The sequence below is a fragment of the Pelobates fuscus genome, chromosome 9 (assembly GCF_036172605.1).
Source record: "Pelobates fuscus isolate aPelFus1 chromosome 9, aPelFus1.pri, whole genome shotgun sequence".
In the NCBI taxonomy this organism is placed as follows: domain Eukaryota; kingdom Metazoa; phylum Chordata; class Amphibia; order Anura; family Pelobatidae; genus Pelobates; species Pelobates fuscus.
The window spans coordinates 63,346,458-63,411,590 of NC_086325.1; the positions used below are offsets into that span (position 1 = coordinate 63,346,458).

Genomic DNA, 65,133 nt, shown 5'->3' on the forward strand with positions numbered 1-65,133 from the left:
CCTTCCAGCGCTGACATGGTTAAAAAAACTTCATGCTGGCTCTCTCCTTGCCTTCTGTGAGACGCGAGGGGGGAGAGGGAGGGGTGACATTCCTGGTTTTTCAGTTCTGCGTTCAGTAAAATTATTCAGAAACTAATAAGATTTAGCAATGGAACAAAGTATTTTCTCCAAGACTGTTGTATAAGATAAGGAGTCAGGGATGTAGCTCAATGTTTATTACGAAGGTTAGGAAAGTGAATCTGATGCAGGAATAGAGAATTATTTGGACGAGTTAAAAATGTAAAGGCAAGTGTGATTTGTTGCATTGCTATGCAATGTGGATAGAGGGAATATGCAAAGTTGTTAAGCTAGATTGTGAAGAGGAAAAGTGATTAATGGCTGTAGGTATATTGTTTGCATTCCGTGAGTTTATTTATTTTATTTATTTATTTATTTATTTTTATTTATTTTTTTATTTTTGCACCATGTTATTTCAAAGCTTCACGGGCTGTTACATGTATATTGCTTTCATTTGTCAGCTGAAATGCCCTAAAAGAAAATGGCCCCTAGAACAAAAGAAGGTTGTCCTTAGTACCCACGCCTCCTCCTGCCCTCACTCTGCCCTTACCATATCAGTGAGGTCATATGCCCGTGTATTGTGTCATGCTCATCCTATCTTAAAGACATGCTGTCTTCCTTAATTCCCATATATTATGAACAAAAAGGTTACGGTTACTAGAATTATCCTACTATTAGTTTCCCTATATCAGGAAAGTGTCTGTGACAAGTAATGGTTAATATGTAGATAGAATATATATGTCTATCGTTTCACGTATAAGTAACAAGTGTGTTTTAGCTTTGTGTACAAAGATTGATAACATGCTGAAAGAAGGGTTATCTTAAAGAACATTTACTAAAAGAAAGTTCTAATAAACCAAGATTTCTTGAACAAATGGTAATACAATTAGGGATTGGTTTCAAAATGTTTTTACTGGATAATGTTTGCCTCCAGATTAAAAGACTGACTAATATAATTTTTTTGTTGTAAACCCAGATATTTTATTATTGCATATGCATAGGAATTGAGACTTTGGGCATTATAGTATATTAATTCTAGATCTGTTACTAGCAGCAAGTGCTTAGCCTTATGCCTATCCCACGCATGCTTAAACACTTCTACTGAGTTAACCTCTACCACTACAGTTGGAAGGCTATTCCATGTATCCACTACCCTCTCAGTAATGTAATGCTTCCTGATATCATTTTTAAACCTTTGTCCCTCTATTTTTGAGACTATGCCCTCTTGTTATGGTAGTTTTCCTTCTTTTAAATATAGTCTCCACTTTTACTGTGTTGTTTCCCTTTATGTATTTAAAAATGCTTTTATCATATTTCCCCTGTCTCGTCTTTTCACCAAGCTATACCTGTCAAGATCCTTTAACCTTTCCTGGTGAATTTTACCCTGCAATCCATGAACCAGTTTAGTAGCCCTTCTTTGAACTCTCTCTAAGGTATCCATATCCTTCTGAAGAATATGGTCTCCAGTACTGTATCCAGTACTCTAAGTGAGGTCCCACCAGTGTTCTGTACAATGGCATGAGCATTTCCCTCTTCCTACTGCTAATACCTCTCCCTATGCAACCAAGCATTCTGCTAGCATTCCCTGCTGCTCTATTACATTGTACATTGTCATTAACAGCCAGAAACTGGAGTACAAGAAATGTGAATTAATGTATAGCCATTTATAAGCTTAACAAAATCTCCATTATCTTTTCCATTTATTTTGCAGAAGGCAATGTTATTTGTCTATTTTGTATGTTTTAAAAATACATTATCAGTAAAGAGTAGAATAAATTTTATCCCATTTACGAGACATAAAATTGTGATAATGTATATTTGTGATATAAGTAGAAATTACATTTTGAGATGTTAGATTATAAATTATTAAATTAAGAACGAGAGTCAGGGATAGCGTCTGTCTCCGCGGGCACAAGACCCCGTGTGGAGAAGTGGTGGGCAAGCCATCATGGGCCACCCATGGGAGTGAAACGTTCGAGGCTTGTGGAGACAAGATGAGCATGTTAGCCTTTTATTATTTTTCTCTAGGGAAAGCATAGGGCCAGTTAATAGTTGTTGTACATGGGCTATTTGCAGCCTCCATTGCATTTCTACCTAGTCTTGATTTCTGATGTATCCTCCATTGCTACATCACCTGTCTGCTCCCTTACCTGCCCACCCCCGCTTATTCCTCCCACCGATCCCTCCCCTTCATCTGCAGTCCCCCACTTTCCCCTACTGCCCCTCCCTCTACTCCACCTTCTCCTCCTCCTACTCCTCCTTCCTGCTCTTACTCCTCCCCCTCTTCCTACTCCTCCCTCTACTCCACTTTCTCCTCCTACCCCTTCCTCTACTCCACCTTCTCCTCTCTCCTCCTACTTCTCCTCTTCTCCTCCTCCTACTCCTCCCTCTACTCCACCTTCTCCTCTCTCCTCCTACTTCCCCTCTACTCCTCCTTCTTCTTCCTACTCCTCCCCCTACTCCACTTTCTCCTCCTACTCCTCCCTCTACTCCACCTTCTCCTCTCTCCTCCTACTTCCCCTCTACTCCTCCTCCTACTCCTCCCTCTACTCCACTTTCTCCTTCCACTCCACCTTCTCCTCTCTCCTCCTACTTCTCCTCTACTCCTCCTTCTCCTCCTCCTACTCCACCTTCTTCCCTCTCACTCTATCCGCTACTCATTCTTCCATCTCCCCACCACCATATCTGTATCCTTTATATGCTTCCTCCCTTCTTATTCCTTACCAATTTCCTCCACTCATAGACGACTCTGCCTCTACCTGACAACATTATATTTTGAAGAAAAGTTGCTCTGGCCACTCTTCCGCCACTTCCCAGGGGGGAATACCACACTAACGAAAAATTAAAATTATTCAGACATGAAAGAACTGTTTTGGGCACTCTCAAGGAAATAGTGCGGTCCTGACCCAGATTCCCATGGAAGTAAGACACCTGTAAGGGAGGTGGCTGTCCCTCATGTTTTTTCTACACTAAGTCCCCAGAAATCTCATGAAAGGAACCTGACTCATTAGAACAAAACATGAACATTCAACTTACAGATCTCTACAGAGGGGGGTCAGCAAGAGAACTGTGAATAGAAAGACAAATACCCCCCAATCTCACACAGAAATAGGTGAGGAAACCTCTTCTACTGCTCCTCATGGTTGCTTTGAACAGATGAAAGAAGAAACAAGACACCTTTCAACAGAGCATGCAGTAGCTTTACCAGATCCTGACTCCACTCTGTTTGCGGATAAAGAGGAAAGGTACCATACTGGATTTGCTGTTGCTACAGAAGATCAGGTACGTCAAGCACCTTCACTTTCCTCACTCACATCTGCTCAAGACGCTGAATTGACAGCCTTCTCAGTGGCATACAAAATGCCTGAAGGAAGACATGCCAATATCTACACTGACTCAAGACATGCCCTGGGTGCAGCACATTATTTTGGATCAATCTGGAAGATAAGAAGCACCACTCAGCTGACTAAAAGCTGCCAACCAAGCCACAAGTGCACCAAGGGAAGTGGACAGAATGGTGTCCGCTAAAGAAACTTCTATACTCACCATGTAGATCCTACCTACAGATCTCAAGCTTCTAAGAGAATGACAAAGCAGCTACTGACCCTGAAGAAATACAAAGCTGGAAAAACAGAAAGGGGCAACCCTTGAAGACGGGCTGTACTCCAACGCTCTTAAGCTCTGTTTACCCAAAAACATGTACTGGGCAGTGAGCCCATGGAACTTTATACCTATCCAAGACCCTCATGAACTCTTTGATCTCTAAAATACTCCTAAGCACCTAGCTAACTCTCAATATCCCTTTCAAGAATCCAGATGACAAAGAGCTACTGGGTCAAATATGCACTAGTTATCATAGACATTTTGTCAGGATGGCCAGAAGTCTAGCCGGTCATCAATGTGACATCCAAGACCATATACCCAGTAGTGCATTGTGAAAGTTGCAGAGATCACTCAGTGGATTCATTGTTCCAGATTCAAGACTCTCTCTGCAACATGAGAAGTGACATTTGTTGATTTTGACACACTTTTGACTCTAAAGAAAAAATGACTTGTTAAATAAAAAGATACCAGCAAGTAGGTGTTTGATGGCCATAATAATGCCTGACCACCTGCCATCGATGGAAAGCCGAGGACCCCAAAAGGAGACCTCGTGAAGCTAAAAAGATCCAAACGCCAAGCTCCCTCAGGATTATTTGCCCATCCTGAGTTTGTGGTGATATTAATATTGACTAAATGATCCGAGTCCACCTACGCTGATGTAGCGTGGGACAGGTTTAATACTACAATGCATAAGCAAATGCGCCCTAGCCAAGGTTATTATGTCCATACACATAATACATGACAAGGTACTCTTGACACACCACATTCATGCTTCAGAACATAAAGAGGAGCACCCCTCTAAAGGGAAAGTTTGATTGATATATATATATTGATGCCATAGGTGTGCCAAGGGGGGTACCAGATGATTTTGCAGTAAAAGGAAAGTTTGAGTCCATTTTCCCAACCGTCACTGCTAATAATAATAATAATATTTTGATTTGCATTTATTATATCTATTGCAACCAACAACGTTTACCTGTCACCATGACTACTTGTGCCTATATTCCAGATAACACAAGTCCATATGGTAATGTAAGCTTGTCTATTTATGATGTCCCTCTGAAGAACTAAGAAGACTTTGAGAACCGTTACTCCAGTCATTTCTGTGCCTTGGGTTAACACGTCTTCCTGATACTAACTTAATAAAGTTTTTATCTCTTAGAATATTAACATTTCATAGGGGGGACTGATGTAGAATTATTAAAAATCTTTATTGAACTTGTATTGAATTATTGTACTAACTCCATTTTAACTGCATACTGTGAATCCTCCATTTTGTCCTCCTAACCTGACTTCTTCAATCCTCCATTTTGTCCTCATAACCTAACTTGTTCATTTTAAAACTACATTACATGACAGAATTTCCCAGCACATCTAATACAATAGACAAAGACTGTATTCTCTATAAAGACATGATTAACTCAGGAACTGCTGACTTTACTGACTTTCCCCTAACTTGCAACATAGTATAATTTGAAGGCCACGAGAACACAGTAGTAATGAAATGTTCTATTCATAAGAGACCTTGCACCTGGACATGAGGCCCGATATCACTGACTGTGTAAAATGACGCTCAAGCCCCCCTTTCCACCGAGTAAACCTCATGCTGGGAAAGATGGCGCCTGAGCCTTCTGTCCACACCCTTGTCCAGAACAATACCACCTCCCGGTGGGAGGACACCTAGCTGGTCACTCAAATCCCTGAGCCAATTAATAATATTGATGGGTGGACACTGATATAGTCACATAACGTTTAATCCAATTAATGATGTTTATTTGTTATTATCTGATATTCAATGATGATGTCATTTTGCCTTTAAAAAGATCTACACAACTGTTTTCCAACCAGATTGTATTAAATTTTCTGAAGTGCTTTTAACCTGAACTCCATGTGTCAGTGTGAGCTTACTTCTGCGTATACGCAATTTAATCATCTCAGATTTGGACAGGAACAGATAGACATTTAAACATATTTGTTTATTTCTAAATTAATCTACATCACTGACATATTTCTCTTGTGACTGCGGCTATCAACAAGTCATCTACATATTGTAATAATACACACTCTCCTGGGATGGACTTGAAATCCAGTAAGTCTTGACTTAAAGCTGAACCAAATAGGGTAGGTGAATTTTTAAACCCTTGGGGCAGTCTTGTCCAAGTCATCTGGCGTTTCGAGCCCGTTACAGCATTTTCCCATTGGAAAGCAAAGATACATTGGCTTTCTGCGGCAATTCGGAGACAAAAGAAGGCATCTTTGAGGTCTAAGACTGTAAAATAGGTAGCCCCGCCCGGAATTAAAGCAAGCAGGCTATACGGATTGGGCACAACTGGGTGTATACTTACAACCGCATCATTGACTGCTCTCAAGTCCTGCACAGGGCGATACTCATCTGTACCGGGCTTTTGAACAGGCAGCAATGTTCCAGGTGTTCCAGGGGGAAGTACAGAATTTTAGGATACCATACCGTATGAACTTATCCAGATAAGATTGAATATTCTTCTTAGCCTTCTGCGGGATATGATATTGCCGTAGGCTCACTGGATAGACCCCAAGTTTTAGTTCAATTCGAATAGGTGGAATATTGCGGGCCAGTCCTGGTGGGTTGTTCTCTGCCCAAACTCCTGGTATGTTGAATAAGGATTCATCACTCTTAGGGTTTTGGCTAGTCAACGCTGTATAAAGTCGCCACTCTTCTTCCTTTGGAACGGATAATATCATAATACCTGAAGGTCCTTTAAACTTTAAGGATGTTGTTCCATTTGGTAGGAACGTTATCTGCGCTTGTAGTTTGGATAGCAAATCACGTCCCAGCAATTGGACTGGACATTCAGGCATATAAAGGAATTGATGTTTTACTACGTGGCCTCCCAATGTACAGAGTCGACTTTTAAGAACCGGTTTTGCAGCACTCCTTCCAGTTGCTCCTATTACGGTGATAGTTCTTCCAGATGGAGGAGCAACTAGGTCAGTCACCACCGAATGTTCAGCACCAGTATCAATCATGAATGCACTCCTTTTTCCCCCTATTGATACATCGACCATAGGCTCCGCTCGGCCAAGGAGGATGGAGCCCCGTCGGTATTAGTAGTCCTCCATGACCGTGTCAGACAATCCTACAAAGTCCCTATCTTCTCTATCGCGGGACCTTTGCGCTGCGGGATAATATCTGTCTTCCCTAACACTACCTCTGTTATTACTATTACTCCCTCCGGGACCTCCTCTACCTCTCGCTCTACCTCTAAAGTTTCCATATCCTGCCCTGGGTTGGTCTCTCTCATACTGCTCTCTTTTTGGACACTCGCTTCTCCAATGCCCTTCTTCTCTACATTATGCGCACTGATTCCTACTCAGGGGTTCCCTATTCCACTTGCTATCGCCTCTATCCGGGCCCCGTCTATCTATGCCTGCGATCGCTACCGCTAGCATATCCGCCTTTTTACGCATCTTGCGTTCTTCCTCTTTCTTACTCTCCGATTCCCTATTCATGTAAACCTTATTAGCTACCTCCATTAGTTGGGTGATGGACATTCCTACGAACCCTTCTAACTTTTGTAGCTTGCGCTTAATATCTCCGTAGGCTTGGCTGACAAAGGCAGAGTTTATCATTCGGGAATTCTCAGGGGCTTCCGGATTAAAGGGGGTATACAAGCGGTATGCCTCCAATAATCGGTCATAAAAGACACTGGGCGCTTCATCACTCTTCTGTATCACCTCAGCCGTCTTAGACATATTTATGGCTTTCTTCCCTCCGGCTTTCATGCCAGCAATTATAGCGTCTCTATAGGCTTTTAAATGAACCATATCTGCGCCATTAACATTCCATTCGGGATCAGCGTTAGGATAATGGGCTGTGGCCCATGCTGCTGGATTAGCTTGGTTTAATGTACGGGCTTCTTCTTCCAGCGCTTTAATGGCCGCTTGGTTTATCCTAGTCCTCTCCTCGTTGTTAAACAATGTCATTAGTAATTGCTGGCAATCAGCCCAAGTAGGATTATGCGTCTGGACTATCGAGGTGAACAGGTCGGTCATGGCTTGTGGTTTGTCAGTGTACGAGGACTTATGGGTTTTCCAATTTAAGAGATCGGTAGTTGTGAATGGGACATATACGAAGACTGAGTCAGCATACACCATTTGACCTTCATCATTAAGGTATGCTGACCCGGGAGTCAAACGAAGTGGCATTTGATAATGTTTAGGTTTTTGGGTACCGGTCAGTTGTCGGGTTAGTACAGGGCTTCGTTGAGGGGCGTCGGTTAGGGGTTCCAGTCGAGGGGTAGTAAGGCATGGGGATGTGGAAGCTTTATTGTGGGGAAGGTCGGTGAATAGAATATTCCGAGCCGGGCTAGAGGAAGCCTGACCGGAAGCTTGAAATGGCGCCAAATCAGGATATGTGGGTTTAACGGGGGTTGGTACCGGAAGGGGAGGTTTAGTAATGAGGGGGATGGACTCTGAGCTAGAGGAGGAAGCAGATGGGGACAACGGGGAAAGGGGTGTAGAACTTCCTGTATCACTTCCCCTTGAGGAGAAATAAGGGGGCGGCATAGGGATCTCGGACTCAGGGGGCGTGTCCAAAATGGGCGTAACCATAGCCCTAGTGGACAAACGAGTCCTGGCCACCATGAGGCGACATTGCTCCTCGTGGCATATTCGGACCCATCTTGGCGAGTCGTTTACAGCCTGCCTCCAACAATCAATGTATGGAAACTGTCCGTAAAGTTCAGGCCTACCTGATACAGCCACGTGTACACGCTGTACCAGATTAGGATCTAAACTGCCACGTGGCAACCAAAGTAGGCCATTCCCTAGTACACAAAGTGATCAAACGTGCAGGAGACATTTTAACCCCAAAATCACATTTTGTAAATCCTTTTTTAAAATTCTTTATCATACAACCTAAGGGATCCAAAATCGTCGAGTCCGACGCGCCCATACTTATCAATGGAGCGTCATTTCCAACGAATACTACACACGCACTCTATTCAACGGTCACACCCGTTCCCTCGGCAACAGCACCACGTGGTACAGTTACCAAGTGAAACGTACACAATAAAAACACTCAGGGAATTCCCGTACACACACAGCTGTTACACCAGTCACTAAGTAATCGATATTATGCCCTTTGGCGAAACTATACAGTCACCCACGCTATAATTCCCTATATATGAATTACACGTCTATAACATACCCCAGTAACATCGTCTTTACAAACAGCAGTTACAGTACGGTTAGCATAGGTCAAAGTACAATTTAAGGTCACAATACAATTATTAGTGGTTATGGTGTTAGACATGCAATAGACGACAATTATTAGTACTTATATACAGTGTCAGTAAATATACAGGGTTATGGTACCGTGCACTATAATACAGCTACACACTATTAACACTCTCGCTAGACGGCAGAGCTCACGCTATCTAGCAAGATATACACGCTACTAAACAATCTTTAACACATATACAATTCCCAACTAATCTATTGATGGACTACCTAAAACTATCTACATCCGTTTTGGTTAGCCACACTGCCCAAGCACCACATATAGCGAACTAGAGGGCGGAATTTACAACAGAACCCTCTTAGTCTATCTACTCTATCAAAAGTCTAGTGGGTTCCAAATTTACACGCCTTCCCACTTAGCCAAGATAGGTTGAGAGCTAGCGGACCGAATTTACACAGACGCCGCTTAGTCTACCGGTCCCTCCGACCTAGCGAACGTAATATACACCCTAGAACGCTAGTCTAGACAAGACACCGGTGTCCGGCTAGGGCTATTTACACAGAACCCCGCCTGACTCCAAACCAAATGAAACGGTCTTACTAAAGAGCGTTCAATTGAGCGGTGCGCCTTCGCTCCTTCCCTCCGCTAGAGGGGGCAGATTCCGTACACAAATAACCCCTTATGGGCCTACCGCACAATCGGTATACCCCTAGTGGGTCCGCCGTCTAAAACAGCGGTCGTCTTACCTCCTCGTTCCTGAACCTGAGTTCACACTCATCGATGGGGACACCCCAGCACTTACTACGTAGAGGCCGATGATCTCCTGGACAACAGACCAGTGGCGCCGAGACGAAGGGAGGTCCACGCAGAAGTTCAGGGGTGCAGCCGTAGAGAACGTGGGCAAAGATAGACCGTCTCACGCCTCTGCTTCTCAGCTACCGTTGAACGATGAGCTTCCCCAATGCACCAAATGATACCGGAGAAACTGACGGAAGCCAAGCACAGAGAGATGGACACAGGTTTCTTCAGGAAGGAAGAGATTCTTTATTCGGTTCACCGATCGGGACTCAGAGGGACTAATGTCACCAAAATACAACAAGTTCTGAGCCCCGGACAATAGTGCAGGCTCTTTATATAAGCACATAACTCCTCCCATATTAAGCTCCACCCGCACATTCTCTTAACCAATCAATACAAATAAGAATTAACTTCCTGCTTGACCGCATGGCTTGTCCAGCACAATGGAGGAGGGGAATACTACATCCGGTATTCTTGCACATGCTCCGTACACTACTGATCGTATCTTGCCTCGTGCAACCAACCGATCGATACGTCAGCATATGCACGTACACATGCCACGTGGTAATCTCGGCCTACTAAATTTATTTTTACAGAGATTCCACGACACTACCTCTCACAGCGCTCTTTCATTTTTTCTTTCTCTGGCTCTGCTTCTTCTCCCCAACCCCTGTCTGTTGGTGTTCCCCAAGGTTCAGTCCTTGGTCCCCTACTGTTCTCCATCTATACTGCCTCCCTTGGTAAACTCATTAGCTCCTTTGGCTTCCAATATAATTTCTATGCGGATGACACGCAAATCTACCTGTCCTCTCCTGATCTCTCCCCGTCCCTCTTGACTAGTGTCTCTGACTGCCTCTCTGCTATTTCTAACTGGATGGCTGCCCACTTCCTTAAACTAAACTTGACCAAAACTGAAATTCTGGTCTTTCCTCCCTCAAGTGTTGTTACTCCTATGTCTGTCTCCCACCAAGTCAACGGTGCTACCATCAGCTCCACCACGCAGGCTCGTTGCTTAGGTGTTCTCTTTGACAACGACCTCTCCTTCAAGCCTCATGTTCAATTTATCGCCAAATCCTGTCATTTCCATCTCAAAAACATTGCGCGCATCCGCCCCTACTTAACGCCAGCTGCGACTAAGGTGTTGGTCCATTCCACTGTGCTTTCTCACCTCGACTACTGTAATCCGCTTCTCAGTGGTCCTACGTGCTCCCAACTTGTGCCGTTACAGTCCATAATGAATGCGGCAGCGAGGCTCATCTTCCTGTCCACCTGCACCTCCCATGCCTCACCCTTCTGTCAGTCCCTACATTGGCTACCTATAAAATATAGAGCTCAATTTAAAATTCTGGTTCTTGCTTTCAAATCTCTACATAATGCTGCTCCCACCTATCTATCCTCCCTTATACACAAGTATGTCCCGTCTAGGCCCTTACGATCTGCTGAAGACTTACGTTTATCTTCGGTCTGTACTCCCACCTCTGATGCTCGCCTTCAAGATTTCTCAAGGGCTGCACTGTTCCTGTGGAACTCGCTTCCCTCCTCCATTAGATGCTCACCAAGTCTCCACTCCTTCAAAAAATCGTTAAAAACCCACTTCTTCATAAAAGCGTATCAATTAAACTGTTAATAGCTCCTGACTGATTCCTATTCTGTAACTGTCACTAGTCTAATACTATCCTTACCTTTTTGTGTCATTTTACCCCACTCCCTCTAGCATGTAAGCTCATTGAGCAGGGCCCTCAACCCCTCTGTTCCTGTGTGTCCAACTTGTCTGGTTACAACTACATGTCTGTTCATCCACCCATTGTAAAGCGCTGCGGAATTTGATGGCGCTATATAAATATCCTAATAATAACAGTCCCTGGCAGGTCATGTGAAGTAACAGGACCTGCCAGGGAGTGTTACAAAAGTTAATTTATAAAAGTGCCAATTTCTATTGAAATGTACAATTTTTGTAAAATTTAAAATAAAATCGTGCACACTCTTCACATAAAGAATTTCGGCAAACTAAAGTGATTTAGGGACTCGGAGTGTCCCTTTAACTGTGCGTATATATCAGAAGAAAATGTTGTGCAGGAAATTTTTCAGAGCTCTTGATATCTCATTGGGCTGCATTGGGAGGCCTGTGATAGGACAGCCACAGAAAGTCTGCGCAGGGTTAGAGGGGGAGGGCCTGCAAAGACTGCAGACAAGAGAACTGCAGCTTTTCCAAGCTGCTTTTAGATTTCCGAATTGAAATTGAAAGCACTGGGAGATATGTGTCCAAAGCTACTTGAGATTGATGGTAGTCACACTTCTGGGCTGCAGCCAAGTTTCAGGACTGCTGCTTTTGATTCTGTCTCTCTTTCCACACTGATATGGTGGGAGAGAGAGGTGCCATGTCTTACTTTTTCTCACAGTGTTACCCACACTGACACACATACAGAGAAATTGCATAGACATGCACTATGTGTACACACACTTTTTATGTGTCTATGTATAATAAATTAGGGCTACTGCCCCATAATGTATGACCAAGCGGCATCCAGGGGGTAAGAGCTTCTGACAGAACACTGTATGTGAAGGGAGCTGAAACATGATGGAACACAGCAGCTACCTATTTCCTATATTTTAGTGCTTCCCTATGAAACCACTTCCTCTTTCTGCTGTGTACAACTCGGAAACTTTAGAACAGGTGTTAAATACTCTTGTACTGAATGAATTAACATGACTGTAATTTACATGGTTACTCCAACCTCCACGGCCACTTTTGCTTTTAAAAGTGGTCATGCTGCAAGCAATCGGCATGTGCAGAATTTCTGCTTGGATCACTGTCTATATAGAACAATGTAAACTTTTGTGTCCGGGTCTAGTTTTACCACTGGCACACATGACCTAATGTTAATTTGGTGAAATAATTGTCTGTCGTCCGCATACATTGCAGGCTGGAAACAGATGTAAGCATTTCCTACCCTAGCACTGTAATTGCTGTGACAAAGTATAACTTGTTCAGTAGATTTAAGTGCATTAAAGGACCACTGTAGGCACCCAGACCACTTCAGCTCAAAAAAGTGGTCTGGGTGCCAGGTCCATCTAGGGTTAACCCTGCAGCTGTAAACAGCAGTTTCAGAGAAACTGCTATGTTTACATTAGGGTTAATCCAGCCTCTCACAGCCTTTCACAGCGAGAAGACGCCAGCATCCATAGGAAAGCATTGAGAAATTCTTTCCTATGGACTGATTGAATGCGCCCGCGACTCTTGCCGCGCATGCGCATTTGGCGGATGATGGAAGAGGGAGGAGAGTCCCCAGCAATGACGGAGCCCGGCGCTGGAGAAAGGTAAGCGTTTAACCCCTTCCCCCCTCTAGAGCCATGAGGGTGGGGGGGACCTATTAACACTCTAGTGCCAGGAAAACGAGTTTGTTTTCCTGGCACTATAGTGGTCCCTTAAGACATACAATTGTACAATGAGAGGTATTGATGTGCAATCGGGGGTGGGAAGGTCTAGCCCAAGCATGTCAAACTCAAAGTCTAGCATGGGCCAATTAAACAAGGTTTAAGTTTTTGTGGGCTGCAAAAAAGTTTTTTTACATTTTCATAGAAACGTAGGTTTATTTTGAAAAGTACAGTATAAACAAAAACCCCAACACCCCCCTCTACTAAACCACAGCACCCCCTCTACTAAATCCCAGTCTTCCCACTATACTAAATCCCAGCACCCCCCCTCTTGCCAACAAGCAGACTCCACTCACATTGTGCAACTCCGGAGTCCGGCCTCTGGTATAACCCAAACAGCCCCATCCGCACCCAGTGCCAAAGCGCATCCTCCCGCTACTTCTTGAAACCCTATGAAGGTGGAGCACGTCAACGTCACGTCGGAATGTGATGTGGCGTTGCGTGCTTCCGCGCACTTTCAGGTACTCCAATGTCCAGCCGTGGCCATCGCAACACTGACCGACACACTCTCACTGACACACACACACACTGACTGACAAACACACACAGACAGACTCACTGGCAAACACACTCACAGACAGACAGACATACACACACACTGACTGACAAACACACTCACTGACAAGCAGACAGACACACTGACTGACAAACACACACAAACAATGACTGACAGATACACACTGAGAACAGACAGACACACACACACATTTACACATTCTTGCACACACACTCACATCATTCCCTGAAATCCAGTGGGGATCTTCTATCTGGAGCTCAGTCTTCCTGCTCCTCACTGCTCCTTCGCGTGCAATTTAGTGATGCCGGGTGCTGGAATATGACATCATATTCCAGCACCCGGCATCACTTCAGACGGCGCACGCGAGGGAGCAGTGAGGAGCAGGAAGACTGAGCTCCAGATAGAAGATCCAGCCAGTGACCTCTCCTCCCCGGCCGGGTAAGGTTTAGTAGAGTAGGCATCTGCAATGTGGGGAAAGCAGGTGCCTACTCTGCTTTAACACAAAGCATGTACTCGTGACTCACCAGGCCGCAAAGAGATCCATTGTGGGCTGCATGCGGCCCGTGAGTTTGACATGCTTTGTCTAGCCTGCCTGGAAAAGAGGGGAGGTTATTTAAAAAGAGGCTGTGTCAGCTTGGTATTTGTTCATCTTCTGTACCATTCAGGATCAAACTGCTAACACTAACCTACAAAGCCCTCACTAACTTTCCTCAATACATGTTATCTTCACTCAACTCAACACTCCTTCTCCTGACATCTGTTCGTTCACCACACTGCCAACTCTGATCTGCAGAATTTTTCAAGAGCTGCTAGGTTCTTTTAAAATTCCCTACCCATGCCATCAGATTGTCACCTAGCCTCCAGTCCTTTAAAGGACCACTTTAGTGCCAGGAAAACAAACTCGTTTCCTGGCACTATGTAGTCCTTAGGTTCCCCCCACCCTCATGGCCCCCCTCCCACTTACCTTTCTCCAGCGCCGGGCTCCCTCAGTGCTGGGGAACTCTCCTACTCCTGCGAAGTCAGCGCCAAAAGCGCATGCGCGGCAAGAGCCGCGCGCGCATACAAACAGTCCATAGGAAACCATTTCTCAATGCTTTCCTATGCACGTCCAGCATCCTCTCACTATTTTCACAGTGAGAATCGCGGATGTTCCTCTAGTGGCTGTGTGGTGGAATCTCGGTAAAAATAAATTTAGTAGGCCGAGATTACCACGTGGCATGTGTACGTGCATATGCTGACGTATCGGTCGGTTGGTTGCACGTGGCAAGATACGATCAGTAGTGTACGGAGCATGTGCGAGAATACAGGATGTAGTATTCCCCTCCTCCATTGTGCTGGACAAGCCATGCGGTCAAGCAGGAAGTTAATTCTTATTTGTTTTGATTGGTCAAGAGAATGTGCGGGTGGAGCTTAATATGGGAGGAGTTATATGCCTATATAAGGAGCCTGCACTATTGTCCGGGGCTCAGAACCTGTTGTATTTTGGTGACATTAATCCCTCTGATTCCCGATCGGTAAACTGAATAAAGAATCTCTTCCTTCCTGAAGAAACCTGTGTCCATCTCTCTGTGCTTGGCTTCCGTCAGTTTCTCCGGTATCATTTGGTGCATTGGCCGGGAAGCTCATCGTTCAACGGTAGCTGAGAAGCAGAGGCGTGAGACGGTCTATCTTTGCCCACGTTCTCTACGGCTGCACCCCTGAACTTCTGCGTGGACCTCCCTTCGTCTCGGCGCCACTGGTCTGTTGTCCAGGAGATCATCGGCCTCTACGTAGTAAGTGCTGGGGTGTCCCCGTCGATGAGTGTGAACTCAGGTTCAGGAACGAGGAGGTAAGACGACCGCTGTTTTAGACGGCGGACCCACTAGGGGTATACCGATTGTGCGGTAGGCCCATAAGGGGTTAATCTGTGTATGGAATCTGCCCCCTCTGTCGGAGGGAAGGAGCGAAGGCGCACCGCTCAATCGAACGCTCTTTAGTAAGACCCTTTGATTTGGTTTGGAGTCAGGCGGGGTTCTGTGTAAATAGCCCTAGCCGGACACCGGTGTCTTGTCTAGACTAGCGTTCTAGGGTGTACAATTTGTTCGCTAGGTCGGAGGGACCGGGAGACTAAGCGGCGTCTGTGTAAATTCGGTCCGCTAGCTCTCAACCTATCTTGGCTAAGTGGGAAGGCGTGTAAATTTGGAACCCACTAGACTATTGATAGAGTAGAAAGACTAAAAGGGTTCTGTTGTAAATTCCGCCCTCTAGTTCGCTATATGTGGTGCTTGGGCAGTGTGGCTAACCAAAACGGATGTAGATAGTTTTAGGTAGTCCATCAAGGTACTGGCCAATAGATTAGTTGGGATTGTATATGTGATAAAGATTGTTTAGTAACGTGTATATCTTGTTAGATAGCGTGAGCTCTGCCGTCTAGCGAGAGTGTTAATAGTGTGTTGCTGTATTATAGTGCACGGTACCATAACCCTGTATATTTACTGATACTGTATATAAGTACTAATAATTGTCGTCTATTGCATGTCTAACACCATAACCACTAATAATTGTATTGTGACCTTAAATTGTACTTTGACCTATGCTAACCGTACTGTAACTGCTGTTTGTAAAAGACAATGTTACTGGGGTGTGTTATAGATGGGTAATTCATATATAGAGAATTATAGCGTGGGTGACGGTATAGTTTCGCCAAAGGGCATAATTTCGATTACTTAGTGACTGGTGTAACAGCTGTGTGTGTACGGGAATTCCCTGAGTGTTTTTATTGTGTTACTGTGTACGTTTCACTTGGTAACTGTACCACGTGGTGCTGTTGCCGAAGGAACGGGTGTGACTGTTGCATAGAGTGTGTGTATAGCATTCGTTGTCAACGACGCTCCATTGATAAGTATGGGCGCGTCGGAGTCGACGATTTTGGATCCCTTAGGATGTATGGTAAAGAATTTTAAAAAGGGATTCACAGTATGTGATTTTGGGATTAAAATGTCTCCTGCCCGTTTGATCACTTTGTGCACTAGGGAATGGCCTACTTTGTTTGCGGCATGGCCGCCACGTGGCAGTTTAGATCCAAGTCTGGTACAGCGTGTACACGTGGCTGTATCAGGTAGGCCTGAACTTTACGGACAGTTTCCATACATTGATTGTTGGAGGCAGGCCGTAAACGACTTGCCAGGATGGGTCCGAATATGCCACGAGGAGCAATGTCGCCTCATGGTGGCCAGGACTTGTTTGTCCACTAGGACCATGGTTAAGCCCATTTTGGACACGCCCCCTGAGTCCGAGATCCCTATGCCGCCCCCTTATTTCCCTGTAGGGCGAGGTGATACAAGTACAGGAAGTTCTACACCCCCTCACCCGTTGTCCCCATCTACTTCCACTTCCTCCTCCAGTTCAGAATCCACCCCACGCCATAATAAACCTCCCCTTCCGACACCAGCCCCCGTTAAGTCCATCTATTCCGATTTGGCGCCATTTCAAGCTTCCGGTCAGGCTTCTTCTAGCCCGGCCCGGAATATTTTATTCACTGGCCTTCCCCATGATAAAGCTTCCCTATCCGCACGTCTTATTACCCCCCGACCGGAACCTCTAACCGACGCCCCTCCACGAAGCCCTATACTAACCCGACAACTGACTGGAACCCAAAAACCTAAACATTACCAGATGCCTCTTCGTTTGAATCCTGGGTCAGCCTACCTTAATGATTTGGGTCAAATGGTGTATGCTGACCCAGTCTTCGTATATGTCCCGTTCACGACTACCGATCTCTTGAATTGGAAGACCCACAATTCCTCGTATACTGAAAAGCCACAAGCCATGACCGACCTGTTTACCTCGATAGTCCAGACGCATAATCCTACTTGGGCTGATTGCCAGCAATTATTAATGACATTGTTTAACAACGAGTAGAGGACTAGGATAAATCAAGCGGCTATTAAAGCACTGGAGGAAGAAGCCCGTACTTTAAACCAAGCAAATCCAGGAGCATGGGCCGCAACTCATTATCCTAATGCTGATCCCGAATGGGATGTTAATGGCGCAGATATGGTTCAACTAAAAGCCTATAGAGACGCTATAATTGCTGGCATGAAAGCCGGAGGGAAGAAAGCCATAAATATGTCAAAGACGGTTGAGGTGATTCAGAAAAGTGATGAAGCGCCTAGTGTCTTTTATGACCGATTATTGGAGGCATACCGTTTGTATACCCCCTTTAATCCGGAAGACACTGAGAATTCCCGAATGGTAAACTCTGCCTTTGTCAGCCAAGCTTACGGAGATATTAAGCGCAAGCTACAGAAGTTAGAAGGGTTTGCAGGAATGTCCATCACCCAACTAATGGAGGTAGCAAATAAGGTGTACATGAATAGGGAATCAGAAAGTAAGAAAGAGGAAGAGCGCAAGATGCGTAAAAAGGCGGATATGCTAGCGGTAGCGATCGCAGGCGTAGATAGACGGGGCCCAGATAGAGGCGATAGTAGGTGGAATAGGGAACCCCTGAGTAGGAATCAGTGCGCGTATTGTAGAGAAGAAGGGCATTGGAGAAGCGAGTGTCCAAAAAGAGAGCAATACGAGAGAGACCCACCCAGGGCAGGTTATGGAAACTTTAGAGGCAGAGCGAGAGGTAGAGGAGGTCCCGGAGGGAGTAATAGTGGTAACAGAGGAAGTGTAAGAGAAGATAGATACTATCCCGCAGCGCAAAGGTCCCGCGATAGAGAAGATAGGGACTTTGTAGGATTGGCTGACACGGTCATGGAGAGCTATTGATACCAACCGGGCTACATCCCCCTTGGTCGAGCGGAGCCTATGGTCGATGTATCAATAGGGGGAAAAAGGAGTGCATTCATGATCGACACTGGTGCTGAACATTCGGTGGTGACTGACCTAGTTGCTCCTCCATCTGGAAGAACTATTACCGTAATAGGAGCAACTGGAAGGAGTGCTGCAAAACCGGTTCTTAAAAGTCGACTCTGTACATTGGGAGGCCACGTAGTAAAACATCAATTCCTTTACATGCCTGAATGTCCAGGACTGGCCCGCAATATTCCACCCATTCGAATTGAACTAAAGCTTGGGGTTTATCCAGTGAGCCTACGGCAATATCACATCCCGCAGAAGGCTAAGAAAAATATTCAATCTTATCTGGATAAGTTCATACGGTATGGTATCCTAAAATTCTGTACTTCCCCCTGGAACACCCCATTGCTGCCTGTTCAAAAGCCCGGTACAGATGAGTATCGTCCTGTGCAGGACTTGAGAGCAGTCAATGATGCGGTTGTTAGTATACACCCAGTGGTGCCCAATCCGTATAACCTGCTTACTTTAATTCCGGGCGGGGCTACCTATTTTACAGTCTTAGACCTCAAAGATGCCTTCGAATTGCCGCAGAAAGCCAATGTATCTTCGCTTTCCAATGGGAAAATGCTGTAACGGGCTCGAAACGCCAGATGACTTGGACAAGACTACCCCAAGGGTTTAAAAACTCACCGACCCTATTTGGTTCAGCTCTGAGTCAAGATCTACTGGATTTCAAGTCCATCCCAGGAGAGTGTGTATTATTACAATATGTAGACGACTTGTTGATAGCAGCAGTTACAAGAGAAATATGTCAGCAAGCAACACACGATCTACTACACATTCTCTGGAAGGCAGGATACAAGGTGTCTAGGAAGAAGGCTCAGTTGTGTCTGCCAACTGTCAAATATCTGGGATTCCATATCTCTGAAGGTCAAAGAATAATGGGGCCAGAGAGAAAAGAAGCTGTGTGCCAAATACCAACACCCAAGAATAGAAGACAAGTGCGAGAGTTCTTGGGGGCAGCAGGCTTCTGTAGGATATGGATTCCCAGTTATGCGATATTGGCGAAACCTCTGTATGCAGCTATTAAGGGTACAGAACACGACCCCTTCCTATGGACTCAAGAACAGCAAACGGCATTCGAAGATGTGAAGAGGGCTTTAAAGAGTGCCCCAGCATTAGCTCTACCTGATCACACACGACCATTCTACCTGTATGTACACGAGCAAAGAAGAATGGCTGTGGGAGTATTGACACAGTATTTGGGATCATGGCAAAGACCTGTTGCCTACATGTCTAAGCAACTGGACGCAGTGGCCAGCGGTCTTCCACCTTGTCTAAGAGCCGTAGCTGCAGCCGCCCTGCTGGTAGCTGAAGCCGATAAACTCACTCTGGGTCAAGAACTTTATGTACGAGTTCCACATGCAGTACAGACGTTGTTGGATTACAAAGGAAATCATTGGTTTAGTAACAGCCGTATGACCAAGTATCAAGCAATGTTGTGTGAAAACCCAAGAGTGCATTTAGAGACTGTAAATACCTTAAATCCAGCTACCCTTCTGCCGCAACCTACTGAAAGTCAACACGATTGTTTGGAAGTGATGGATGAAGTATTTTCAAGTAGACCAGATCTTCGTGATTTTCCCATCCAGAACCCCGATGTTCAATATTACACAGATGGCAGTAGTTATGTAAAAGAAGGGATTCGCTATGCAGGATATGCAGTAACAACGATAGATAAGGTGATAGAAGCTCGGCCACTGTCAAAAGGAACATCAGCACAAAAGGCAGAATTGATAGCACTGACACAAGCGTTACAATTGGCTGAAGGTTTAAGAGTGTACATCTACACGGACTCCAAGTATGCGTTTTTAACCACTCATGCCCACGGAGCTTTGTATAAAGAAAGAGGACTATTGAATTCAGAGGGCAAAGAAATCAAGTATGCACCTGAAATACTACAACTATTGGAAGCAGTATGGGAACTGAAAGAAGTCGGTATTATACATTGTCGAGCGCATCTGAGAGGAGATGGTGATGTAACCAAAGGAAATCGGATGGCAGATAGTGCAGCTAAGCGTGCCGCTGAATCAGGAAGACAGGAATATGTGGAACATATAGCTGCTCTTATTCCAACTCCACTGTCTCAATGGACTCCGGTTTATACAGCTCAAGAAGAGGAGTGGTTAAAGACTGAACCTGGAAAGTATTTGGAGAGCATCACTAGCGGTAGAAATCGTCCAAAACTATCACAACGGGACGCATTCTGGAAGAGATAGTACAGAAGAATCTCTCAGAAAACATTTCTACATACCAAGATTGTCCAACTTAACTCAAGCCATTGTACGAAGATGTGTAACGTGTGCTAGAAATAATGCAAGACAAGGACCAGTAAAGCCACCAGGAGTTCAGTATATGGGGGGACTCCCTATGTCCGATCTACAAATTGACTATACAGTAATGCCTAAATCTGGTGGACATCGCTACCTACTAGTAGTTGTGTGCACCTATTCAGGCTGGGTAGAAGCATGTCCTACTCGTACAGAGAAAGCAGGAGAAGTTGTGAGATTCCTGCTACGAGAAATAATACCCCGATATGGACTACCCTGCTCTATAGGATCGGACAATGGTCCAGCTTTTGTTCATCAGTGCCTACAACAACTGACTCATATGCTTGGTATAAAGTGGAGACTTCATACGGCATATAGACCTCAGAGTTCTGGTAAAGTAGAGAGAATGAATAGAACTATTAAGAATCAGTTGGCAAAGATGTGTCAGGAAACCCAACTTAAGTGGAACGTCCTTTTGCCTATAGCTCTGTTGCGAATTCGCAGTACACCTACCAGAAGGATGGGTCTCTCTCCTTTTGAAATCATGTATGGGCGTCCACCTCCCGTACTTGGTAACTTAAGGGGGGATTTGAGTCAGTTGGGAGAAGGAATTACCCGGCAGCAGGTTGTAGAGTTGGGTAAGACTATGGAGGAGGTACATAAATGGGTACAAGATAGATTACCTGTGAATATTTATCCCCCTGTTCATAGTTACCACCCAGGAGACCAAGTGTGGATTAAAGAGTGGAATAATGTACCGTTAGGGCCCAGGTGGAGAGGTCCTTATGTTGTTCTTTCGTCTACCCCTACAGCGATAAAAGTGGCTGAAGTGACTCCGTGGATTCATCACTCCAGGGTTAAACCAGCAGCGGTAGATTCTTGGCAAGCTACACCAGATCCAGAGAATCCCTGCAAGATCCGATTAAAACGCACGACTCAGTCGGAGTAACGAGGAAACTTGTGGATTACAAATTTTATTGTTTCAGAGATTGGTAAGTGAGTATTTAGACGGCCATAATAAAGCCTGTCTGCTCACCAACGTGTAATTAAAAAGCCAGGAAAGTCTCGAAGGGACCCCTGTGAAGACGAGCAGAACTCCATTCCCTGCAGCCCTTACATCCTGGAAGCTGAGGTGCCATCGCACGGACGAAGACTGAGGATGCAGCCGACGAAAGATGTATTTGTGATAATGTTTATTTATATGTATTTTTATATTCAGGAAGGTAGAGGTACCGACACTCCTAGCTGTGAGGTATGCATTAAGACTACAAGAACAGGTAACCATATTTCCCAGACCCTAATTTGGCATTCGCAATATGAATGTAAAGGTGATGTGTCCAGGTGTAGATACTTAAATGTAGAGTATAGTGTATGCCATTTAGGGATAGGAGAACCTAAGTGCTTCAATCCAGAGTATCATCCCGTACAATTTGGTTGACTCTCAGGAATGGAGATCCTCAGGGGACCCTAATAAACAAAACAGTGTTAGAATCCGTACATTCTTCGGGTGTTCTGCTATTTGATGCATGTAAAGCAATATCAAGTGGTAGAAAGCCGTGGAATGTATGTGGGGATCTTAGATGGGAGAGAACGTATGGGTCTAATGATAAATATATTTGTCCCAGTAGTAAAAATAAGTATGTGAGTCCTAGATGCCCAAATAGGGATTATAATTTTTGCCCATATTGGTCTTGTGTGGGGTGGGCAACTTGGGGACAGACAGCAGACAAGGACATGATTGTGACTAAGTTGCCTACCAATACATACTGTAAGCCTATGGAATGCAATCCAGTCCATATTCTTATAAATAATCCTGACCAATTCTTGGATAGATATGGTAACTTATTTGGGTTTCAAATATACGGGACGGGTTTAGACCCTGGGACAGTATTGTTTATAGGGTTAGAGACCGATACGGTAACCTCCCAAACTCATCAGGTATTCCATTCGTTTTATGAAGAGATGAGTATAGATAATAAGATCCCCCATAACGCTAAAAACCTGTTCATAGATTTAGCTGAAAGTATTGCCGGTAGTCTTAATGTAACCAACTGCTATGTGTGTGGAGGTACTAACATGGGAGACCAATGGCCTTGGGAAGCAAAGGAGGTAATGTCCGGTTCTGAGGCAGTTGAACAATTAATATCCTCACAAGCCGATTATCAGATGAGTGTTAGAGGTAAATCTGAGTGGAGATTAAAGACCTCCATCATAGGTTATGTTTGCATAGCAAGGAAAGGAATGCTGTTTAATACTTCTGTAGGAGAGTTAACTTGTCTAGGGCAAAAAGCTTATGATGATGATACAAAGAATACAACTTGGTGGTCGGCTTCAAATGTCTCAGAACCATCTAACCCGTTTGCAAGATATGCCAATTTAAAGGACGTATGGTTTGATTTATCTATCACATCTAGTTGGAAAGCCCCAGCAAATTTGTACTGGATCTGTGGCAAGAAGGCCTATTCGGAGTTGCCACAGGACTGGGAAGGGGCATGTGTGTTAGGTATGCTCAAACCATCCTTCTTCTTGTTACCTATTGAAACAGGTGAGACTTTGGGTGTTAAAGTGTATGATGTGAATCATAGGAAGAAAAGGGGACCCATAGAGATAGGCGCCTGGGAAGATGATGAATGGCCTCCCCAGCGTATTATAGACTATTATGGGCCAGCCACGTGGGCAGAGGATGGTACCTTCGGATATAGAACCCCAATTTATATGCTCAACCGCATTATAAGGTTACAGGCGGTGGTTGAGATAATTACTAATGAGACCTCACAAGCGCTCAATCTTCTAGCGAAGCATAATACCAGGATGAGGACAGCAGTGTACCAAAATAGATTAGCCTTGGATTACCTATTGGCAGTAGAGGGAGGTGTATGTGGGAAGTTTAACCTGAGCAATTGCTGTCTTCAAATAGATGACGAAGGGCAAGCAATAGCTGAGCTTACTAGCCATATGGTTAAACTAGCGCATGTGCCTACTCAGGTATGGAAAGGGTATAATCCAAGTAGTTGGTTTGGTAACTGGTATGAGCAGTTGGAGGGCTTAAGGCATTGGTAGGCGGAGTCATACTGATTTTAATGTTGTGTCTACTCCTGCCATGTCTTATCCCCTTAGTAGTTAGGTCTGTGCAAAGCCTGATAGAAAATATAGCAGAAAGGAAGGCTGCAGCACAGATAATGGCCATATATAAATATGAGGCTCTAAATCAGGGAGAACCAATGAAGGAAGAGGAGTGTTGAGGGATTCACATCATAGAAAAGTCTGGTCTGGTTCATGGTAACCTGAGGTGTATGCAAACCAAGGTTAAGTGATGCCTCAAGTAATTGTGAAATATCAAGAGGCATCAAAGGGGGGAATGTGGTGGAATCTCGGTAAAAATAAATTTAGTAGGCCGAGATTACCACGTGGCATGTGTACGTGCATATGCTGACGTATCGGTCGGTTGGTTGCACGTGGCAAGATACGATCAGTAGTGTACGGAGCATGTGCAAGAATACAGGATGTAGTATTCCCCTCCTCCATTGTGCTGGACAAGCCATGCGGTCAAGCAGGAAGTTAATTCTTATTTGTTTTGATTGGTCAAGAGAATGTGTGGGTGGAGCTTAATATGGGAGGAGTTATATGCCTATATAAGGAGCCTGCACTATTGTCCGGGGCTCAGAACCTGTTGTATTTTGGTGACATTAGTCCCTCTGAGTCCCGATCGGTGAACCGAATAAAGAATCTCTTCCTTCCTGAAGAAACCTGTGTCCATCTCTCTGTGCTTGGCTTCCGTCAGTTTCCGTCGGTATCAGCTGTCAGTGAGACAGCCACTAGAGCAGTGATAGGCAACCTTCGGCATTGCAGATGTTGTGGACTACATGCCCTATAATGCTCTTACAACCATAATGCTGACAAAGCATCATGGGAGGTGTAGTCCAAAATATCTGGAGTGCCAAAGGTTGCCTTTACCTGTACTAGAGGCCGGATTAACCCTCAGTCTAAACATAGCAGTTTCTCTGAAACAGCTATGTTTACAGCTGCAGGGTTAAAACCTGGGGGGACCTGGCACCCAGACCTCTTCATTGAGCTGAAGTGGTCTGGGTGCCTATAGTGGTCCTTTAAGTAGTCATTGAAAATTCATCTCTTTAGAAAAAAATCATCTTTCTGTGTGATGCTTCTCTCATAACAATTGTTCTTGTCAGTTCCCTTGCCTCCATAGCCCAACTCGTTCTCTGTCCTTACACTGTTCGGTTCTTCCAAACATTACTTGTACTAGCTTATTGAGACAGAGGCATGTTATCCATTAATCATACCTCACCTCTGATATGCTGTTATTTGCCTTGTAATTCTTTACCCCTTCCTTCTTCAGCTCTTGCCTTTGTTAATTTGTGTATGTCAATGTCAATTTCTTGTCAAATATCTCCTTTCTATAACATTAAAGCACTGAAGAATGTCAGGTGATTATTTGTGAAAACTATCCACAAGGCTATACCAGTTTATCAATACGTGATTCAGATTTATTTCTTAACAAGAGTATCTTGGTGCTAAATACATGCCAATAATAATAGAATGTCAGTGTCCCTTGCTCCTACCTACTGTGCTAAACCATAATAAATTGTTAAATATTAAATAATAGCGCACTCCCTGTGTACTGCACGTGATAAAGCATTTGCTATGAAAGCAATAATCAGTGGCGATTGGCTAAGAGTGTGAACTCATCACTTACAGACTATCACAGCTGCCAGATGCTATTATGAATTGGTATAGCTAAGAAAGAGTGTAATCTCTGCCTTACCCATGCCTCCAGTGTGAGGGCTGTGGTTGGCCAGGGACCCTCATTCAGTATAAAAGTTTTCGAAACTGGCTTAACATTGAATTGAGGAGCAGCGCCATGAGACTGCAGGCTCCATAACCAGGTAAATTAGATGAAATGGTTATTAGTGCCTATAGTGTCCCTTTTAATGATAACACAATTCAGTATATACATTTGGCGGCAAATTGCCTGGGCAGTCAACATCATTTGAGAGTAAGGGGATAAGAATTGAGGAAAGGCCAGCTCTTGAATTTGCTCAAAGGCCTGAAGCTTCTTTGCAAAGTGTGTGCTTATGTGGATGTCCAACAACAGATTTCCCAATGTAGCTCAACAATGAGTATTTGCAAGGACAACCAGAGAGCTAAACAACCAGGTTTATTAATAAAAATGTGTCAGGGTACTTTATGTGTTGGCACAGGCTATGCCACACACTAAATTCATCCTGCAGGAGGTTGGGGACCTTTCCAGTAGTCCCTCTCGTATTTCCAGCGGTTATCACGCTGGCCGCGATAGCCCCACCCCTCTTTATGACGAGGCGCAAGCACGCCGACGTCATGACGCTAATGATGTCACAGCCTGCTAAACCGTTTGAATTCAACCATATTGGAGGCGTGGTTACAAATGAAAGGAACCCAGTATATAAGGGGAGTTCAGGACATGTCTCATTACTCTGTTGTGGTTCTATATAGACCCAATAGCGCATTTATACTGTGTATTTCTCTTGGTTCTGACTTTGGCTATGTTTGACTATTCTATCTTCTGTATTCCTTTGACTCTGTCCTTGTAGTCTCTCTATTCCGGATTTCTGGCTCCCCTGACCTCGGCTCATTCCGGATTACTCTCTGTCCTTGTGACGTTACCCAGCCATTCTAAGGTCCCCATATATTCCTGACAGTTTGATACAGAAAAAGTTAGGGATCCTGCTGGTGTACCTAAACACAAAGGTATAACAATGCAATTATGCCTGATATAGACAAAAAACGCAGATATGCAATTGCACTCACAAGTTAGAGATGATAAAAGCGCCTTATGGTTGCCACCCACGATTTCAATACAGGACTTGTCTCTAGATGGGGCTCTTGTATTTTTCAGCTCACCAAACAATCTAGAGATTCCTTCAAATGGATATTTATTGGCAAATAAAGTAGATTGCACAAATGTGCTAAAAATGCTGGTCCTACGCGTTTCGTTCTCAAGTGAGAACTTCCTCAGGGACATATACACTGCTCAAAAAAATAAAGTGAACACCAAAATAACACATCCTAGAGCTGAATGAATTAAATATTCTTCTGAAATACTTTGTCCTTTACATAGTTGAATGTGCGGACAACAAAATCACAAAAATAAAAAAATGGAAATCAAATTCTTCAACCCATGGAGGTCTGGATTTGGAGTAACACACGAAATTAAAGTGGAACAAACACACTACAGGCTGATCCAACTTTGATGTAATGTCTTTAAAACAAGTGAAAATGAGACTCATTAGTGTGTGTGGCCTCCACGTGCCTGTATGACCTCCCTACAACGCCTGTGCATTCTCCTGATGAGGTAGTGGATGGTCTCCTGAGGGATCTCCTCCCAGACCTGGATTAAAGCATCTGCCAACTCCTGGACAGTCTGTGGTGCAACGTAACGTTGGTGGATGGAGCGAGACATGATGTCCCAGATGTGCTCAATTGGATTCAGGTCTGGGGAACTGCCGGGTGTAGCGTTATTTACCTTATCCAGGGGCTGGCCGCGGTCCTCTCTTCGAGCCGCGCGCGTTCCTGCTGCTGCACGAGCCGCGCGTGGCTCATCTGACGGCTGCAACAGGAAGGCGGACAGTGACCGCGAGAAGCGGTCACGTGTCCCGCCTGAATCTAAGAGCGCGCCGCGGGTTTCGGGCGCACTCTTAAAGAAACAGTGGGAGCCTAAATTGGCAAAAGGCTCCCATTGGCCCCTGTCATGCCACACTCCCCATACACTTACCTTTTGGGGGTGTGGATATGACAGGAGCCAATCACATTAAGTTAGAAGGTACTTATACTCACCTTTTTCCCTTAGTCCTTGCCCTATCGTGGTTTCTGTTGCAGTTCCCTTTAGCGCTTGTTGTGTTCAGTTGTGTTCCTTCGTATTGACCTTGGCTTTGTTTCTGAATACGTTATCTCTTTATCCTTATCTGTTCTGTTTACCGGCTTGCTGTTTACTGTGTACCAGACCCCGGCTAGTCCTAGTTTACGCTGTCTCTTTGTGCCCTTGATCTCGGATCGTTCCTGACTCTGTCTCCTCTCATATACGTCGAGTCCGGCCATTCTAAGGTCCGGTAGACGTATCTCTCCTCTGTGTTGTCTTTTGTTGAGTTGAATCCTGCAAGTTGGGGTATATTTTCGTTACATTACGATAGGGCCATGGACCCCGCAGATTTAGCTCAGCAAATGGCTTCTCATGAGGCTAGGTTTGTAGAGCAGGACCACCGTATGGATCAGATAGCTCAGGCTCTCCAGACGCTCTTGTCTAGAACTATTCCTGCAACCGCACCTAACCCTCCTACACCTCTTCTTCCCGAAGTATCCACTATGCCTAATACTTTGCCCCATTTAACACCCCCTCCCAGGTATGGAGGGGAAGCTAAGACATGCAGAGGTTTCATTAATCAAATAGAATTCCACTTTGAGATGTATCCACGTTCCTTTCCCACTGATAGGTCTAAAGTGGGGTTTTTGATGCATCAACTTACTGACAAAGCACTTGAGTGGGCAAATCCTATTTGGGAAGCCAATGGACCTATGGTGCATAATTTCAATAGTTTCCTTACGGCTTTCCGTAGAACTTTTGACACCACTAAAAGGTCAAAGAATGCCGCCAGAACATTAATGAGAATCAAACAGGGCTCTAGATCTGTGGCTGACTATGCCATTCAGTTTCGTACCCTTGCTTCACAGGTAGATTGGACCAACAATGGGTTAACTACTGCATTTATGGAAGGTTTATCTGACACTATATTGGATGAGGTAGCAGCTATGGAGCTTCCTATTGCATTAGAGGACCTTATTGACTACCTCATTGATATAAATAACAGAATTCGTGACAGGCTCCATACCAAGAACAGGAATAGACGTTTAGTTACACCTAATAACCCCAAAGTTGATAAACCTGAGAGTTTCAGAGTATCTGAGGAGGAACCCATGTAATTAGGGGTTGCCAAACTCTCTGATACTGAAAAATTGCATAGAAGAAGGGACGGACTCTGCCTATACCGTGGTAGGAGAGACCATACGATAAAGGAATGTCCTGAGCTTCCGGGAAACTCTCGCACCTAAGACCTTATAGGGGACTGGCCTTGGGTGTGATATCTAAGTCTCCTAAATTGCCTCCTAACCGTTTGCTTCTCCCTGTTTCTCTTCATATGGGAGAGAGTTGTATAGCTGAAAGCATACTAGCCTTGGTTGATTCCGGGGCTGCTGAGAACTTCATAGACTATGGTTTTGCTACGAAACACAACATTCCCATCAGAGAGAGGGAGATACCTTTGGCCATTGAGGCCATAGATGGTAGACCTTTAAGTACTCCAATCGTTACCCATGAAACTGTACCATTATTCATGTACACAGGGGTTTTACACTTTGAGACTGTTCAGTTCCAGGTTATCACCTCTCCCTCTTCTCATATTGTGTTAGGGTACCCATGGTTACGTTCTCACAACCCCATTTTCGACTGGGAGTCGGGACAATTAAAATCATGGAGCAAAGCCTGCCACGAATCTTGTATGATTAAAGTCACCCCTTTAAATTCTATTAATGTTCCTATTACTCCTCCTTTGTCTACTGTTATACCTCCTCAGTACTTGTTTCTCAAGTTTTATTAGGGCCCCCACCCACCGCGCAGGTGTGGGGGCCAGGGGGGGAGGACAGTAAGCCGCGCAGGGTTTTTTTTTACTACTGCTTACTACACATGCCCCTACTCGCGATATAGCGAGTAGGGGCATATTATTTACTAATACTGAGTAATCTTTACTTAGTATTAGTAAATTTGGCTGAAAGACTAATTTAGGTCTTTCAGCCTTTTTAGTAGATAGCTCCCTGATACCGTGGGAATTAGGGAGTTATCTACTAAGCGGCTGCAAGATGCAGCCACAGCAATGAATAGGATCGGAGTTTCATTCATTAGAATGAAATTCCGATACAAACAAAGTACCGAATTGCATCCTAACACGAATGGAGAAACTCTTCTCATTCTGTTAGGATGCAATTCGGCAGTTTTGCCGGCGTTCTGTCTAAGTGACAGGACGTTCGGCAATACTGACAGGAAGCATTGTGGGAACAGGGAGGAAAGCTAGGGATCATGGGAAAATTGCTCTGACCAGTGGAAATTAAGCACACTTTGCTCCTACGCTGGTCAGAGCTGGTAAAGCAGAGGAATCCTCCATAAGGCAAAGAGTCCCTACTTTGTCTTATGATTTAAAAGAAAACTAAAGAAGACAGGAAGAAAAGAATAACAGATCCCGAGAGAGGTGGAGAAGAGGAAGAGGTTGAGGAAAGGTAAGTTCGGCATGACAGTGCCGCTTTAATGACATCTTAAGAGACTTTATTCACACATTTGTAATCGTGTACTTGGACGACATACTCATATATTCTACAGATTTACACACTCATCACAGACATGTTACAACAGTCCTGAAGACCCTTCTTGCTAATGGTCTTTATTGTAAACTAGAAAAATGTTTATTTGACAAATCCGAAGTCCAGTTTTTGGGGTATTTGATTTCCGCTAAAGGTTTTCGTATGGATCCCCAGAAGCTTTCTGCTGTCATAGAGTGGCCTCTACCACAAGGTTTGAAAGCCATTCAGCGTTTTCTTGGTTTCTCTAACTATTATAGACGCTTTATTAAGGGTTTTTCTTCTATGGTAGCGCCTATCACCCGTATGACAAAAAAGGGTGGTAATACTCGTGTCTGCTCTCCCGAAGCACTTCAGGCTTTTGAATTTCTTAAAACTACATTTGCCTCTGCACCTATTTTACAGCATCCTATCCCCTCACTACCTTATATTCTTGAAGTTGATGCTTCTGATATCGGGGTAGGTGCTGTTTTGTCCCAAAGAGAGTCGCCTGAAAAGCCATTGCATCCTTGTGGCTTCTTTTCTAGACAAATGTCCAAAGCTGAAAAGAATTATGATGTGGGTAATCGTGAACTCCTTGCTATTATCTTAGGTCTTGGAATGGAGACACTTGTTAGAAGGAACTAAGGATCCTATCCTCATTTTTACGGATCACAAGAACCTATCCTACCTTGGTGAAGCTAAAAGATTATCTTCTAGGCAGGCTAGGTGGTCACTGTTTTTGTCCCGTTTCAATTATATTATCACCTATAGACCAGGTGATCGTAACATTAAAGCAGACGCTCTGTCCAGACAGTTCGAAACTGCTGACAAACAGGAGATTGATGTTACTCCTGTCACTCACCCAGACAGGATAATAGCTACTACTATGTTGTCTATTTCTTCATCCCTCTTGCAGGCCATACAGGCGAAACAAAGCATGGCACCTAGCGAGAGGCCTATTGATAAATTGTTTGTTGATGTTCCCGAGAGACGGGATATTCTGTCGTTATATCATGATACTAAGACTGCTGGACATCCTGGTATTTCCAAAACGATGTCAGCTGTTTCTCTGTATTTTTGGTGGGATTCCTCACGCAAGGATGTCACTAACTATATAGGTGCTTGTACTACTTGTGCCTGTATGAAATCTTCTCGTAGAGTTCCTTGTGGGCTTCTGCATCCGTTACCCGTTCCCGAGAGACCTAGGTCTAACCTATCCATGGATTTTATTGTTGAATTACCCCCCTTTGAATGGTTACACAGTTATCCTGATGATAGTAGATCGGTTTTCCAAAATGGCTCACTTTGTGCCTCTTCACAAGTTGCCCACATCCAGGGAACTAGCTCTTATCTTTGCTAGAGAGGTATTCCGGTTACATGGGATTCCCGTATCTATTGTGTCCGATAGGGGTAGCCAATTTATTTCCAGGTTCTGGAAAGCCTTTTGTTCAGAAATGGGTATTTCTCTCTCATTTTCTTCCGCTTACCATCCCCAGTCTAATGGAGCTGCAGAGCGTGCCAACCAGTCTCTGGAGCAGTACCTTCGTTGTTTTGTGTCCCACCATCAGAACAATTGGTCTGACCTTCTTCCTTAGGCTGAGTTTGCTCGGAATAACGCCACTCATGATTCTTCCGGCAAAAGCCCTTTTTACGTTGTCTATGGCCAGCATCCCGTTGTTCTTCCGGCTGCATTCTCCTCACAGGGCATGCCAGTTCTGGATGAGCATTTGGCTGGTTTGCGTAATACTTGGGAGCAGGTTCAGCGTTCTTTGGTGGATTCCGCTGCTCGCCAGAAGGCTCAGGCTGACAAGCATCGCAGAGCGGCTCCTTCTTATGTTGTGGGGGACAGGGTTTTGCTTTCCACGCGGAATATTCGCCTCCGGGTGCCTTCTATGAAATTGGCTCCCCGCTTCATTGGTCCTTATTGGAAAGCACTATAAATACTACAGTGTAGAGGTTTATGGTGGCTGGAACACCAGGTTCAAAAAGCACAGTTTGAACAGCAATAACACCTGGCCCTATTGAAGCGAGAAACGTGGGACCGGCGTAAATCATGTGAAGTTTTGTTTACTGTGTGTAAAAAGTAATGTATACATATAGATTATCAGATATTACTATTTGGCCCCGTATTATTATTTTTTATTTATAATGCACCAACAAATTCCACAGCGCTGCACAATTATAACGCCGTCCTTTGCCGTGTTACCGAATACTATCAGGGTTATTCACTAAAGTGAGAATTGCAGGGAATTCAAAGTGGATATAAAGTTAAAATCAATCAATGCACACAGTCAGCTCTGCTTTCAGTCTGGCTACTGTGACCTTTAATTTGAAATTCACTTCGAACTTTCTCCCTGCGGTGAATAACACTGTATAGCTTTATATATATAGTCACTTTACAAGTCACTTCGACCTGCATCAAAATGGCGGCGCTGGTGGTGGCCCCACCCCCAACCGAGGACCATTGGCAGGAAATAGGAAGGAACACATGTGATTGCCTATAGGAAGCTGAGCCCCAGGGGCGGGAAAAGCTCACGTGACCCGAGCAAGCAAGGCGTTCTCTCTCGCGCCCCTCCCACCCGCCCGCATTACAGCCTCGTCCTGGTGTGGTAACGTCAGAGCTATTTAAAGCGTTCGCAGTCTTTTGTCTGCGTTCATTCCTGTCGCGAGTCGGTGTGATCCGGTCTGTGTGGTGAGTACTGTTTGGTGGTGTTCGAGCCATTACATGAATTGCATCCCTGTATTGTGCATATCGCGGTCGGTGGTGCAGGCCCGGCGGTAGGTGGGTCGGCGCCCTGTGTGCGGGGACTATCCCTCCCCTGTGTGCGGCCATCTCCAGCTCGCTCTCTCAGAAGGCGGCCGGCGCCATTTTGAGAGGAGCGCGGTGTGCAGTGAGACTCGATGTCTAGCGCGGGGGGGACTCAATGTGACGGGGTGTTAGGGCTCCAGGCCGCTAGCTCGGCGCTGAATTTGATATAATTTATTAATGCGGGTTATAGGGGGCTGTGACTGACTGTAGCGGCCGGTGATCTAATCTACTGCAGCCTATCACCGGGTCCAGCGCTGTAAGGGGCTCCATGTATCGCTCTATTACCGGGTCCAGCTCTGTAAGGGGCTCCATGTATCGCTCTATTACCGGGTCCAGCGCTATAAGGGGCTCTATTACCGGGTCCAGCGCTGTAAGGGGCTCTGTGTCGCTTTATAACCGGGTCCGGCACTGTAAGGGGCTCTATGTATCGCTGTTTTACCGGGTCCAGCGCTGTAAGGGGCTCTATGTATCGCTTTATAACCGGGTCCAGCGCTGTAAGGGGCTCTATGTATCGCTTTATAACCGGGTCCAGCGCTGTAAGGGGCTCTATGTATCGCTTTATAACCGGGTCCAGCGCTGTAAGGGGCTCTATGTATCGCTTTATAACCGGGTCCGGCGCTGTAAGGGGTTCTATGTACCGCTTTAGTATCGGGTTACAGACATTCTGTCATCCTGCGGGATCCGGGCGGTTTGTACAGAGCTCAATGCACGGAGTCTGCAGACTGAGCCGCCATTTTGTGCGAGGGAGCTCCATGTCGGCTATGGGGGAGGGGAGGGAGGAGGTCCTCGTGTCCGGGCTCCATGTTGGCTATGGGGGGGCAACATGTGGTTACAAGTACAGCCATTGCTTGCACAAGGACTGTTTATTTGACGCAATGCTTCCTACGTTAGTCCACACACAAAATCGCAATTTGGGTATTCCAATTCTGTTCCAGTGGAGTTAATGACAAATGTTTAGGTTCTGACAAACCTGGTGTAGAAACCCAGTGGTGCTTGTCTGTGGTCACTCAGGTGCGTTGTAGCATGTGTCCAATCTAAGGACTTTACCCACTGGGAAATAAATTGCACAGATGAATGCTTTAAAGCCTGAATATCTTTTTAATATCTTGTGGGCAATTAATTATTCTGTGCCTTGTACAAAGTTCGGAAAAGTGAGTTGTCCTCCAGGATATCTGCATTTATGATGACTCAATAACTTCCTTCTACAGCAGTCGATGAAATGATTTTTCCATTTATCTTTGTAGTCTCTGATCCATCTATCTGCTTCTAGGATACAATTTGACCCATATTCGGGAGTTTGTGCAATTGGTGGCTTGTTTGGCTGCGTGTATCCTGGTTGCAAATAAACTAATTGCGTTCCTATGACTTCAATCTGCTTGTAAAATATACTCTCAAACATTCAGCAGTTTGTTACTTTAGTGCAGGGGTTCCCAATAATTTTTCCTGTGGAACTCTTTGACATAGTGTATCAAGCCGATACTGCTGATGTGTAACTTGTCTGTTAGCAGTTTAGTTATTATGCACAGCAATTTTTTTAATTTTATTTTTTAAGTCTTAAAATCAATTGCTGCTACTAATAACTGCTTTTTGTTACAGACTAATTCTATCAAAATGGTGGAAGCAGATCGTCCAGGCAAACTTTTTATTGGTGGCTTAAACACTGAAACAAATGAGAAGGCATTGGAGGGCGTGTTTTGTAAATATGGCCGTGTTATAGAAGGTGAATATCAAATTAATTTGAACCTAACATTTCATAACAAGCAGTGATGAACTCTTGGCATTGATCAATTTATGAACTGATAAAGCCTACCTGTCCTCTAAGAAGTTCTGAGCTTTATCTTTGGATTTTGTGCAGTCCTCTAATATTTAATTTAAATTATAATCACAAGTTATTTGAATGACAGTGTTGTATAGCTGAATATTTGTTTAATTTCCTCCTAGTTCTTCTAATGAAAGATCGTGAAACGAACAAATCCAGAGGGTTTGCATTTGTCACATTTGAGAGTCCTGGCGATGCAAAGGATGCAGTAAGAGAACTGAATGGAAAGGTAAGCTTTCACTGCAAAGGTTACATTAACTTCTATGTTGCAGCCCTGTGCTAGTCAGCCTTTGCAAGACCTTTCCTTAACCCAGGCTTTGTCTGCAAGTGAAAACGCCAATCAGAGGATCTTTGTTGAGAAGCCTCTATGCTGAAGTTGTGAGCGTAGCTTTCCTTTTGCGTAACACTGAGTTGTAATGCAGGTCTTTGTGAAGGGAACAGGCAGACAAGTGCATCTGTACTTTGCTCTGTTGAAGAAAACAGCTGATGAGGTGTTTATAAAGTGCTGGTTTCTGTTAAAATCTGTACTTAAGTGTCACAAAGCTGAAGTGCAATGTGTCTTGAGTGTTTCTTTAACCCCTTAAGGACCAAACTTCTGGAATAAAAGGGAATCATGACATGTCACACGTCATGTGTCCTTAAGGGGTTAAGGAAGCATTTGCCTGGGTACACTTTTTCATTAAATGGCTGTATGAGCCTGCTTACAGAAATGTTAGGTTCAAGGATAGTTTAAACTTGTGGCACTTAGCCATTCAAACGATAGCTCACTTCTTGTGAAGGGGAAGGGAATCTGCATATTTTATGTTCATTATGACAGTTTGACTGTTTCTCATGTGTAGGCTTTGGATGGAAAACCAATCAAAGTTGAACAAGCGACAAAACCGTTATTTGGGGCAGGAAGCAGACGTCCACCTTCTTCACCTAGAAGCCGTGGTCCCCCAAGAGGTCTTCGAGGATCAAGAGGAGGTATTGTGTTATGTGCAAAACAGCTGAAATACATTTTAAACATTAATTGCAAACTCTGGCATTTGGCTAGACATACAAAAGGACATTCCAGGCTCACTTGTTTATTTGTCACTGCCTACTGGCATCAGTGGGAGTTAGTGGTGTGTGGTTTTTTTTATTTTTTTTTTAGGTCATGCAGGTGACCTGTATGTGTATCTATTTTTCTATCTCTCTTGGCAATCGACGTTTAAGAGTTTGGCTCACTTTCCCTGGTGTTTCAAAATGTGGATAAAATTGACTTGACCCCGAATAAAATTTCAGCCCAAGAGGCAACATTACACACAAAGAAAATATTAAGACTCTAGTGTGGTAGTTTCATGTGGAGACTGTTTGTTTCTGCACACATTTGTTTAACACTATAGTGTTGGGAATACTTTTTTGTATTACAGACTTTCCTTTATGTTAATCTACCATTTAAGATAAAAAGATATTGGCATCTGACTCATCTTTTTTTTTTATTTTCTCTAGGTGGCTCTTCAAGAGGTCAAATGCCTCTAAAAAGGGGTCCCCCTCCTAGAAGTGGTGGCCCACCACCTAAAAGGTCTGCTCCGTCTGGTCCCATTCGCAGTAGTGGAATGAGTGGGAGAGGTAAGATGTGGAACAATAGGGGGAGGGTATAATTTTTTTTTTTTCTTCCACGTGCTTCATGTAACTTGTTTTTACAGCACCATTGTCACGTGAAAGGGATGGATATGGAGGACCTCCACGAAGAGAGCCTCTGCCATCTCGCAGAGATGTTTACATGTCACCAAGAGATGATGGCTACAGTGGAAAGGATAGATATGACAGGTATGGCAATGTTTGTACACATTTTGAAATTGCTGTGGGTGTTTGCTTCAAGGCATTAATGTATGAATTTTATTTTTTTTAGTTACTCTAGAGATTATCAAAGTTCTAGAGACTCAAGAGATTATGCACCACCCCCAAGAGATTATGCTTATAGAGATTATGGTCACTCAGGTTCACGTGATGATTACAGTTCTAGAAGCTACAGGTAAATTATACTCTGGTTTTGTTTCTTTTCTTTTAATAAGCATTGAAGAACATGTGCTAACTTCTTATTTATTGTTGTAGTGATCGTGATGGCTACAGTGGTGGCCGTGACAGAGACTACTCAGACCACCCGAGTGGAGGTTCTTACAGAGACTCATATGAGCCCTATGGTAAGGTGTAATTTTTTTTATTTTTTTACAGTCTTCTATTTTCCAGGATACGTAAATGCCTACGGTGAAGATACAAATTTTACAATAGGAAATGGAACACTGCTAGTTTATGTGAGGCCGAGGCAAAAATTAGATTACCATACATGGAATGCTAATTTTGAGTTGCACTGCAGCAAGATCAAATCATTGCTCCAAGTGAAGCAAATGCAACTCCCGGATATCATGTGGCAGACTTTTATCCTTTAACGCTGCTGTTCTGGAGATCATAGCACAAATGAGATGACTTAAGTGTGCCTTCTCAATAATAGCCTAACTCTATTTTTAACGTGTAGAATGCAATTCCCTCTACTAGAAATTCCCAACACTGCAGCCCTTACAAAACCCACACTCAGATTACAGGAAAGTAATAAGCTGCACTATCAAATTGAAATGTGAAATGTAACTCATAGTATTGCCCTATTACCTGACCATTGACCCTGCAGGTAACTCGCGTAGTGCTCCACCTGCAAGAGGGCCCACTCCATCATATGGTGGAAGCAGTCGGTATGATGACTATGGCAGCACACGTGATGGATACGGAGGACGAGACAGTTACTCAAGCAGCAGAAATGAATTGTACTCAAGTGGCCGTGACAGAGTTGGCAGGCAAGAACGTGGATTACCACCTTCAATGGATAGGGGATACCCTCCTCCTCGAGATTCATACAGCAGTTCAAGTCGGGGTGTCCCGAGAGGTGGTGGTCGTGGTGGAAGCAGATCTGAAAGAGGAGGTGGTAGAAGCAGATACTAAAACAAAAAAATATTTAAAATGGACCAAAACATTCTATAACAAACAAATCAAAATGGCATTTATTCTGCCTCTTCCACCAGCGGACTACTATGAGGAAGTTTGTTTTATTTATCTTTACATTTTTTATTTTTACTTTTTTTTACCTGTAAGTTTCTCCTCCGTGAATTTTAGCCTCATGTGAGGAAGTTAAATGCTTAAGCTTCGAGTTTTGTTACTTATTTGATATGTAAAATGTGTAGTTTGAGCTCTGTATTAGTGTTGTAACTTTTTTTTCTCAAAAGTAAAGTTTCACTGAAACTCCACTGAATTTCTTTTCATGATTCCCCCAACTGTAAACACCCAAGTTCCAATGGAGATCAACACCATGAATAAAACTTTCATTTTAACTTTTAAGTGTGTGCTGGTTAAGCCACTAACTTCAATTACCTGAATTACAAATGTGTTAAGCAAATGGGTTGTTTGGATTACTAAAATTTAAGTCCACTAAATACAAAACCATGGATAATATTCACTCACCACACCTACTGTTACCGTGAAACAAAGGACTTGTGCCCACTCCTCCTAAAGAAATTTTATCACATGATTACCTGCTGCAATTTACAAGTAGTCCCAATCACAAAGAAGCTACCCAACCATATGTGCTGTTACTGTTTCAATGTGTTTGCAAATCTGTAGTGTCACTTTTAAAGGATTCATTCTAACAACAAATGAAGAGCCAAATCCAATGATGCCTTCATCTCAAAGACCATGAAAGCCTAAAACAAGTGAATCTCTACTATAAGCCACCAAATGCCTGAGAAACTGCACTGAGGGTAAGCAAAGAAAACTAGTTTTTTTTTTTTTTCAATCTAAGTCACTCTTGCGCTGCATATCTGCATCATTGTACAGATTTACTGTACTTAATGGAAAATGAGTTATTGAAACATGGAAAGGCACTGCTGGATAACAAATCTAAACCTTATTCTTGGAATAGTAAAATATACTCCATTATTTGGAAAGTTGATACCTTCATTTAGTAGGAGGGGCAAGATATATACATGCATATGTGAAATATTTAAGGCTGTTAGTGTCATCTCTAGCCTCGGATATCCATTAAAATCAAAAGCACACTAATTTTAAAGCAGCTTGTTGCCACATGCAATCATGATGACACATGTCAACCCTTGGTGATCAAAAAACTTGAATAGACTGAAGACCTCAAAAAAATATTATTCTAATCATGGCAGTGCTCAGTGGAAACTACATGCCATAAGTGATTCCAATGTTCCTTTCCAACAATGCATTCAAAGGATACTCGCATACTGAAAATGTGGGAGGGTGATAGCTGTGAAATTGTTTTTTTATTTTATTTTTTTGGGTTTTTTATTTTAAAGTGGGAGGGGGTTTTTTAATATATATTTTTCCTCTCATAACCTATTTTTTTCCAGGTTGATGGAAGTCATGACACCTAGTAACTGTTGCAGTGTTGGTTGGCTTAAAGCCTATGGTAAGTTTTTGGTGTCTCCCTGTAATTGTGTTCATGGGTAGCCTATGTACTAGTGGGTAATTGTGTTAAAAAAAAGTTGTTTTTTTTCTTTTTTCTTTTAATAGATGTCCTGAAAAAAACCTTGGTTACGTCAAGAGTGATTTCCTGAATGAGAGGAAGGTATATCGTTGTGGACTAATGATCCTAGTTTACGTAATACTGGTAACATAAGAATGGACAAGCATTTAAGCCATCTGAATGATGGTGCAATGCAGTAGAGTATAGGTCTGAAACTTCTGGTCCTCCAACAACCTTCTTGTAACCCATGGGTGAGTTATGTCTGAGTGCACAGTCCAGTAACTTTGGCTTTCTGTTTTCATCAATCGTGTAGTGTGGACTAGCTACTGAGGATGTGCTATGTGTAACATGCTATCTGCATACAGTGCACAAGATCCTACAGGAGAGTTCTGTTACAATAGTGCTCCCTTTCGAGTACTGTTTTGCCACATTACATTGGGAAAGATACGAAGGGGCAGTTTGCGAATGTTCTTTTGGCTTTATTTGTGTCTGGTAGGGTTTATTCTGCAACTTGTGTTTGTATGTCTCTGGGCTCATGTCTGCACATACCTGCTTCTTTCATATATTTAGCCTGTACCTCCCTGATACATTTAGTTTGAGATCCCTGCATTTGAGTATTAAATATTGACTGGGTGCTGCATTAAAGAATGAGTCGTGTAAAAGCATCATGCATGAAACCAGACAAATGAGTGGCACATCCCTTTTCATAACTTTAAAAACTGCACCAGAAGCATTTTACAAATTGCCCAAATCGAAGTATCATGAAGTGGGGGTGGCATCTCTGTGGATGGAAGCTGCTGTTCTTTAGAGTGGCTCTTAATTTGTATGACAGATATCCCAGCAAGAGTTAAATACATTTGCACGGATCTGTTTGGTAACGGCAGGGGAGAAGGTGCAACTGGGGTGGGGGGCGGGGGGGGATTGGTAAGTATATTTAACACCACAACATCTCTGAAATGCACCTCAGCATCTATTAAAGTGGATCTGTCAAGTTTGGTGTCTTTGCATAATTTGCCCCAGGCAGCAGCGAGATTTACTTACACAAACCTATCTCTTCCCAATGCTGCCATCCTCTTCTTTCTGCTCCTTACGAGCTCCTGGCACTTCAGCTGCCTGTAGCCAATGTTGGCACAGTACTTCTGCCCATGTGAGACCTCGTTGAGCTTAATTTCCCTAAAGCTGTTGCTGGTGACAGCAGTAACTCTGTCCAAAATACTTTAACAATGTAGTACCCACCCTGTCTCGGTATACCTTTTTGTAAACCGGTTTGGATTTCAGTGACTCCCTCAGTCAATGAGTCTTTATTAAAGAGTATCTTTATAACTCTCATTGTAGAGGTGGGGATGACCATGCTTCCTAAAGCTGAAAGACAAAAACTCTAATTTTAGCAGACTTTTGCAAAACCATGTACTTTTGGTTTGCTGGGCAGCTTTAACAAAAAGCATCCACAAAAGTAGGGTTTTTTTTCTCTCTCAAAAGGACAGAACCTCTCAAGTTTAACCCCTTAAGGACCAAACTTCGGGAATAAAAGGGAATCATGACATGTCACGTGTCCTTAAGGGGTTAAAAACAAGGACTTGATTAAATACACTAAATACTGCAGTGATGTGAATTCCTGAGAACTTAGGCGCAAGATTTATCTCTAAGTGTCTTCTCTTAGCGATCCAACCATACATCAGAACTACTACAGCCTGCTGTAATGGTTATGCTAGGAGTACACTGGCACTGTTAACCAGTAATGAAGGAACTGTGTGCCATCTTGCCTGGTCCCTCCTGAAGCTGCCATGGCACTTGATGTATCCTGTTAACTGTGTTACAGAAGAGTGACTGATTTAGCATAAAGTGTGTATGTATGACAATAACATGACTCCAGCACACACAACTAGCAATTAAAGACTACTTGCAAGGTTATTTAATAAAATTAACTTATTTACAGGTAATTTGTGTTATGTCTTTATTTTGGAACTATATGAAATTATTAAAAATTAAAAAAATTAACTTGATACGGAAGAAACAGTTGCAAAATTGGGAAGGAGATTCTGTTAAACTGTTTTCCCCAATTGGAGCAGTGCTTTTTATAGCAACAATTGGTGTTTAAAAGTTCAAAAGGGCATCAATGTATAAACTAGATGTAAAAGTCTCAGTTGTGTAACTATGTAATCTGCCACTGTCTTCAATGGCAGCAAAAATCGATTTTAGTGAGCTTAAAAAGAAATATTATGAATAGCGATAGCTGATTTTTGTTTCAATATTGCAAGATCACAAAATTCAAGCTTTCATAAAGGCAAGTATATCGGTTATCTATCTCCGTGCCAAAATTGAGACAAAAGTTGGTATGTGTTGGCTCTTGCCTGCTCTCAGAGTTCTCAAGCATGTTGGTAATAGTTGATATCAACATTGAGTCATTTTGGTTTTTGCAGTGTGGCTCTTTAATTTATGAGACCTTGTGCCATGATCATGATACAAATGCCTAGCAACCTATCATGTAATGTAAACATACAGGGCACCTCCTGAACTGACTTTGCTTTTTAAAGGGTCAGTGCAGATACTGTAGCTGGCTCGTAAAATTCTCAGGTGTGGTTCTTCAATTTAATATTACATTTTTTGAGAAGGATGTTTCAGCAACTCATCCCCTCCCTCTGTATGACCCAACGAGGAAGCATTGGCTTGTCAATTTTTTTTGTTTTTTTTTTTGTCTCTTACTGGGTCTAATACTGGAATGAATTGGTGCAGTTTAAAGGGAATGTGTAATATTTGCCTTGGACATTTCTTCAGTGTTAAATTGCTTAACAAAAATGGTATGACTCTGAGTGGAGGAACATTGCTAGGGGATTTAACACATTCTAACCAATACAATGAGATGAAATAGTTAGTGCCTTTTTGAGTATTTGCTGTCTTGGTGGAAGATTTGTGGATCCTTCTCCTAGATTCAGATGGGTATGATGCCATATTAGACCATGTGAGTGTAATTCTTACAACTTTCTTGTTTCCTGTATACAGTGTTACACAATGAGGTTTTTCCTGGAATGTGGTGGCAGTACAATAGGGATGTACTCTTCCCATAGGCAAGCATCTGAAAGAAATTAACATACAAAGTTCCTCCCCTTACCAGGTATAAGAGACCCTGCAGCCTTAGGACCTCAGTTCTCTTTCTTGTTCCAACAAAGATGGTCTTGAACAGGGTTTTAGTCGGTCTACCCTCAAGGTCCAAGTTTCTGCTTGAAGTAATTTTTTTGGTAAAGAATTGGGCTTCTAATCCTCAGATTTTTTTTTTTTTTTTTTTTAAAGCAGTAAGGATCTTAAGGCCTCCTATCAAAGTCTGGTTTCCCTCTTGGGGTTTGTCCTAAGTTTTAAAATTTCTTTGTTCTCAACCTTTTGAGCCACTAGAAAATGCCTCTTTGAAGAATGTGTCCCTAAAATCTGTGTTTCTAGTAGCAATTACTTCAGCTAAGAGAATTGGGGAACTGCAGGCGCTGTCCTCTTCGCCTGACTTTACTAAGTTTTATCTGGATAAAGTGGTTATGTTCCCTAAGCCTTCATTTCTTCCGAAAGTCCTCTCCTCCAAAGTTATCAACCAGCCTATTTGTCTACCTTCCTTCATTGGTGCGGCTAAGCCGGATTGTGAATTTGATTGGAACCTACTGGATGTAGGGAGATTACTTAGAACGCTCCTCTACATATAGAAAAACTGATCATTTTTTTTTCGTGAATTTCTTTGGAAAATTCAAAGGTCAAGTAGCATCCAAGGCCACTTTGGCAAGATGGTTGGTAGAGGTTCTAAAGTTGGCTTATTCTTCATCGAACCTTCCTATACCTGCTTCCTTGAAAGCACATTCCACTAGAGCCATGGCTACATCTTGGGCCGAAAAAGCATGTACATCTCCGGAAGAGATATATAAAGCAGCTACTTGGTCTTTAAACACCTTTGTGAAGCATTACAGACTAGATGTATTCTCTGCCTCTGATGCTGATTTTGGGCACAAGGTGTTACAAGCTGATTTGGACTAATTCCCGTCCTTACTTGGGATCTCGATATATCCCTATTGTACTGCCACCATATTCTAGGAAAAACTGCAATTTTACTCACCGTAAATTCCTTTTTCCTTAAAATGGTGTTTACTGTGTGTTCATCTTATGTCTGAACTTAACATTTTTATTTTATTAAATATAAAGCATTTCATCTAAAAATAAATTGCAATGGGGAAAAGTAAAATATCCCACCTGCAATCTGTTTGGAGTCGTAAGAACATAACTCACATTGATAACTAGGTCTCTCTTGCACGTTGGTGCAATGGTTGGATCTGCTGTCATGAGCTTTAAAGCACAAGTACATTGGACAATGTACAAATGTCTTGCCCTATGGATACCATTTTATGTGAAGTGTCAAGCTAATCTTCAACAGAATCCAACTGTTTACAAGTCTCTAGGGGGAAAAGCAAAACATATGAGTGGCATGTTTATATTGCAGACCAATGACATCCCCATGTGTCAGTGTATGCTAATTGATGGTAATGTAAGTCACCACTATAATACATGGAAAGCAGGGTGGTTAATTAGAGCGCATTTACTACTTTAGGGTAGTACCTAGTCCCTGTGAGGGACACCAAGAGGGGGAACGACAAAAGTTTTGTTTTGCACCACTTTAGTAAGAGCAAGGATTTCATATATAGCCAGCCTAGTTGAGGAATGTTTGACAACTTAAGGCAAAATACCAAAATTGTATTTCATACTTACCAGTAAATGTCTTTTCCTGGCTATTTATCATGGACAGAAAACCATTAATTAAATTGTAGGCATAAAAATGTCGTCCTCTTTCCAAGTTCAATTGAAAAGCTCGGATAACACCCAGGGCGGGAATCTGATGCAGCCAGGATAAATAACCAAGAAAATAAATTTCCATATTTCTGGCTAATCATGGCAGCATGATTTATGGGTGATAAGCTACTGAAAGAAGAAAAGGGGGAACAAATTACAAGAAACTCAATACTGCAAAACACATTTATTACACCGAACTAAGAGAGGCCAACATACTTTTAAATTGTGTGGAAGAAGAGGCCACATCCAGTTTGTAATGCTTAATGGAGGTCATGGGAGAAGATCAAGTAGAATAAACCGCTGCCCAGTTAGCCAATGACCTAGTAGAATGAGACTTATTCTTAAGAGTGTAAGCCTTCACAATGATATTAGAAATACATCTTTGTACGGTAGAAGAAGCAGTTTCACCTTTCCTTGAACCCGGAGTTATAATGAACAGTTGATCAGTCTTTCGACACGACTCAGCTACTGCCAAGTATCTAATCAAGCATTCCCTCACATCATAATGAAGTTTAATCTCCAAGTTAGATGAAGGAGCAGGAAGGTAGAACAATATATTTCATAAGGTGAAAGTTATAAACTACCTTTGGTAGAAATTCCAGGTTAGGATGCAATACCACTCTGTCATGAAAAATGTGAGTATAATTCTCTTTGTAAGAAAAGGCCTTTATTTCTGACATTCTCCTAGTTGAGGTAATGGCATCTAGGAGGAGTGTCTTATATTGTTGAAGTAAAACCCAAATCTATTCGCATAGAGAAGTTTTTTTTCAGACAAAACATCCAGGACTAGTGGAAGATCCCAAGGAGGCATAAAATTGTATTTTGGAGGTCTCATTCTTAAATTAGGCTTAAAAAAAAAAAAAAACTAGCAATTCAGGGATTAGATGTGAAAGAGATATTACAACGGGCAGTTAACGCAAAACACTGAATTTGTAGAGTACTCCGACTCGTCTTATCTAAGCCAACTTGAAGAAATTCCAGGTTATGGTTCTGGGAAGGATGCAAAAAGTCTACTTCACTGTTGCAAAAAAAAAGTCTACTTCACATTTGAACATCTCCCAAATACGATTCTAATGCTTTCATGACTACAGCAGAGAATTAATAACTGCCTCTGACAATCCTAAGGGTAGGAGCCTTTCAAAAGCTAGACCCTCAAGTTCAACTGATCGGGATTGGGATGAAATACAGGACCTTGACTCAACGTATCCATCCTGTTTGGTAGCAGCCAGTGTGTTTCCAAACTCATCTTGTATAGTAGAAGGAAACACTCCTATGACAACTTACCATTTTTCCTTAAATAGGCGGTGGATTATGGGTAGGGGAGGGAAAACATTCCAGATTAAATTCCTATACTTTGGACAGAGTGTCCAGTCCTATGGACTGGGTAAAGAGAGAAGAACTTGTGAATTGAGAGCAGAAGCCATCAAATCGATCTGGGGAATGTCCCACTGAAGAGTAATCTCCCTGAATATCTCTGAATGAAGTTTCCACTATCCTGGCAGAATTTCGGATCTGCTTAGATAATCTGACAGAACATTTTGAGGGCCAGGTAGATACACTGCCTTCAGACCCTGGAGATATTGCTGCATAAACAACATTAGGGGAGCTTAGTCTCTCAGGAGGTCTGCTGTGGGTACCCCCTTGATGGTTGACATAGAAAGCTACTGGCCTGTTGTCTGTTGGAACCATGACATAAGGAAGAAACTCTTGAAGAACCCTGGATATGACTCAATACCCTTTAGATTGGAATGCAATTTTCTTTCTCTGTTAGACCAGATTCCTTGCTTCCATCTTGACCCCAGATGAGCTCCCTATCCTTGCAAGCTTGCATCTGTTGTGACAATGAGCCAGTTTGGGTCTTTTAGAGGCTAACCATGACACAGGTTCTTCCACTTTGTCCACCACATCAGATGATCTTTTGTACTCTTAAGAAGTAGAATAGATTGATCCCAGTCTGATTTCCCCTTGTCGAACTGCCTCAAAAAATTCCATCTGAATAGGCCATGTTTGTCGATGGGCCTATCTTACTAGACCAATTGTAGATGTGAGGGACCCCAAAAGGCTCATGAGTTTTCTTGCTGATATGCTCTGTTTTACTCAATATTTCCAAATCTTTTCCTGACGTGTCTATAACTGCACCCAGGAAATTGATCTGTGAAGGAATCGTAGAACTCTTTTCCAGGTTCTATACCCATCCATGCTCGTTTACACAATTTTTAGTTACTTGGGTATGAAGTGACACTTCTTGGAGAGATGATCCCACTATGAGTATGTTGTCCAAATAATGGAATATCTTCATCTTTTGTTCATAGGAAATCCACCAAAGTGATAAGGACTGTTGAGAAGGTTCTTGGAGCCAGACTTAATCCAAATGGAAGGCCTCTGAACTGAAAGTGTTTGTAACAGAAGAGCACAAAGAAAAGATTTTGACGCATAGTCCAGCGTCTAAGAACAAAAATCTGTAGCTCACTGAAAGTCTTTTAAACTATCAATAAAGTGTTGTCTGCGAACCCCAGAAGCAAAATATATTCTTCCAAGTTCTCCAGCCACACTTTGAATGCTCTTGAAAGTGTAGTCAAAGCAACAGCAGGATGTAAAGCAGAACCCAACACTAAGTATGATTTTATCAAATCAGCATCCAAACGTTTTTCTATAGGTGCCCTTAAGTATGCCATTGAATCTACTGGGAAGCATAGTCTTTTTGGCCATGCGAATGACTGTCGCATCTATTTTCAGAATAGACATCCAAGATTTTGTATCTGTCGGAGAATAGAGATAAACTCTTGCTGCTTTACTTTTCAGAGTAGTTGTTTTTCTCAGGTCTACTACAGTCTTGAGAAAATATTTTTTTTTTAATAGGTGAATGGACTGGAAATGTAGGTCTGTTGGAATTTTGGTCTTCAAAATACCTATACGATTCTTGCACATCTGATTTCTCTTCAGGCATCTTCAGTGTATTCATCAGCACAAAAAAAATTTCTCAACCGATCTTGAATCCAATAATCTAGAAGGTTGATCTATATCCTCAACCTCTTCTTTAGGTGCAAACAAAAACTCTGATTTGTCTCCAGATTCAGAAGCCAGAGATTCATGTCTGGGATGCTTAGCTGGATTAATTTTTTCTGTATTGGGTTTAAACCCGTATGCAACAGCCTGGGTAATCCATTTTTTCAAATCTTCGTGAGGGGAACCTCTTCTTCTGCTTTCTCCAGCCGCATCCATTAAACAGGATCTGAACAATTTCCTCCCCTCAATAACAATCACATTGCAGTCCATACATCTGTTAGGGTTTTTTCTTTATTTTGTCTAGGAGTACAATACAGAGGTTTGCTTGGGATGCAAAATAGTAAGGCCATATATAAATACATCACTGGCCCATTAGGAATTATTTTTAGCTCCCAAATATTTATATAAAAATTGGCTCACCGATTTCTTTTTTTTTTTTTGAATATCTGGACGCAGAGGGAGAAGCCATACTAAGAGAAATAGAGATTAAAACCTATAAACTATAAGAATAACCAACACAGACAATCATTTAGAAAATTAAATCAATTCTTACCTTAATAGCAGATAAAACTTATTGGCAGTATACACCAACTATATAAGAAGAGCAGCATTCAGCCGCAGAGGACGCCAACAAATATAGAAAATTTTCTCCATACTTACCGTGATTTTCTTTTCCTGACTATAATTCATGGCAGCATCACTAATGGGTTAGCTCCGCCCCTAACAGGAACAGGACAGGAAACAATCAATTAATCAACCAGACTATAGGTATAAACGGTCCCTCCTCCTTCCAACCCACAGTCTAGTATAAAGCTTAAAAAAATATTGGGAGGGTTGCTGATGCTGCCATGAATTATAGCCAGGAAAAGAAAATTACGGTAAGTATGGAGAAAATTTTCTATATTCCTGGCCATTCATGGCAGCATCACTAATGGGTAATACCCAAGCTCTGTAATCAAGGGAGGTGAATAAAAACGAGACTCCAATATCATGCTGCAAAGGAGATTTATTCATGAGAGATTCACTGAGGACAAAACCCCACTACCGAAGGATGATGAGGAAGAAACCACATCCAGTTTGTAATGTTTGATTAGGGTTATAGGTGACGTCAGAAGGAACCTCTGCCCAATTAGCCCAGGAGGTGGCCAATGCTCTCGTAGAATGCGTCTTTATCTTTTCCGGAGGAGATATTATCTTGAGTTTATATGCCATATTGATGGTATTAGAAACCCAACGCCTTAAAGTAGCTGTAGATGCCGCCTCCCCTTGTCTGTATCCTGACGTGATAATAAACAATTGCTCCGATTTTCTAAACCTGTTTGAGACCTCAATATATTTCATGACACACTCCCTCACATAAGCTTAACTTCTTCCGCAGAAGAGGGGTACTGGTAAAAGGAAGGTAGAACCACTTGTTGAGCCAAATGAAAACTAGAAACCACCTTTGGTAGGAATTCCATTCTAGGTCTTAGGATAATTCTATCATGGAAGACCTGAACGTGGTCAGGATCACTGGAGAAGGCTTGAATCTCAGACATTCTTTTTGCTGTCGTGATTGCCACCAATAACAAAGTCTTGTACGTCAGATTAATAATACCCAACTCATCCAACGGAGCAAAGGGGGTTTCTGACAACACATCCAGTACCAAAGGAAGATACCAAGGAGGAGCATAGTTTCTAGAGGGAGGTCTTATGCGTATAGCTGCCTTAAAGAACCTTGCAATGATGGGGTCTAATGCCCAGGAGGTGTTACACAGGGCTGATAGAGCTGATGACTGCACCTTCAGAGTGCTTAAGCTTAAGCCCTTTTCTAGACCTTCGTTTAGGAACTCCAGAACATCTAAATTCGAAGGCTGTAGGAAATTCTTGGACTTATTATTCGCCCATACACGAAACACATCCCATATCCTGTGGTAACATGCAGAGGTGGAACTTTTTCTGGATTACAGGAGAGTATTCACCACCGGCTCTGGTACTCCTTGTTCTAAAAGTCTCTGCTTTTCAAGAGCCAGGCCGCCAATTTCCATTGGTTCGGATTGGGATGCACCGCTGGACCTTGTATCAACAGGTCCATTCTTGGAGGAAGAGGCCATGGAGGACCCACGCACATCTTGTTCAGGAGGGGGAACCATGGTCTTCTCGGCCAACTCGGAAGTATAGCAATCACTTACTTCTTTTCCTTCTGAATTTTCCTCAACAACCTGTGAATCATAGGCAGGGGAGGGAATGCATACCCCAGATCGAAGTCCCAATGACGGGAAAAGGCATCTTGTCCTTCTGACTGATATTCTGCCTTCAGAGAAAAAAACTTTGGGACTTGAGCATTCCGATACGAAGCCATCAAATCGACCTGGGGTGTGTCCCACCTTGACGCTATCTGCTGAAAAACCTCTGGGTTTAATTGCCATTCTCCTGATAGAATTTTTGTTCTGCTCAAATAGTCTGCCAGAACATTTTCTTTCCCAGGTAGATATACTGCTTTCAGGCCCTGTAGTTTGTCTTGAGCAAATTCCATCAAGGGAGATATTTCTCGTAATAGAGCCTTGCTTTTGGTTCCGCCTTGTCTGTTTACATATGAGGCCACTGCTCTGTTGTCCGTCTGGACCCTCACCCAAGAATTCGATACTGCGTGTTGAAAACCTTGCAGGGCATATAATATTGCTCTCAGTTCCCTTAGGTTTGAGTGCATCTTGCTCTCTCTCTGTGTCCAAGATCCTTGAATCCAATCCATTTCTAAGTGTGCACCCCAACCACATATGCTTGCGTCTGGCGTTACCGTTATCCAAGTTGGATCCTCCAGGGGAAACCCCACGGAAAGGTTCTTGGTATTTTCCCACCAAGTCAGGTCGTCTATTGTTCTTTGAGAAATAGGAATGTTTTGATCCCAGTTTCCCTCTTGCGTCTTGAATTCTCGCAGAAACTGCAACTGGATCGGGTGCATCTTCCACTGTGCCCATTTCACCAGGCCTATAGTTGACGTAAGGGAACCTACAAGGCTCATAAATTCCCGTGCCGTAATGCATCTCTTGTAGTGAAGATTCCTTATCTTTGTCTGAATCCTCTCCATTCTTTCCACTGATAGATTCACTTGCCCGATTACTGTATCTATGGTAGCCCCCAGGAATATAATCTTCTGAGAGGGAACCATCATACTCTTCTCCATGTTTAGTTTCCAACCATGTTTCACGAGCATATTCACGACCCACTTGGTGTGGAGTGCTACCGTCTGGCTGGATGGTCCTATAATCAGAAAATCGTCCAAGTAATGGTATATCTCTATCCCTTTCTTTCTGATTACTGCGACTAATGCGATAAGCACCTTTGAGAATGTTCTCGGAGCCAGGCTTAATCCAAAGGGGAGTCCCCGGAACTGGTAGTGACTTCCAAAAACACAAAACCTGAGGAACTTCCAGTGCCCCATGTTGATTGGGATCTGGTGGTACGCATCTTTTAGATCGATTGACGTCATTCAATCCCCCGTACTGATGTTCGGAATAATCGTTGAAATAGATTCCATCTTGAATGATTTTCTTTTTTGTTTTAAATTCAACTTCAAGTCTAGGATAAGCCTCCACTTCTTTTGAGGTTTTGGGGCTAGAAAAACAGTAGAATAGTGACCCTTCTTCTGTTCTCTTTTTTGGAACGCATTCTATTACTTGATCTTCCAGGAGTTTTGAGATGCAATCTTTCATAGCTTTCTCTTTTTCTCCTTTTGCTACCCGAGACTGGGTAAACACATTTTTTGTTGGCATGGTCTCGAATTCTAACCTGTATCCTTCTTCCAATATTGATAGGACCCAGGCGTCTGTCACACTTCTGACCCAGACAGGATAGAAAAGATGTAGTCTTCCCCCTGTAATTCCTGGCTGGGCCGGCACACGTTCAGAATTTTTTACCTTGTCTAGCACCCCTTCCTCTGGAAGATTTTTTTGCTGGGTGTTTCTCCAGTTTAGTCTGGAATATTCTTTCCCAGGTTTATATGCTCTACTTTCTCGAAAGGCACGGTCTTTATATCGCCTATCTTTCCATGTTGTAGAGCCGTATTTTCTGACTTGAGGAAGAAACGCTTTCTTCCCATCTGCAGCTTTATGTATCGCTTCATCCAACACCTTCCCAAACAGGAGATCACCTTGAAAAGGAAGTGCGCACAGGGATGCTTTTGAAGCGTAGTCTGCCCCCCAAGAGTGTAGCCATAAAGCTCTTCTTGCTGCTATAGAGAGGCCCATGCTTTTCGCCACCATTCTGGTAACATCCAGAGATGCTTCTGAGCAAAATTCAGTTGCCAGCTTCAGATCTCTCATTCCTTCCAGTAGATGTTCTCTGCGAACTCCTTTAGTGATATCTTCTTCTAAGTTGTCTAGCCTACTTGAAAAGCTCTTGTTAATGCTACTGCTGGATGTAGTGCTGATCCTAAAGCCAGGTACGACTTTATCAGGCTGGCATCTAGCCTTTTCTCCATAGGTTCTCTCAAATAAGCCATGGAGTCAATGGGAAGGGCTGTCTTTTTAGCCATATGAATGACTGCGGCATCAATCTTGGGAACAGAATTCCAGGTTTTGCAGTCTTCCTTAGCATAAGGATATAATCTGAACACCTTACTTTTCAGTGTCGCTTTTCTTTCTGGTTTTTGCCATTCTTGTGAAATTATCTCTTTTATGGTAGCGTGTACTGGGAAAGTAGGCCTATTGGCTCTCAAATCCTCAAAATATCTATCGGATTCCTTCATATCAGTTTCTTCCTCTGGGAATCTCAGGGTCTCTCTGATTATGTTGATCAATTTGTCAACTGATTTAGAATCCAGACTTTTTGAGACGTATTCAGCTTCACCCTCTTCGTCTGACATATCCTCCATCTCCATATTATCACTAGACTCCTAGGAGATTTCTTCTCTTCTCAGGCGTTTAGATGAGGACATCTTGCTTGTGGTTTTGAACCCTTCTGCGATCGCCTCTGTAATCAATTTTTTCAATTCTGTCTGTGGAGACTTTCTTCTCTCCCTTCCTTCTGCGGCTTCTGTCAGACAATCTAGACATAAGTTTCTTCCACTTGGTGCAATTTGATTGCAGTTAACACACCTATTCGTTTTCTCTTTATGCTTTCTAGGTGAATCCTCTTGTGGATTGCTCGGGCTGTAAAAACAAGAGCCATATTTATAATCATATATTTTTGGCCCATAGCGGCACTCTTTTAACCCCCTCCCAAACAGGATCACTAAATATATATATATATGAGGCTCACCTATGTTTTCTAGGCACAGATCTTGAGGCAGAGTGAGAAGCCATCTATTTAAACAAAAAAAATATTTTTTGTTATCCTAATACACTTGACTACTAAGCCACCAAAGAAAAAAAAAAACTTTTAAAATTTATCAAGAAGAAGAATCTTTACCTTACTTCACCAGAATTCAGTCTAGGGCAGCCTTAAACACACCAAAACAGTTCCCGAACATCAGCCAGGGCATTGGGAACGTCCAAAAAACGCTTATTTATGGATTCCCTTTTTTTTTATTTTGGCGCGATATCGCTTTAAGAGCCCCGGCGGTTCGCGCATGCGCAATAGTGATTTCCCTGACGCCGGTGCTACTGCGCATGCCCCGCCTTCCGAACCCGGAAGTGGCTTCAGAAGAACGAACAGCAAATTTACTGCAGGGGAACACAAGCAAACACCATGATCTTAATCCCAGACACCAGCATGAGACAAGCGATGAAGTTAAACAGAAAAAACACTATACTGAAATTCCTTCAGGGTAAGATCAATTCAGTCACTTACCCAGCTTCTCTTCTGGCACAATTCTGAGGGGGGTTATTGATGCTTAAAGGGGAATTTTTAAGGATACACCGACCCCACATCATTTAATTATTTTTACAGCCCTTTTCTATTTAAAGAGGTACATATACTAAAATGTACCCTAACTCAGTTAGTCCTGTTCTTGCAGGCTGATTACTGAGTTCTTCAGATAAAGAGAGGCTGAACTTTATCTGGAAGGAACCCATGGTACACATGGGAAGGTGGCCTCAAAAATAAAATTTATAGGTATAATTCCTGTTTGTCCTGCTAAGGACAGAAAAAAAGACTGGGTTGGAAGGAGGAGGGACCTTTTATACCTATAGTCTGGTTGATTAATTGATTAATTGTTTCCTGTCCTGTTACGGGCGGAGCTAACCCATTAGTGATGCTGCCATGAATGGCCAGGAAATACTTATTTTGGAAATTCCCATGCCCTTTCTCTTTAAAGATTCTTTACTCACCAGCCTTGCTTAGAAAGCAGAAGATCTTACCGAAATGAACAAACACCTAATTTTCCTATCCCACACAACCTACAGAGCCGCACACAATAGCATCATTACGGACCCCTCCCTTCCCCCCTGACATTCTTGCGCACCTCCTTGTCTTGGGAGTCAAGATAAGACTATGTCACCTTCCCTATAAGGGTCATGTTCCAACACTTCTATTTGTGATGATCACGATAAGAGAATGAGAACAACAGAATAATACCAGGAGAAAAGGCTTCTTCAAAATACACTGCCTCATATGGATATAATCCATAACTGGGGAACCACACAGAAGGGAATTTTTAAGAATAACCATCCCCTTGGCAGTATAGCACAAATTAATATCCGTATAAGGGTAATTTTTAAAGGTATACCAAACCCTGATATAATACTTTCCAAATACATAATTTTTAGAATAGTTTATTCCATTCGAATACCCCAGATTCAATCTTCTTATGGAGAACAGTGTCTAAACGGAACACAAAAACCCAGTTAGTATTGCCTGTCCAGGCTGATTACTGAGTTTTTCAGACGAAGAGAGACTGAACTTCATCTGGTTTGCCCACGGTAAACATGGGAGGTGGTCAAAAAATAAAGAGTAATCAGAATAAAATTCCTGTTGTCCGACTGAGGACAGAAAAAAGGTGGAAGAACCTTTTATGCCCACTGTCTAATTAATTATTTAACCCCTTAACAACGAGTGACGGATGAGGTCCGTCACTCAGGGGATTGCCTTAACGACAAGTGACGGACCTCGTCCGTCACCTGTTAAAATTACCCCAGATCGCGGGGTTAATGGTGCTCCGGTCTGCCTCTGTATTAGAGGCAGACCGGGAGCACCGACTTGCGCTGTCCCAGCACATGTGCCCGCTCTGACAGCATGTCAGAGCGAGCACATGTGCTGTGTATACTTACCTTCCGCCTCCCTGCACTTCCGGGTTCACTGTGAAGTGCAGGGAGACGGATCATCAGTGATCCTGCCCCCTGTTGAAAAAAAAAAATAAAGTTAAATTAAAATCCCACCCCCCTTTACCCATTTTAATAAAAAATTAACCCCTTCCCTGCCAATTGATCACTGACTACAGTGATCAATTGGCAGGGATTACATTTTACTATGATCTGATTTATTTTTATTTTTTTTTTAACCCCTGAGGGTTAATTCTTTTTTTTTTTTTTTTTAACCCTCAGGGGTTAAATTTATTTTATTAAATATTTTAAAATTATAAATTTAGCTAGCTGGGGAGGGTGGAAGTTAGTGGGGAATTGGGGGATTTAGTGTTAGGCTAACTAGGGGTTAACGTTAAAAAACGTTTTAAAATAAGCTTTAAAAAGTTAAAAAATTAAGTTAAAAAAAGTTTTAATAACGTTTAAGTAAAAAAATAAAAAAATAAACCCTTTACCCAGTCCAAATAAAACAACCCATTCCCTGCCAGTCGATCACTGCCTACAGTGATCAAAATACAGATCACAGTATTATACTGTGATCTAATTTTTTTTAACCCTTGACGATTAACTTTTATTTATTTTTTTAAGCCTCAGGGGTTAAATTTATTTAATTAACTAATTTAAATATTGTATAATGCAATATTTTGCTAGCTGGGGTGGGAGCTATGGGGAATTTACTGTTAGTGCTGCTTACTGCTAGTTAGGGGTTAACGGTAAAAAAAAAAGCTTAGAAAAATTTTAAATCTGTAAAAAAAAGTTTTACGAAAGTTTAGGAAACTTTAAAAAAATTAATAAGCAAAACAAAAGTTTAAAAAATAGTTTTAAAAAGTTAAAAAATACATTTAATAACGCTCATTACCACTACACCTGGTACAAGCTAGCGGAAAAATGATCCCACGCTAAGGTTCAAAATGTGCCTTTTGAAATACCCTAGGATGTCTTCTTTAAGAAATGGTATGGCTTTATGGGGTATTTGGATTATATAGCCTGGTAAAATACTATAAAATGGGACATGGGCACAGCGTAAAGATTTAAAGTTTGAAAAAAAATGGAATGGCTGTGTCCCAAATGTACCCCCCCGATGTCAACATATACCTGGCAAAGGTACATACGGGGGTATTTTTGTACTCAGCAGACATAGCTGAGCAACATATGAAGTATTATACAGTGGTAGTACACATAAGGTTTGCAAAATATACTGTGCAAACTCACTTTGTGTGTCAAAAAGGCAGAAAAAACGCTTATCACCACTACACCTGGTACAAGCTAGCGGAAAAATTATCCCACGCTAAGGTTCAAAATATGCCTTTTGAAATACCCTGGGATGTTTTCTGGTATGGCTTGATGGGGTATTTGGATTATATAGCCTGGTAAAATACTCTAAAATGGGACATGGGCACAGCGTAAAGATTTAAAGTTTGAAAAAAATGGAATGGCTGTGTCCCAAATGTACCCCTCCGATGTCAACATATACCTGGCAAAGGTAAATACGGGGGTATTTTTTTACTCAGCAGACATAGCTGAGCAACATATGAAGTATTATACAGTGGTAGTACACATACGGTTTGCAAAATATACTGTGCAAACTCACTTTGTGTGTCAAAAAGGCAGAAAAAAACGCTTATTACCACTACACTTGGTACACGCTAGCGGAAAAATGATCCCACGCTAAGGTTCAAAATATGCGTTTTGAAATACCCTGGGGTGTCCACTTTAAGAAATGGTAGGCCTTTGTGGGGTAGTTTGAATTTAAAACCTGCGAAGATGCTTGGAAATTGCACATAGGCCCAGCGTCAAAATTCAAAGTTCGGTAAAAACTGATATGGCTTGGTCTCCTATATGGCACTGTAGCTTCACGAAATAGTGCCAAAGACATTCATTGGGGGTGTCTTTTTACTCAGAAGACTTAGCTGAGCATAATTTGGGGGTTTTGAACTTAGTGGCACATATGAAATATACAAAATGCCCAGCAAAAATGCAATCCGTATGTAAAAAAATGCCCAAAATAATTTTTTACCACATACTTTGGCATATATTGGTGGATAAATTGGGGCATGCTAAGGCACAGTATGCACCTTATGAGATACCCTGGAGTGTCTACTTTTACAAATGGTAGGCCTTTGTGGGGGTTTTTGAACAGTCAAACTACTATAATACCCCAAATGGAAGCATAGGCTCATTAAATCCGTCTCTCAAAACTCTACTGTGAATACTGAAAAGGACAGGTCTCCTATATGGCACTGTAGCTTCACAAAATAGTGCCAAAGACATACAATGGGGGTGTCATTTTACTCAGCAGATGTAACTGAATACAAAATAAAACTTTGTACAGGAATAGCACACACCAACTTTACAAAATACACATGAGAAGTTCTTTGTTATAAGTTTGTGTGCCAAAACCCCCCAAAAATACAATTTTACTCCAATATTTAGTAGAGGTTGGCAGTGAAATGGCTAAGTAGAAAGTGTCAAAACAACCTTAGGTAAATAGCCTGTGGTGTCTACTGTATATAAATATATACTTTTGTGTGGCAATTTTGTTTTCTTTTATGGCTATTAAGCTTACAAGACAAACATACCAAATTCTAAAATCGCTCCACATTAAAAGTTTATTTTACTCCTTGTGCTTTGTGACCTGTAACTACCAAAAAAACCTTAAAATCCCAGACCCATTATATATTCTGTAAATCAGAACAACTAAATTAATTTATTTTTAATTACTTTCCTTAACCTGCACTAATTGTGCACACATTATTATTGCAAAAACTGTAAAAAAAAAATCAAAATATTTCATTTTTTTTGCATTTTTCTGTATTTTTTTATAATAAATAAGCATTTATGTATATATACATATGTTACATCAAATTAAAGCCCTTTCTGTCCTTTAAAAAACGGTATATAATATGCGTCGGTGCAATAAATTAAAACAGCAAAAAATGCCGTTGTCATTAAGTGAAAGACAAGCTTCTGAAGCTCTGTCCATAAGGGGTTAATGGTTTTCTGTCCTGATCCGGCTGTTGCTACCCATAAGTGATGCTGCCATGATTAACCAGGAAACATATTTATCATGTTATGATTTGCTCTATGTGAGATACGATTTTATGGTTATCTTTGTAATGAGGTTGTACATCATCCAAATAGTTTTCCACGTACAACAATGAAAAAGGGATGTTTTAAAATGTAGCCTTTTCCAGCTAAGACTATTCAACAAATCCAAAATGAGATTATACACCTGAATTATTTATGGATAATGTTTGTCTGCAGTGTTTTAAGACATTAAACTGTATTTATTATAAAATTAATCTCTTGGTTAATAGAAAACCGATTGGCAAAATTCAGGCTAAAATCCAAAAATGTTAAATTAAAAAAAATATAGAAAGCCAACCTGTGACTTAAGCTGTAGTCAGAAACCGGGGACAGCCATAGCAGGTTAGGAAACAGATAGATCACAAAGACATCAGAAACAAGGAGTTTAGAACAACCAAACACTGTTTGTGTGGGTGCACTGGTATTAGCACACTCCCCTTGTAGACAGAGCACTCAAGGCCTCAGAGCCATCTTTGCTTACATCATTCTCAATGCTTCCATCCTGCTTAGTGGAGTGGAGTCTTTATGATAACCTCCATCTTTCTACCGCAGTGTGATTGCTTTGGGTGAGAAGAACAGGAAAACCTAGAGCACAACAGCCGCCACAGTTCTGCTTCAAAAATGCTGTGGCTGCCAAGGAATGAGTGAACTGGGTGGCATAGCTAAAATTTTTGACACCCGGGGCATTCCTGAGTGGGCCACCCCTCTCAGCCCAGCCTCATCACTAAGACGCCAGCTGCACTATGAGGAATGCAGGAATATAGTGTGATTCATATGCCTGTCCCTTCCACACAGTCTGCTGCATTCTTTAGAGCGGTGGGCCAGACCATGGTGCTGGCAGAGCTCGGCCACGATACATGAATTGACTGACAGGAGAGGTGCGCTGTGCGCTCCCTTTCTGTCAGTCTCTTGGACATGGCGCCCCTCGGAAAAAGTGTTCCTCTCCTGTTGGTCAATTCATGTGCCATGGCTAACTTTGCCAGCACCTCCACCGCCTCACCAGCTCTGGAGCATGCCTGGCCCGTAATGTACCGCCCCCAAAAAGGAGCCCCCCCCCTACTAGGTATGCCACTGCCTGCAGGGAACAAGGGGGAGTGGAAGTCTTCCAGCTTCTTTGGTTTTTAGCCAGTAACTGACATAGAAGACAGTAATAATGCAGGCCTGTCTTTTCAGAGCATCTGTAATTACACAGACCAATTAAAAGTGTTTGGTGATGGCTGCCGTGGGCAGAGCTACTAAGCATGACGCGGAGAGGAGAGGCAAGTAGGTGGAAAAGGGGCAGTACAAAACTAAATGAAAATACTGACACAGCACAGTTTTTTCTAAGACATTTATCTCTTACAAATATTTTATATTAACCCCCCTCCTAGTATAAAATGTTAGTAGTCTTTTCCAAAGCAATAGATATTTGTTTTCTTTTTTGGCAGCATGGACTGGAGGTGTGTTGGCCCAAATTCCCAATTGGATGAGCCTCATATATACCAGAGATGTGCCACATGATGAGGAACATCAACCCAGGAATTTCAGAGTTTCATGCACTAAAAAAGTCCATCAATTTGTACTTGTCCACCAGGGCTAAAAAGTTGCCAACCCTCTCCCATATGTCACAGCATTACAAATGGTTGCAGTGATGAGGTGGTGTGCCCATCTAAAAAGTGGAACACTGCCTGGAAGGGTGATGAGTCACCCTGATTTGCATGCACACAGGCACTCTGCCATCCCCATTCAGGGATGCAAGTTTGTAGAGCTCTTTTGTAGTGCAATGACATGGGTTCAGTATCCTGAGATTACTCTGAAAGCACAAGTGTGAGCATCTCTACTGATGAGCAAGAGATATGCTCTCTGAAGACTTTTCAAAGCCTTTGGGGCCAACCCAGGACCCCAACTTCATGACTTTACACCCTGATTCCAAAATAAAGGGAGGCATGCCCCCCACCTGCAACTTCCATGATCAAAAATATATAATTACCTTTGATATGTATGCATATATATATGCACATACACAGTCATGCGATAAAGAAAGTACACCCTCTTTGAATGTAATGGTTTTACATATCAGGACCAAATAACAATTACCAGATTTTACTAATTTCATGATGTAAAGTAATGATTTTATTAAGGACAGGTGAGTATTATGCTTTATTTCTTTCTTTATTCCCCAGCAGTAAAGAAAGAATACTGTAATATTCATAGAAAAAAAAAATCAAACATGCACCCTCAAAGTGGTTAACAACATAACAAGATATCCAATAAGACTGCTCTCTTTACCATAACCCCTATGTGACCCTAAGCCACACCTTTTTCTTGTTGATGCCGATGAACATCTCAGTGCAAGAACATATGGTCAACGTGACGCAGAAGCAGCAACTCTGTGAACGGATGAACCGGTGGTACTCCGTGGAAGATGGGATCCTCTGTTAGAACATGAAAGGAACCAATGCACAAGGGTGCCAAATCTGATTAGGAAGCTGAAAGGAACAGAGAACAAACTGGTAAAAATATGTTTCTGGACATCAAAATACAGACTTTGGGGCTGCGGCCTACTCGGAAGAGCAGCGGGGTGGACGGCCGCCACCATGCATCCCTCCCCAACTGCCATGAGCCGACTGGAAGAGTCGCCTGGCAGCCCCGCTTCCCCACCTCTGGGCCAGGGGGGTCATTCCGGTCCCCACTGGGGAGAGTTTGAGCCGGGAAGAGCTTAAGACGCCGGAACACCCAAGGCCTACAGTGTCAAATGGCGCAGACGAGAGCACTTCACCAACCGACCCTGCACAATCGACCCCGGCAGAGCACCTTACAAAAGCAGGTCAGGAGGGGGAGGAGGAAGAACCCTGCCACATTCAGGCTCCACGTCCTGAACACAACGCCAAGACACTGGCACTCAAGGAGCACCCAAGATGGCGGCGCTGCCAACGAGGGCTCGTACAGAAGCATAAACATAGCAATCAGCAACACGCCAGGTGAGAAGCGAAGCCGTGCCAAGCAGGAAGAATGATGGGCTCCCATATACAGGCAGCACTAACTGCCAAGCGATGGCACAAGATACAAGCTATAAGCCAGACATCAGCATTGCAGGCTCTGCAGAGACTAGCGTTTCCTAATAGGATTAGCCTGTTACCACCTCTCAACTTCCCTGTCATGGACTGTATATCTGACTATAACCAACTGAATCTATAGAAACTGTCACCAAAGCTGAGTATGCTTACTGTGCCTCATTCACCCCTGACAGGTAAAACAATCCTCCCTGGCTCACCACCCAGACCACGCATGAGACCCACCTCAGCCTATGGACCATTCTCTCCAACCTAGTGGTACTTAGGTTAACAGCATGGTCAGTCTGTATAGCGGGACTTATACAAAATTCTCACGTATATATAACCATAGTCTGACTACCTGTTCTCTCCCATTTAAGACCACTCACACAGCCAGACCATATAAATGCACAGCCTTTATCCCCCCATGTCCAGCCCTAACCCCTCACCTCCACTACAGCCCCTGTTCCCTTACTACAGTCCTTACCTCCCACTACAATCCTTACCCCCCCACCACAGTCCCATATCATCCCCACTACAGCCCCTCTCCCCCATTTGCAGCCATCAACCTACTTCAGCCCCTATCCTGCCACTGCATTTCCTAATCCCCCAATTACAGCCCATACCCTCTACTACAGCCCCTATCACCCCACTACAGCCCCTACTGCGACCCCTAACTTTTCAACTAACTACAGCCACTACAACCCATTACCAGTGCCCTTCCCGAGATTAGGTTCTGAATCCGCCCCTGTTCTGTATGACTATATGACTGGATATGTATGTCTTTGTATTAGGCATGTGCATGGGAAAGATTTTCGGTTCGGTTCGGCATTCAGAAATTCAGGATTTTCGCAATTCGGGACTTTGGCAATTCGGCACTTCAACACTTCGGAACTTCGGCACTTCTGCAACTTCGACACTTCGGTATTTCGGGACTTCTATTGCAGCCACTTAGTAGATAACTCCCTAATTCCCACGGTATTAGGGAGTTATCTACCAAAAGGCTGAAAGACCTAAATTGGTCTTTCAGCCAAATTTACTAATACTAAGTAAAAATGACTTAGTATTAGTAAATTTTGCCCCTACTTGCTATACTATACTATATTACTATTTAGGGTCAGGGGACAGGACATTAGGTTCCCCCCCTTATTAGTATTTAGCGCCCCTACCCACCGCTCAGGGGTGAGGGCCAGGGGGGAGGACATTAGGTGTCCCCCCCTTATTATAATTTAGGGCCCCCACCCCGCTCAGGGGTGGGGGCTCGGGAAGTGGGACCTTTTTTTTTAACAGTGAGCAGCCACAGGCTAATCTTTACTTAGTATTAGTACATTTTGGCTGAAAGACCAATTTAGGTCTTTCAGCCTTTTAGTAGATAGCTCCCTAATGCCGTGGGAATTAGGGAGTTATCTACTTATTCATTCCTGTCATTACATTGACTGGCCCATTAACTTACATTTTATATGAATGTATGTTACTTGATTGTTGTAAGTGTTGCAAATGCTTACAGGTGAATCCTGGCTATGTTTGTATACTTTTTATTTAAAATTGCATACAATGTAACATTTTTCTTCTTTCACTGGGTAAGTATATTAGTACTTAGACAATACTGTGCTTCGGCACTTTGAGACTTCGGAACTTCGGTAATTTCGGAACTTTCGGACCTCTGCAATTTGGCACTTCAGCAATTCGGACATTCAGAAGTACCCGAATGTCCGAATTTCCCGAAATTCATCCGAATTCATATTCGGACCGAAACGAATTGCACATGTCTACTTTGTATGCCTGTGTCTGCACAGGCACCAAAGCAGAGGGGTGCAAACATCCAACTTTTCAACTCACCTTGCTCTCCCTGCAGCCAGCACACAGGAGCCTGGCAGTGAAGTAGCCGGCCTCTTCTGATGATGTCAGAAGGGGGCGGGACTTCAACTGTTCACAGACTCCCCAGCGGTCCTGACTACCTGCAGCTCCAGCCTCCAGTACAGCCGTCCCACCCGAAGTTTCTCCCATCCTAAGCCTCTGGGAGGGGGAAGACATTTTAGTATTTTTTTTTTATCCAAACTTTTTTGTTTTGTTTTTTAGATCAAAACGTTTTATTGGGGTTTATTTTTTTTAGCAGCCCCTCTCTACTGCCCCTGTGTCCCACTACAGCCCCCGCCCCCCCACAATACTGTCCCTGCCCCTTCTATAGCCCCTCTGTCTTTATTTGCAGTCATGGCCCCCATCATACTGCCCCTGCCCCCCTCTCTACTGCCCCTGTGCCCCTTCTACAGTCCCTCGATGTCACTCTACAGCCCCCACCATAATGCTCCTCCCCCTCTCTACAGGCCCTGCCCCACCATACTGCCCTGGCCCCCTTCTACTGCCCCTGTGCTCCCTCTACAGCCCCTCTATTTCCCTCAACAGCCCCTGCCCCTCCATACTGCCTCTGTGCCCCCTCTACAGCCCCTCTATTTCCCTCTACAGCCCCTGCCCCACTATACTGCCCATGCCCCCCTCTAATGCCTCTGTTCCTCTCTCTACAGCCCCTCTATTTCCCTCTACAGTCCCTGATCCCCTCTATAGCCCCTCTATTTCCCTCTACAGCCCCTGCCCCCGCCATACTGCTCCTGCCCCCCCCTCTTCTGCCCATGTGCCCCCTCTATAGTCCCTCTACTTCCCTCTACAACCCCTGCCCCCACCATACAGCCCCTACCCACACCATACTGCCCCTGTGCGCCCTCTACAGCCCCTGGCCCCCACCATACTGCCCCTGTCCTCTTCTACTTCACTCTACAGCCCCTGTTACCCCTATACTGCCTCCCCTCTACTGCCCCTGTTCCTCCACCTACAGCCCCTATATTTCCCTCTACAACCCCTTTCCCCACTATACTGCTCCTACCCCCCTTTACTGCCCCTGTGTCATCCTGTTCAGCCCCTGTCCCCGCTATTGCTTTTGTGCCCCCCTTTTCAGCCCCTGTGCCCCTCTATTTCTCTATACATCCTCTGTCCCATCATACTGCCTCTGTCCCCCTTCTACAGCCCCTGTCACCCCTCTACAGCCCCTGCCCCCCTGAGTCCCACCATACTGCCCCTGTGCCCCACCACAGCCCCTAACTAACCTACTTTACATCTCCATAACTCCACTACAGCACCTATTTCCTTACTACAGTCCTTACTCTCACTACAGCGCCTCTCCCCAATTGCTCCCATACCCCCCACACTACAGACCCTGTCCCTACTTGCAGCCATCAACCTACTTCAGTCCCTAACCCTTCTACTACAGCCCATATCCCCCAATTACAGCCCCTAAATCTCAAATACAGAACCTGTCACCCTACTACAGCCCCTAACTCCTCAATTACAGCCCCTATCACCCCACTACAACTTTCTACCAGCCCCCCTCCCAAGATTAGGTTCTGGATCTACCCCTGCTCTGTATACCTGTGTCTGTATGTCTCTGTATGACTATATGTCTGTGTATGTATGCCTGCGTCTGTATGTCTCTGTATGACTAGATGTCTGAGTATGACTGTGTGCCTGTATGGTTGTGTGTTGCTTTATACCTATGTCTATGTGGCATGGGAGGAAAAAGACACACAATGGGTCCTGGGGTGGAGGAACAAAAAACTGGCTGAGGGGAGAGAGACACAGAATTGGGCTGGGGAGAAAGAAAGAGACACACATAGGGGCTCAGGAAAGTAAGACATTCAAAAGGGGATGGGCGTCATGACGTGTTGACGACGGACGTGACGAAAGAGGAGGGGCGGTCTCTGTGGAGGATGGCGATCAGGGCTGGACTGGGGATTCCAAAGCAGCCCTGGAAAAAAATGCCAGTCCCATAAGTCATTGCGCCATATATTGTCGCATGTAATATGTAAGGCTATGTCTTGCCACCCTAGATGATTTATATATATATATATATATATATATATATTGCTTTTTCCAATATAAAATATTGGTCCTTTCAGAGTAAAATTTTTAATTATACAGTAAGCATACTCACATGCAGACACAGACAATCTCACTGACACAAGTTGATTGATACACAGCCTCACAGACAAACAATCTCACTGACATACATAAGGTAATTCACATAAAAATACAAGCTCACTCAGTAGAAGGCACACACACACACACACAAGCAAGCCAACTCACTAGCAGGCGCGCACACACACACACACAGAGCTTAATGTAGTGGTTCTGGTGTCTATAGCCTGTCCCTGCAGGCTTTTCAATATAAACACTGACTTTTTATAGAAAAGGCAGTGTTTACATTGCTTCCTAGTGACAGACACTCAGACGGTCACTAGAGGTGCTTCCTGTGTCAGTGCGGATTGGCTGAGATCATCAAGCTTGATGATCTCAGCCATAGAGGCAGGGCCAGTCGAGGGGAGACCAGCGCGACGTGGGGGAAAAAAAAGGTGAGTAAAAACACACATACACACACACACACATACCATGACAGACCACACCATGACACAGACAGACCGTGACACAGACACGCACACACACACACCATGACACAGACATAAACACACACACACCATGACACAGACAAAAACACAGACATACCATGACAGACAGACACACCATGACACAGACAGACACACACACACACACCATGACAGAGACACACATACCATGAGAGACACACACCTTAAAAAATACACACACACACACACCATAACACAGACAGACCGTGACACAAACACACACACACTGTGACACAGACACACATTACATGACA

At 43.2% G+C, this 65,133-nt stretch overlaps 1 protein-coding gene and 1 non-coding gene across 2 annotated transcripts; both read left to right on the forward strand.

Annotated features, from left to right (window-relative positions):
- The first annotated feature begins 32,706 nt into the window (after positions 1-32,706).
- Positions 32,707-37,803, forward strand: RBMX (RNA binding motif protein X-linked). Its single transcript, XM_063432002.1, has 9 exons — positions 32,707-32,813; positions 34,527-34,650; positions 34,872-34,978; positions 35,589-35,715; positions 36,223-36,342; positions 36,420-36,543; positions 36,626-36,748; positions 36,829-36,917; positions 37,400-37,803. Exons 2-9 carry the CDS (start codon positions 34,542-34,544, stop codon positions 37,705-37,707), a joined length of 1,107 nt encoding a protein of 368 aa, XP_063288072.1. The 5' UTR covers positions 32,707-32,813; positions 34,527-34,541; the 3' UTR covers positions 37,708-37,803.
- On the forward strand, positions 34,691-34,765 carry LOC134573800 (small nucleolar RNA SNORD61). Its single transcript, XR_010085360.1, has one exon. It is a non-coding gene; the product is annotated as a small nucleolar RNA SNORD61 (small nucleolar RNA).
- Positions 37,804-65,133: the final 27,330 nt, after the last annotated feature.

Excerpts from the sequence above, each read along its gene's own strand:
- RBMX (XM_063432002.1), top strand. The coding sequence starts at position 34,542 with ATGGTGGAAGCAGATCGTCCAGGCAAACTTTTTATTGGTGGCTTAAAC. Across the intron at positions 36,544-36,625 it reads GGAAAGGATAGATATGACAG|TTACTCTAGAGATTATCAAA; the intron begins GTATGGCAATGT and ends TATTTTTTTTAG. Across the intron at positions 36,918-37,399 it reads AGACTCATATGAGCCCTATG|GTAACTCGCGTAGTGCTCCA; the intron begins GTAAGGTGTAAT and ends TTGACCCTGCAG.